Raw genomic sequence first — 69844 nt, 5'->3', positions numbered from 1 at the left:
CGAAAATTTTGTTTTTATTGAAGGAGCAAAAAAAATTCCTAGTTTAATCTTTAGTCGATTCATGGGCCAGAAATTTAAAAGTACTTATTTTCCCGTCTTACTGGGCAAAGAATTCGATTTTTACCTGGTCAGACCACAACATTAACAGGGTTGGGTGATTTTGAAGTAATGCTGTCATACCAAATAGTAAGAAAATGTGTAGTAGCAGAATATAATTCTTTGCTGTCTTCCTTTATTGTTACGGCCCTAACAAATACCTTAGAAAAGAATTTAGAAAATGGCAAAATATATTTTTTAAAATTGAATTTTTTTTTGGGGGGGGGGTATAATATATTTATTATGGGGCGTGAAGATAGGAAAAGTAAAGGTAATAACGCAGTTATAAACAAATGTGCAACAAACTTATGATAATGCGTATAAAACTTGTACAAAACAACAGGCTGTACGTTCGTATTTTACGTATATGCCCGTTTTCACTAGTAATAAGCTAGTTCTTGTTGACATAAAACTCCTTTATATTGTCACGTACAAGGTGACAGAGACTTGTATGGGCTTGACGACTGGAATTAAATGCAAACGTTTTACGACTTAACCTATGTCTTTCTTAGAATAGCATGTAAGGTGACCCTAGACGAAACCCCTACGTATCCTGACGATTCCTTGGCGGAGTGGGGTCACCCCTAAATTTTCCTATATATATCTAACCCCGAGTTCTTTTCTTGTTGATTATTCCTCCAGACTTCTTACTGTGTTGGTGTAATTGGTGAAGGGCACTGTCGTCTTAGTGAATTAGAGCTAGATTAGATTAGAGACGACAGTGAAGGTGTTTCTCTGAGACTGAGCCAGTGTTATAGACAAGCCAGCTCCGTGAACTACTTTTATTGATCGACCGTGTCAACGTGAATCCCGTATAACCTGCCCGCGACAATATTTAAGTTAGTACAGCGCTTATCAGTTTTTAGGACGTAACGAGTATCAATCCTCTAGCTAATACAAAACTAACTATTTACAGCTATACCACAAACCTGTTTTTTGCAAGTATGCGTATTCCTAATGAGTGCACTAGCTAGATCCCTTTTAAGACCCCTAATTTTTCGTAAGGGTATTCCCCTGATTGTGAAAAATGTTTTTTGTACGCAGAGGATAATTTTATTTGTTCTTGTACCCCAGAAACTGAAACTTTGTGTACCCAGAAAGAGCTAACTGCAAAAAAAGCTATTTTTTAATGAGTGTTAAGTATCAGCTCAAAACTTTATAACAAGACAATGAGCTAGGTGCCACTTTGAGGCGCCAAGTGCTGGTTCATTAAAACTGTTTTGTTAACTTAACTAAACTGCTTAGTAAACAACGAGCATCATGTTGAAAGGTTTGCATTTGTATGCAAAGTACTAAGAACAAAAAGATTTGTTTATCAGATACAATCTTACAAGGTAAAAATAAATATTTAACTTTAAACAAAATTATGTGAGAAAGCATTTTTATTTTTTTATCGCTGCCATCTGATGATTAAGCATAAACAACATCCCTAGCCAAAGGACAACAGGGGTTAGTTTTCTGGGCTGAGGGTTTTAATTAATTATCAACTAAAACAAACAAGTCTTCTTTTTGAAACTTAAGACAAATTTTGGCTGCAACACACTTATGAATCCATGATGGGAGAATAAGTTTCATTCTTGTGTAATAACTTATCGTGTACAGATTAACAATAAATGTCTCTCACGACACCGAATGTATTTTTTCCTGAAAAAACATAACTACGTTTTGATATTTTGGAAAGAGCGTCCTATGCCATGGACAGCTCTTTCTATCAAGTTAGTTTCCAACCCCTTTATGTTTTACGATGATGAAGTAGTTAAAAATGTCAAATTTCTCTAAGGGAAAATGGAGGAAGCTGATTTGGATAGTCCAGCTACCCGCTGGGTAGCTGCTCTGGGTAGCTAATCCTGGGTAGTAGCTCTGGGTAGCTAATCCTGGGTAGTACCCAGGATTGGGGGATCATTCCATCCCAACTCAAATTTGTCTGTCGCGGAAAAAAATATAAATTTCTTATTTTTTTCACAGTGTGTTCCTGTTCCTTATGTATTAATATATCCAACATTTACCTTATGTCCCTTCCCCCTTCTAGAACTTTTGTCCCATATTATAGGGCTATCGCGGCTGCGGTGAAATTAAATGAATCACAACTAATCAGAATATCGTATTTTTTCTTCCACGAAAAAATTTGAGTTGAGATGGAATGACTCAGGTGGTTCCATAATTATATGGTATTAATTTTTTTTCTTGTTATCAACTTAAAGTAACAGATTTTATTAGCTAGGAAATTAAAGCTTTTGAAGGAGCTAACTCTAGCAGAGAAGTATAGATTGAACAATCCTGTTTTCGTAGCTGCAATAGATGATGAAGGCAAGGAGAAACATGAAAAACGCAGAACTAATGTATTTATTTAATATTTATTTTATTGGAATGAGTTGTTTTTCTAGTTTGTTGTATTTAAAGAAGATAAGCTAAACTTGTGACTCAATGTTGTCTCATCCTGATGACACATTTCAAGAAACTGATGTCAGGAATGTTGAAGTATCTAAAATCTGGATGATTGCTTTTAGCCAAATTTATAGGACTTTTTGTTTATAGGACCATTTTGACAACAACACATCTCGACACAGTATGGAGGTGTGAGGTAAAAGTAAGCATTCTTTTAGATTTATTGTACTAAAATATTAGCAGTATTACACAATATTTTTACAGGGAAAGTCTCGTGCTGCTACACAGAGAAAACTAGAAAATGAAAGTATTTTCAAAATTCAGTATGGAGAGTTTTTCTGGACGAGATTTTTTAATTCTTTTAAACGGAATTCTCAATTTATCAAGGATTCGTCAAAAGACGATTCATCGGAAGACAAACCTGATTTTCTTAATAAAGATGAGAAAATCCTTGATCACAAGTCAAAAATGAAAAATATGAAAATGGAACTTAAGATCAGCAACCAAACTCTTCCGGTTCCACTATAGATGCTATGTTGTCAAGGTTTGGTAAAGAAGAAAGGTATGCAGACACCTGCTACCATCGACACTGGCTACCCCGACACTGGCTACCCCACACTGGCTACCCATACGGCCTGGCTACCGCGACACTAGCTACCCGACACTGGCTGGATTTGCTACCCATGGAAAATGGTACTTAAACAGAATACCCCCCTGTCCTTGTGTGTGTGGCCGGCTGATAATTCTCCTGTATTTTATTTTTTCGTTCAATGTTATTCACAATATTAGTTAGTTTTAAAGTTTCGACATTCCTGGACAGTGATAGGGTAAACTGCACAGCAGCGCTCAACATACGCTGAACGGATAGTAATTATTTCCGTTTCAGATTATTTGTCTCAACTAATTTGACTAAGCCCACCCACCACGGACGGATCAAAGATCAAAAGTAAAAATCAGCAAGAAATTTAAAAGCATGGAAACCCAAACGCGTAGGTTGGCAAAAGTATGGTCTCGTGTTTAGCAAAAACATTGTGCTAGTATTATCCGCGGACAAACCCAAAACTGTGGTTTTGGTCAAAACACCGAAACTAAATGTAGGGAGTAGAGCGTGAGCGTTCCATTCTTTCTTAGCCCCCTTGTGATCGCAGAAAATTACTTACAAGTGGGAACCGTTCAAACAACTCTCTAAACGTCATAGGTTTTAGATTTTTCACTTTTTCGAGATGTAACATAGTACTACCTCATTAACAGGGGATCATAAAAATCAAAACGAGATACTATATCTTATCGGAAATGGCACAATGTTAAAAATATTTCAAATAAATAAATGTAAAAGGTAAATGTAATTATCTTTTCTTGGGTTACACCCACAAAATCACTGACAAGCCAGAGAAGCCAAATGACTTTAGTGTCACAATCTTACTATTAGTATTGTAAGCTACGTCAAAACTCTGCCCATTACTGACTTCCTGCAAACCTGAAATAGCAGCGAAGGATAATCTAACTTCACGCTAAATTCTGTGGGTTTCTTAAGAGACTGGATTGTTTCAAAAGCAGATGGACCTGTATCAAATAAAGTGAACATAAAAAATATCAGATAGAGATAAAAAAAAGTCAAATAGCTGTTGCTTTCATGATTGGGTTCCATGAAGATGAATAGCTAGGGTGGAAATTAGTATTTCATATTTTGGTTTATTGAGATGAATTAAACTGCTTTAAATAATTCATATGAAGCCCCGGTCCATAATCAATGAACTCAAAAAAGACAATAGTCAGGGGACACACAGAGTAGTGGCGATTTGGGGAGGAGGGGGTGTACTCAGAGCCAGTGGGGTTTGTCTGATTTTGAAACCAAAACATATTATTTATTTTCTAGGTTCATTATTTATCAGTTAAAAGCCCAACGCTTACAATTTTGTATTGCACATAGTGTAAACAACAAGCAACTTTTTTTATTCTTCCGAATAAAGAAGATAATAGAAATCTTGCTTCAAAGAAAATCTAAGTCTGATTTTTATTATCTTTAACAGGCTAAATGATCTTTCACTACTTACCTGACTAAAAGAAAGTGTTAGTAATTACTCACATTAACAAGAAAGAGGTTAGAAAAGGTTATGTAGTGTGAGAATTTCGTTCGTACAATAAAATAAAGCAACACCCAAAACATTTTCTACATGCTACAGATGTTGTTTTCTCTTTTACTGTCTCGTAGTCTTTATTTTGAAATCCGTTGCATCCAGTAAGCATCTCTCGCAGATTTCTTAACATTTTCTGTTGATATATTTTTTCTTTACAGCATTTGAAAAATAGCATCGAAATTACTATAGGCGAGCTGTGTTTTGATAATTGAAATACTTTTACAGGCATATAAGTAGTCTAATCCTCCAGTTTGAAGTTATCGTAATACTGGGCTAGTGTTTGAGAATTTTTGAGAAATCAGTGGCCCGTCAAGATATCAGAAAAAGAAATTAGATTCTGCAACAAAGACTCTGCTTCACTTGAAGTTTTCACATCAAATGTCTGAATTGCTGATGGTGGAGAGGATTGCCACCACTTTCGGCACTAGGGTTAGATTTAAACACATTCGGCACTGTAAATAACGTTTTCGGCACTGTCAAAAGTACATTCGGCACTGTCAAAAGTACATTCGGCACTGGAAAATACATATTCGGCACTGTAATAAAGACTCAAAATTTACGTATTGATTGTATTGATAGAACAAGAAGTACCACATTTTTATTTAGCCAAATAAGCTTAGCTTAGCTTTTTACAAAAGAAATTTACAAATTTATTTTAATCTTCTAGTTCACAGCAACGATCATCGTCAGGGTGGGGTTTGATTTTTTTTAAAATTAAAATCAGAGTACAATTTTGCACAAGACAGTAAAAGAGATTCAGAAGAAATTACGTTTTTCCTGTGATCTTCCCATAATTTAAAAAGTTTTTCATTGAGGGCCGTGTACGTCTTGCGCTCTCTCCTAAGTTTATGGCCTTGAAGGAGCATTTGAAAAACACTCACTAAAATAGGTATGATGTAAAGTCAGCTGGACATCAGCTTTGACAGTGCCGAAACGTCTTTTATCTCGAGAACAATGTAACAGAGGAATGGCAGCATATGCAACGGTGCCGAATCATCCAATCTTAGTGCCGAATGCGTAATAGTCATCTACACATATCAGTGCCGAATGTGTCTAACTCAGTGCCGAATTTGTCTTTTTTCATTTAAGCAAATTATTGGTGCCGAAACGTCTGGACACCGTGGAGAGCACTTTGGCGATTTTAGTAAACATTTCCTTTAGGTTGCATGTCACAATCTTCATAGTTGGTAACTATGGCTTTTTCTTAGGACCACCAGCGAGCCTCTCCTATCTTTTGGAGAGTTTTCGGTTTGTCTTGCCCCTTTTGTCTTTAAACATGAATTGTTTGATTCTTCTATGCACGCCAACTTGCTCACTTCTCATATTCATTGCCCCAACGAAGGCCATTCCAACGATCATAACATTCCTTAATATATGCTGTATTGACAAAGTGTCCAACAGTAATTTTTGAAGCGCTTCTCCTATTGAATTTTTCACCTTCACCATAGCAAAAAGACTCTCTCGGACCACTGATTTTTAGATGAATCGATGAAGGACGATCGCAACTTGATAAATGTTGCTGAGATATGTCAATAGAAGAGTTCATTAGTACACTGGTCTTGTTATTTGTGAATTGTGATTTCTTCAACAATAATCAATCTGATTTCTTTTAATGGCGCCTCAATTATACTTTGTTGACAAAGGATTTAGATAGGAAAGTGACCACCGATCCAAGGCCTTTCGACTTTTTCTCGCACATTCATTGTTTTTTTTTCGTTGAAACTTTTTTGATTGCAACGTCTAAATGATGACCAAGCAGTGGATTGTAATTTCCGAACGTTTTGAAGATTTCCAAGAAATAATCATGATTTAAAACGGCTAACAAATGCTTTTCTGAAGTTTTATAGACTTTAGTTTGTTTCATGGGTTCTGTAAGCTAAATTTTCTCTACAAATAAGTTGGATAACGTCTAAGACATTGTTCGCTATGCTGCGATTGCTTTCAATTTCTTTCATTCTCAAACTCGTTACTTCAAGATTGATTAAATGAGAAATGTCTTTATTCTTCTTTGTCCGCATGTGAGCATCGACAGCGTCTTGGTGAGATTTGGTCATTTCGTTTCGTTGTATATTTACAGTGAACCGCGATGAAACTCCGTGGACCAATTTACAATTGTTATACATTCCAAAGTCTAAACAGATGCAGCAATGGAGAGATACAAAAGAATCAACAATACGTTTAGAGTTACCCACATCCGTGGAACTGTCTCTCCGTTAGGAAGCCTTCGATTACAGAAACAGAAACTTAAAGCTTTCCACTGTTTCAAGTCTTTATCATCAGGTTGAATAGGATGTTTTTTAAATGCTAGTTAAAAAAAAAACAACAAGGAAGAAAGAACAAGAAAAATGAAGATGGCCCAGATCAAACAGAGTCGCCAATTACTTGACTAGACATTTGCGGTCTTTCATCACCTCTACGATAGCTAATATCGGAATTATCACTTAACAAAATATTAACTGATAGTAGATTTTACATAGAAGGAAGCGGTGTTAAGGTCGGAGTGTCTACAAATTGAATTTAAATATAAAATATGATTTAAAGAGTGGTACTGGACTACAGGTGCTGTTTGTTAAATTGTACATTGTACCATTTCCAATTCACTATCTCAAGAGTCTTCTTCGTCTGGCAGTTCTGACGTCGTAGATTCTGATTCAGTATCCGACGCTGTTGATTCTGAACATTAATTCTTACGATGAGAATTTGATGAATTGCTCAGAGAACTTGTAGGAATATCCGTTCAAACACGAAAAAAATTCTTTTGCTTCTGTAGCCGAAAGTTTCTCTGCGCTGATTCGTTTTCTTTTTTTCACAACCGCTTAAATGTTTATAGATTGTAGATGTTGATGATATATTATAAGTTATCACAAAGACCATAACTAAATGACTCCCTCGACGTGTAACTAAGTATTACGAATAGTACAGCACTAACAACTTGAACTGCGACTGAACAAGTTTGGGCAAGTTGAAATCTCTTCCTTCCTTCTTAAACTTCACTTTGCAATAAAAAAATCACGGGGATCAGAGGCTTTAGACCCACTAAGAAAGAATAAAGCGTACTCGCACAACAAAAATAAAACTTAAAAAAAAAACACACCGAGATTATATTTTTCTGTGCAATTACGTATTTTTATTAGTTTGTATTGTTATAAATTAGTGACAAGGCCTGCTTGCCAGCATGAGTGAGGCCCTTGTATCAATTGACGCATTCGACCATATGGCAAGTCCGCCACTGTTGTAATAATCACATTGCCCAAAGACTCAATATTTTTCCTCATGTCTTTAGTCTTGAAATAAACAAAATAAAGACAAAGGGCATCCAGCTGACCCAATATGCGTTTCACACTTGCTTATACAGTCAACCATCGAGTGTCTGACGCTCGAAGAAGTTTTAATTCGGTCTTGGCATATTCCTGAAAATCAAAGAAATCTGTCCTTTGCTTGGGGATCCTTGTCTTGCGGTTGTAGAAGTAGTTCAGTAGTTCTTCAAGGCAATTCCATAGAACGTTAACAGTCTTACATGCTGACAGATAGGCCTAAATTCCATGGCAAGCACATTTTACTACCAAAATTCCAGGGTATGTGTTCCCTCAGATGCTCAGCAACATAATTGTTCTTACCAAACATGGTATTGCACGTGTCCGCAGAAAATCCTATTACATTTTTTCATCTTTTCTGAAGTAAATCCAGTAACACTGAAAATCTATTTTGCGGTTTCGTCTGCACATTCGACCAAATCCAGAATATTGACAACAAGCTTTTTATGCTCTACAAAATCATCAAACTGCACCACGATGGCTAACTTTTTTCAGTTGATAGATTCGTATTTTAATCAGCATTTTAATCAGCGAAAAAAGCGTTGTCCGTAATTTATCAGCGCCGTCGATAAATACTTTCCAAAAGCTGTAAAATGTATTCAATTTTAGAAAAAAAACAAAGCAAATGTATGTACTTGTCAAACATTTTGTCTAATCACAGAACCATCTGTGGTCCTTCCTATGGAAATCTGGTTTACGGTCACCGGAAGAATTAAGCTTTTTCTGAAGCCGGACTGATTGTTCTACTACATGAAATGGCAAAAATTTTTCGAAAACAAGTGCACAAATGCGGGCTGTGAATATTAATTACGTCTATTCTGTCTATTTTTCGGCATCATTCTGTTTTTGTGGTATAAGTGGCAGTGTTTTCCAAATGACGAACGTTCTTTCAGTCATTAACGCTCGTAAAACAGACAAATCTTCCAGAATGGACCAGGTCCGATTCCAAGGCCACTTGTTGTTTCATTGTTCTTCGACTGTACTTGGGATAAGACGTTCTTCAAGACACGATTGAAGCTCTGGCTCGTCTAGCCATTGTTTTTTACATGTGTACTTCTGAGTCTGCAATGATGTCGGCTGTGTGGCTTTAGTTCTCTTCGAGATGCCTCTTTTGGCAACAGCTTTGTCTGTTATAATGGAACATCATTTTAGATTGTCTATATTGCTTAAAATATATATTGCTGAGTGTTAGAATTCTTCTTGTTTTTAGATTTGGATGTTGTACCAGTATTACAAGTTGAAACGCCAACATGGTCATTGGGATTTAAAATTTCCATTATAAGTAATAATAACTATTGCTTAATAATTTCATGGTTGCTTTATTATTCGAATTTTCAGGTTCTACATTGTTTCATAATGACCTCGTTATCGCTTGAACTTTTGATTTCAACACTTATTAAAGGTTGTTGTGCAGTTGAACCGTTGTTAAAGACTCAACTTTTGTCAAACATATACACAAAACCGAAAAACCAGAATAAAAAATTTTGAGTTAGATCATTAGACTATTAACATAATGATTTTAACTTAGAGAATGCATACGAATGTTGAGTTTTTTTCACTTCATCCAACTTTTTGTTGACAAGATTTACTTTTCTTACTTATTTTTTTATGGGATGTTGTTTTATTTCTTCGTGGCTTCAAATAACTTTCGCATTGTAACTGTGTACTTGCTCATTGGAACCTGGTCCTTACTAGTCAATTTATTGATCAACTCAACTGTTAAAATTTTCCATTATCGTCGTTATAACCTTTTCACAAGTAATTCTATCGTAATTATTGTCAATTCCACTATTTTCTATTCTTATTATAGTAATGTTAACGCCCGAAGAGATTAATTTAGCTTCGCAGTTAATCGGGACAACCAAATTAGGTCTGATGATACAAATATTGTCTCTTGGAGGAAAAATCAACAAGGAGTAATGAGACAGGTTGACTGCTGCAGAGAAATTATTAGTATTCTTCAGTGGAAATTCAAAAATTTCCAAAAGCGAAATTCGATTACATACAAATTTCTCTGTGATATAATTCACAATCCTCGGGGGGGGGGGGGGAGAGAAAAAATTCTTTGAAGAGTAACACCTGGTCGTTTTCTCAACTAAATCGCATAAAACTTGGCCCCGGGTTGGGAAAAATTAGCTTTAAAGACCATATTTCTATCTACTAGATAAATTAGCTGAGATGGTACTTGTCCTTATTTTAGTAACTCAAATTTACATTCTAAGATTTAAAATTAACATTAAAATTTTGTTTATACATGGCCACGGCCAGAATATTTAGGCAGATAAAGGCCACGTTTTACTGAGCAAGATAAAAAAGGTTCCTATTTGTTACCGTTCGCCGATTCTTACTTATAATTATTTTAAGTTTCGTGTTTTCGCCCATGGTGGCTAGTGTGATGCGCGGCTTGCTTGGCGCTCCCTCCCGCGAGACACTCCAGAGGCCACGGGGGAAACGGCAACATGAAAACCTCCCACGAGAAACACCGCGGATGCGGCAACAAACTGGATTTTTCTTCTTTGCATAAAAAAGGCCAGCATATTTCCTGACTGTTGGTTCGAGTGGGACTCATTCAGTATGTGTGTGCATGTACCATCATACCTCCGAAAACTTCGCATTTGTCATACAAGATTGCATAAAAGGATACTACTGGATGAATGATCATGCAACATTATTACCTTTCATGGCTAATATGCAAAAAGAGGATGGGTCCGTTTCCAATGTCCCCATTTGCGTGATCAGTAATATTTTGATTCACGATATCATTGCTGTCCATGCATTCCTCAGCCCTGTTCAAACCTACTTTAAAAATATCAACTCTTCCTGAAGAAAATTATTTATTGAACCGACGGAGCAGAGAGTCAGTACAAAAATAAGAAAAACTTTGCCAACTTATGTTGCCATGAAGTTGGTTTTGGTTTATCTTCCGAGTGGCATTTTTTGCGTTGCCACGGTAAAAGCGCATGTGATGACATAAGTGGCACTCTTAAACTTCTAACTAGATAAGCTAGTCTCCAGTGACACTCAGCCAACCAAATAACGACACCACAAGACCTGTCCCAAGGGGCCACAGAAAATGTTGATTTCAAAACGTTTTGTGTAAGCTCATATGAAGTAATGACTAATCAAGATGTCATTCAACAAAGAATAGATGAAGCGATCCCAGTACGAGGAACGCGCAGGTATCATTGCTAAAGTCCACTGAACTTATACCAAATAGGTGCTTCCTGTCTATCCGGATCTAAGTCAGAATTTAAGATATGTGATGTATTGCCTAATCATGATGTTTTTCAGATTGAATACTGTTCTGTCAATGAATATATTGTCAGTATTTATGAAGAGAATGGATTATGGTATGTTGCCCAAATCTCTCAAATTGACCAAGTCAACCAAGAATATGTGGTTAATTTTCTTTCACCTGACGGTGAGTCAGGATTTCATAAAGGGTTTAAACTAACTATTGAAAGCCCGTCAGTATGTCCTCAATTCGTTTTATTAAAGAGATCTTTTATTTTAAAAACTACTGTTACATCGTATGCACAAATTTAACCAAAATGAATTTGATGTGATTTGTTTAAAATAAACCCAGTGTATGGTTGATGGCCACTAAACAATTTCTTTTCATTAATGAGTCATGGCTAAGACAATAGTTTTCATCTTGCCGTTTTCCCCGTCGCCTCTGGTGTTTCTTGCGGGAGCGGCAAGCGCGCCGCGCGTCACACTAGCCACCATGGGCGAAAACACGAAATTTAAAATAATTATAAGTAAGAATCGGCGAATGGTAACAAGTAGGAAAATGTTTATCTTGCTTACTAGAACGTGAGCTTTATCGTGGCTTTTTCAATATTCCGGCCGTGGTCGTATATAACCACCATTTTAATGTTAATTTCAAATCTTAGAATAAATTTGAGTTACTAAAATAAGGACAAATATCATCTCAGCTAATTCATCTAGTAGATAAAAATATGCTCTTTAAAACTAATTTTTTTAAATTACAATTTCTCAACCCGGGGCCAAGTTACATGCAATTTAGTTGAGAAAACGGTCAGGCGGGATAAAAAAAACTGGAAATTTGAACCCTTGTAATTCAATTCCAGTCATCGGAAAAAATCTGAAAAATTGGGAAATGACTTCTAATGTAATCTACTATACCCTGTAAAATATTCAGAATATTACTGTTTGGTCGTGGAAAAATCGGTCGAATCTGGGTGGAATGACTCACCTGGATGACTCCCCCTTCCCTAGCTGCCGGTTTTTCCAAATACCAAGATTTTAAATGTTAGGGACAGGGGGAGAAAAAAGACAGGCTATCTCTAGGACCTTTTTTTAAGACTTGGTTTTTGGAAAACTGGCAACTAAGGGAGGGGGAACAAAGGGAAAATAACTGAGAAATGAAACTTTTCATTTTCACATCGAAGTTAAAGTGATTTCTCAAATAGCAAGGAGGTCAAAATTATAGATGAGGTTATAGAGCTAACGATGCTCTTTTTTTTAAGCCCTAATGAACCTTCCTAGCTCTATTTTCCGTCCCATAAAGCCCAAGTAGTAACATTTACTACTGACCCTCTTGACTGTACTCCCAATTTAAAAGGGACCTTCCCGTGAATGAAAAATGTTATAAACCTTAAGTCAAAGAACCTTCTATCCAAAAATCTTTTCGTCCGACGAAAACTTGATTTTTTGTGAATTTTCAAAAAAAACCGTTTTCCCATAAGCTTCTCTCAGCTGTGCGGAAACTTTAGGTAGTTACTGTAATTGCCTAACGAATCACCATGGACTACTATAACTAAAGGAAGGGACTCTTCGCCTTTCTCGCCGTGTTAAAGCTAGTCGGGCGGGGTATTTTCATGAAATAATTAATGGAAAACATCGATAAATGCAGTTTTTTCGCTCATTATAACTTATTTTAGTGAAATAAATTAATCAATCAGATATTTTTCCCGTAGGGGTTCTGTATAGGTTTTTTGGCATACGGGAGGATTTTAGTTCGAATTTCGCCAATAGATGGCGTTTGATTTCAACGTTCACCAAAAGATGCCGTTTTGGCATTTTGAACTGCGCGCCTAGGAAATGGAAAACGGTTTGAACTACGCGCACGAAAGAATTAGAATGTATAGAGATAGGAGATCGACCGCTTGCCTCTTTCTCTTTCTTCTTCTAGATTTTTAAATCTCTTTCCGTCCATCTATAAGTGAAGAGAGATTCAGCTCTCTTCTTTTCTTTACTAGACCCACAAGGAAAGCAAAGAATAACATCTTAATTATCTAATAGACTAATACAGCGCAACAAAGACTGGTGGTTTTTTTTTCTCAAATCTTATTTAGAAACAAAACCAAAACAAAGATTTATGTTAAATATTTTCTAATTCCATATTGCTAATAATACATTTTTCTGTAACTTAAGCTTTAAAAAGTGCGACGGGCGGCCCCCCTCCTGATTCACCATACCGTATTAGATTCGTGTAATTAATTTTGCATTTCATTTTACCCTTTGCTTTATTATGTTCCTACGGGAACCTCTCAAACCGGAACGGGATAGCAAAACAATTTTACTTTCAGTAGTAGGGGTAAAAGGACAAAACACCGGTGCCATCTATCAGCCAAGCACCCTAAGCTCTTAAGAATATTCGCAACAAGGTAAAAGAGAGTTAGGCAGCTATGTAAAAGTTTTAGAGATAAGAGAGTGGTGTCTCTTTCTCTAGGTATGCACGAATAGGCATCTGCTTCCAAGAGCTTTGGTTCCTAGATAGCACCGGTGTTTTGACCTATTTAAAATTTTCCGTAAACCAAATTGAAATATCTCTATAAAATTAAATTTTAGGTAAAGGAACATTAGGTAATCAATAGTTATTTTGAAATTCTGATTCAAATTTTTCCGGAAAAAAATTTACATGGCTGACATACAGTACCTACCTAAAGTTTGGGAACGCGCGCGCGCGCGAGAGAGAACGTTATGGAGTTTGGCTTTTTTCTCGGCGATTCGAAAAATCCAATTTTCGTCGGATCGCAATGAATTTTTGTTTGGCCGTAGCCATTATAGGTAGCAATAAACTGATTTTTTCAGATTTTTCCTATCAAGGGGAGGGTAGGTTTAAAATGGATCCCTAAGTTTGGGAACACTCTATAGTGCCCCATGCAAATTAGGGTACTTTGAAGGGGAATAACTAAAGAACGGGTAGAGCTAGGAAGACGCGGAAAACTCTAAAATGAAGAACTTCGCAAGCTTAACAGAAGTCTACATTTTCATATTTTTTGCGTAATATTTAATCTAGTCAATTCTTAATTGAAAACAGATTTTATTTTATTGCCCGTTCTAGTCCCTTTCTTCCCAACCATTTCCACCCCACGCGCCTTTTTCTCTGTTTAACAGAGAAATCACGCGCTTATGAGGGGGCGACAACTCGGCGTTGGTGGATTGGTGAATTGATGAACGAATTGGTAATGTTTCTAATTTTTCTATATGACCTTTTGGTGTTTTTATTTCCCTATGTCCCTTGTTTTGCAGATGATTAAGAACTGCAGATTTCCAAGTGAACATTGCCAAGGGCGCAGATGGTGATCAAACAGGGCGCTTGCGGTATGGGGTGAGGTCGAAGCCGTCCTTCTCGCAATGATGATGAAATGGAAGATCATACTCGTTCCGATTGGCGTAATGCACCAAGGGAGGTATCTCCAGGCCAGGATCGTGGTGGTGGTGGTGGATTCGGGGGTGGTGAAAGAGGAGGAAACAGGACGGAACGAGGTAAATTTGATTAAACAAATTTGATTACAAAGCAAAGCCTTTCAATATTCCGTTTGACATCAGAACCTACTGGCGAACGGTACTCGGCTTCGTTAAATACAAGGGATCGCCACCCAGCTCAGCTCTTTCATCCGAGAGACATTCATGTGGTTCGAGGAGAGACGGTCTTCCTAGTTCGTTCGGCGGCGGCTGGGACGGTCCTCCAAGCTCGGGTTGGTCGAGACCGAGATGGCGGCTCGTCACATGGACGTAAGCGAGACGGTACCTCGTCGTTCAACCGTGACGGAACGCAGCGAAGTGAACGCCGAAACGCTGGAGGTAAGTTGATATGTTCTCCTTTTATATTGTGAATGGTTTGTTGACAAGATATTTCATTTTGATTGTTAGAACCAACCAAGGAAAGACCAAAGTTATCTCTGAAACCCCGAAATTTCCCAATGGAAGAGAGTCCCCACAGCGGCGTAAAGTGGCCAACAATTCACACGGCGAAGAATGCTTAAAAGTGACAAGGTACTTGAAATAAAAATGGGTGCTTAAAAAACTGGATGCTTATCGTAATTTGCATGCTTAAAATAAAAGTTGTTTAGAAATATCTAAACAAGAGTCGTTTGCCACCGCCTCTGAGAAATCGCATGTTTTCAAATTTCTTCGAAACAAAAATGTTTGCTAAACCTTAGCTCATTGTATCGAAAAAAGGGGCGCGAGTACCAATTATAGTAACCTAACTCTTTCTTTCTACCTCATCACCCACCTCCCTCGCCTAATATTCGTTCCCACCACCCACTACCACCCTCGGTTAGGTGACTGCAATCAAAAAATTTACTTGTCAACTGTTTTACTTTTTATCACTATGAGCGAGGTTTGAATCTAGGACCCAATTGTTTAACTGTTACTAGCTCAGTACGCTATTGACTGAGCTATCTTTCACTATAAACTTTCAAGTATATCACACTAGCAATGTATCACTAGTGGTATGGACTTAGAAAATTTTGGAGTTTCACACTAACTGTCACAACAATAAACCTTGTGTATGCGGTTTAGAACTACTCGTTATCTTTTTAGACTAATTATTATTATGATTCGGTATAGATGTATGACGATTGTGTCGTTAATAAGTAAATCGAACGGCTAAAACTGTCATAACTTGACACATAGGCCTGTTGGGCTTGATTACGATCTGTTGGGTGATTGTATGTTGACAGTTGGGGTGGGTGGGTTCAAGAGAATTTAGCCCACAGCATGTCACCCACTTTCACCCTTTTTCTCACCTTTTTACACCAAGCCTATCAAGCCCCCCACCGACAAAAGAAAAAAACAAGGACAAGGTCGGCACTAAGAGCAAACAGACGAGTAGGTGGGAGTAATAGAAGCCGACAAAAGAAAATAGTCGGATCAAAAAAATAATCTTTCCCTTACTGTTGTTTATGAATATCGCAACATTTTCTAACAAACCTTTGCTGTCTCTTCCCAATCAAGGGATGAAAGACGGCCATCTTTTCCGTTCATAGGAAACACGATGTTTCGAAAATTTTGGAGGAGCGGAAACCGCCTCTTCGTGGACGTGAAACTCATCACCAAGAGTAACCAGTTCAATTGTTTCTTTTGATAGCTCGAGACTTGATTTGTTGGTTATTTATTTCAGTGATAGAAATCAACGGGATAATCCCCATGACAGTGGTGGCCGTTCTTCTGAACATCCCAGTGGAGGGCGCGGGCGTTCTAACAAGGTGAGATTTCCTTTGCTCTTAGTTTTGAAATAAGCACCTACTTATTAATCGGCTTTCATGAATCCCCTTTGCATTGTGCTTAACATTAAAGAGTTCAGGGACAGACACTCATACTAGTTGAATTAAAAGACTGTCGGGGTCGTTAATGCTCAAACAATTTTTGATAGAATTAAGTTTTTTATATATTCTGAAAATTTCATAGGGAGAGAAGACGGACGATCGACGAAACTATCGCAATGACAATCAAGATCTTTGGCGCCCAGCACGTGATGGTACTGGCTACTCTGGCGATTCGCGACAGGCGCCTAAAGATGAAGAATATCGGCCGCCGCACAGGTCGACCGCCGATCCTAACGAATACCGTCCGCTAGCCGGAGGCTGAGGGAAGCAGCGGTGGAGGAAATTATTATCGTCCTCCTCGACCCACTGGTTGAACCAATGGTCATGACGGAGATCGCAATTACTGAGGACCTTCTCCCGCTAGAGATGGCGACTATCGTCCACCTCGAGGCGATAATTCACGCAATACGCAAAGAGAATGGATTGTCTTGTGGTGGTGGAGCTGGAATTTACCGCGCTTCCGCCTCGCGTGGAACTGGGCCCAGCAATGAAAGGTCTAGTAACAAATGAGTTGTTATTTATTTATTCTTCGTTGACTGACTTTTTTGTCTTGATTGTAGGTTTCTATTCGTTTAGACTGAAGGACGCGCAGTCGTGACGATCACAGCGGAGACAGACGCCGCTCGGCGTCTACTTCTTCTGCATCCAGCGTGAATGAAGTTCGAAGATTGGAAGAGCCCAAAGCGCCCGTAAGTTTTCTCATTGTGTCTTTAAACTGTTTGTATGTGTGTTAATCTGACAAATTTATTCTTCTATGTGTTTGAGAGTAGCAACAAGTTTGCAAACCTTCTGGCCGAGGATGAAGGTGCCGACGGATCAGACAGCCGAGATGAACTGAGAAAAGTAAAGGAAGATGCAAAGTGTTAAGGACCAAAAGGTTAAGTTGTTTGCTTGGTTGTTTGTTTGCATGTTTTCTGAAAAAAATATCTTGACACTAAAAAAGGAGGAAATGTTTTTGTTCAGTGTGCAAAAAAATGTACGAATACTGTTGAAGACGTGTTCCGAGATAAATACAAAACACCAGCCATTCGCATGATAAACTTGACCTTTTAATTGTTTGCTTATTTTCTTTTTTACTTAATTTTTGATTGAGAAAATTAAATTTGAATTGTGTGTATGATGAAGGCTGTTTACATTTTAAATGAATAATACTAATTCTTTTTTCAACGCCAATCTTATTCAAACAGGTAGACAGCGATGGGTGGCTTAAATACTTCGTTTATGGTAATAATCTCGGTAATAATTTGTTTCATCGTTTAAATTTTTCATTAATTACGACGGTTAAAATGCTAAATGTTTGCTCTCACTTTACGTAGCTTGCAGGTGCATCGAAACATGCTACTGCTGCGTGTCGGGTTATCGGTTATCGGCGTTGGAGATTAATCGTGCAGCATGCAGCTGTATCTTTCGGTTATGGGTGTCGAAAGCGCTCGTCGATCTGATGGGTAAATGCCTAACATATTTGGAATCATCGGAATTTATGTTGAATTTCAGCCGCATATTTCCTCAAATAATTAGGGGGTAAAATGACGGGGATTTTGAACATTCATCCCTCGCGCATTTGGATTCGAAACGATAAGTGACGTCTTTTTACACAAATTACGACGAATAAGATCAAGTAGAAAATAATTTTAATGTGTTGTAGTGGGAAAATGCATATTCAAAGTCTTTGAAATCAATTTCAAAATCTACCTGTGAATGTATGGACAGCGGGAGATGGATCGAATATTGTTTCAGCCATTAGTCTGGGAAAATAGGCAAACAGCCGCTAGAAGTTTATATTTTTTTGTTTAGTTTTCTCTCCTTTTTTTCCAAATTTATCGAGATCAAACTCGTGATAGATGGGGGGAAACCGATCGATGTCTCCCACCCACAGCAACTTCTCTCTTATAATCACCTTTTTTTCTTTGAACGGGAAGGACTCGGTTTGATCAAAAGTGAATTTGGGTAAATTCACACACAAATATAATGAGATCGTTTCCCGGGATCTAACGCTTGGACACTTATTAATTCCCCTTATCCCCCCCCTTTGTAGCCATGTTATTGGTCTTTACACAACGACAGTAAACAATTGTGCATTTAATCCTATAGACTATAGTGTAGTTTAGTTTTCTTTAAGATTTTATTCCTTTATACAACTGCGAAAAGTCACACTTCACGCAATTCTCTAACGCCATCTTTGTTCGTTTTTAGGAGCCTTCAATCACCAGTGCTTTAACCCGCCCGGAAACAAACTACCAAATAGGAGAAAAATTAATACGAAAAGGTAAATTAATAGGACCTCGGTGATGGCTGTGGACAGTGTGGTTTTGAGCATTCAGGATCTCTCTCCCACAAAAAAAACAAAAAAAATCAATAGCCTATTTTTATATTGATCTCTATGTAACGCCTCAAACAGGTTATTCAGCGGCCCCAGCCCCATATTGCTTTGCTTTCCGTTAAGGAAGCTTTGGCGGTACTTTCTCCGGAAAAATTCTGTCACAAATATTTTATAGGGTTGATAATTTGATCGAGGCTGTGTTACTCAAAACAAGCCGCTGTATTCTTTATTATACGGTTATTTGTTTTGAAATTGTCGAGTGTTTAGTGTAGCATTCTTTTCGCTGTGGAGTTTTAATTTCACTCAATCCTTTGTCCGTGGTAAATTTCTGACAATCTTTTTATCAAACATCTTCAGAAATAGCGAGAAAATGTTGATCCCCAAAACTGTCTCGCTGAAAAATGGCTATCATCGTTGGATGAAATTTTTCTCTTCCACGTTTTGACCTGCTGTTGGTCGTACAAGAACATATTCGTCTTGCGAGGACTCTAGCATCAGTTGATCGCAACGCTGCTCGCAACACGAGCGGTGGTTTAACGCCAAACATTTTTCATTTTAGGAATAATATGCCGTCATTTTCATCTTTAGCTGGCTGCATAACTTTTTTACACTCTTGCTGATCTCCTTTCCGTGAAATTAACAATTAAATTGGAAATTACTTTCAGTCGTTTTTATTGCTTTATTATTTACTAGATTTAGTTAGACGGATGCTGCAAGTGGCGATTATGGATGGTCTTAATAATTTCCAAACGCGTATGCATATCGTGCAGTCTCCGGTAATTATTTGCAAAACTGGTGTACGTATATGTGTGGAGCAACCGTTTGCGTGAGTGACCAATAGTACGCTTTCGGTCATCAAGTAACACGTGTGATCAATCAACAAATCAAATCTATAAAATAACGCGATGATTTTATTTCCCTGTTTGTATTCACACTCGCCACCTTGCAGGTATTTGCATTTTAATCATGTTTCCAATTTATTTCCATTCCGAACTTTATTTTTGTTTGTAGACGGAAACGAAAGTTGGAGAGAGTTTGACGTTTAAATTTGATTTAAAATTGCTTATGGCAGCATTAACCTTTTGAAGCCCATCTTCTCTGCAGTCAGTCAGTCAGATATATCATATTCAGTTACCACACAGAAGTTTTAAAAAATCCCACTGTATTTTTACATTGTTAGGCTCCGGTACAGCGCGATAGAATTCAATGACGAAACAAAATTTCTCACATAGTCATATTTGCACGGAGATAAATTTAATCGTTCCAAATTATCTGTTTTATATTTTTGTCCATGGAAACGATGCTATTAGACAGGGGAAAAAATATTATTGGTTGCGTTGTTAAAGGGCGACATTTCTTTTCGTATTTTAATTAATCGAATTAAATCGGCGTTCTCGACCGCTGTGAAAAAGCGCAAGACCAAAATTTGAACGACGAAATCAACAATTTTTAATTTATTTGGCAACGCCCACACATTTAAAAGCAGATTTGTTGACATTCGTATTTGCATTTGTTGTGACAAGTTTTTCTGATTAGTTTTTTAGTTATTCAGGGCATTTGATTTGTCAAGAGCCAAATAAGAATGTAGAATAGGATTTCAGTTTGTTTCATTGACTTACTCAGCAGTGGAAAAATTTTACCGACTCCCGCAAACGGGTCGAAACTAATTCTTCATGCAAAACTGCAATCTCAATTAGTTTTCTCCGTCACGTCTCTCTATGACATGCCGGCGTATAACACGGCTTTCTACAGGACATAATAAAGTGCTAAACGTGAACTGGTCGTGTAAAATTTTCTCGTCTAGTTGATTAATTGATTGAAAATTTTTCGGTGCAATTTGAAGTGCTTTCTTCTAAATATCACACATGATGTTGACTGATGTGTCGAGGATCCTCCTTTTTGTTTGCCAATCGACTACATCCTTACTTTTCTCACCTCAATAATTCATTGAAAAATACCTGTACTCGAGTTATGAAATGCTTTTCGATTTTAATAGGCGATTCAAGTCTTTAATATGAGCATGAGCAGAAAACCTGGTTGCACTCCGCAAGAAGGATCGCAGAGATCAAGATGTCCAAGGTGGCTCGGGCCGCTAAACCAAGCATCGGTTAATACGAGACTAGTGACTTGGAAACAATTTTAGTACAAATTTTTACGCTTTTCTTATGCTAAGATGTCAATTTTTTACGAATATCAGCCACTAATGGTCGTTTTCTCCATTAAAACTGCTAAGATTGGTAGGGTGGTGGATTTCGTTTACTTGGGTACCTTTTATCTTCCATTTTAACCAGGTCGTTTGCCGACGTGGAAAATAGCAAACTGTCAAATCCATTACGGTATGCACTATTTGATCGAATTTCTCAATTACTGGATCTACATTTTGTCCGTATTTATTGGCTCCTGGTGTATGGCAAGGTAATAGTTTCATGTGTCATTAATTTCCGTATAAATGTGTTCGTTTTTTTCCAATACTGCAATCCAAAACAGATGTTCAGCTGCTAAGTTATGGCGCGCTATAGAAGATATGCTTGCACATCCCGTTATTGTCTCCCGAGGATACGGCTCACTGCCGCAATACTTCCGCGTCCAGTGCGTCTTCCGCTGCCTCGTAGCAGTGAGTTTTAACACTTCTTTACACTTTTGAAAGCGTTTCCAATAATATAATGTTTTTATTTTCATTGCAGTTATTGCTGAACTTGATTTTATTTGCATTCCAAAGTCTCAGCAGCATTCAGCTGAAACTGAATTGCTGCCCTCAGTATCCTCCGTCAACAAATGCAGCTGTCGTCTGCAATTATCAACGCCAATTTTGCATCGCCTGCCGATCAGTCGAGAAACTCTGATGCTGCACTTTTGGCTTCGTCCTCTTTGCCACCGTTTCCTACACATTCATCGGCTTTGTTAACGCGTCCTACAATCTGCTGAAATCCAAAATCCTGCCATAATTCCCCGCAGGGATCGGATGGCGAGGAAGATCCCTACTACATCATTCCCAGAACAATTAAAGATTGACTTCCATGATCGTTGAGCATCTCTTTGGCTGTGGCTGATTTGTCACATGGCCGATGTGATCCACTCCAAGGCCTTGTCTTATTCATCCGTCTTTATTCGTCCAAGTCCCGGCAACCACGTCACTACCCCGTCGTCGGGACTTAGAAAATCCTTCCAGTCCTGCACAGCATTCTGAACGACCTTTATTCCTGCCAGGGCTGCGTCGACAAAAATCAAGAGGTAAAATTACATTGCGCTCCAGGAAAAAACTAACAATAACGGACAAGTGCATTTTACGCAGGGGACGGAAAGTTCAAAGTGGTCAACATATGACTCTCAAAGAGCCAATACGTCTTCAAACATCATCAACTGGGTGGAGCAATGGTTGTGGATATTAGTAGGCCGGGGATTTTCACAACAAGTGATGGGGTGGTGGAAAAAAACGAGAAAAACATTCTGATGACAACTATTTCTGACATAGTCATGAAAGCTGGATCCCGCCTTATTTGCTATTTCCCAAACTGGGCCTACCATCGTCCAGGTAACTAAGCTTCAAAAAATTATTATGGCGTCATTTTAATTATCTTATCAATTTTTTTCCTTGTTAAATTAAGGCGATGGCAAGTATGCAGTAGACGACATAAATGCCACACTACACACCGAAATGGTCTACGCTTTTGCAATATTGGATGGGAACACTTATAATATCGTAGAATTTGATCATGCTGTTGTCTTAGGCCTATGAGCTAATTAGTTTTATGCAACAATCGTCGATCTCAAGAAACAGTACCCGAGTTTGAAGACAACCATCGCGATCGGGGGCTGGACAGATTCTCACGACGAAACGCTTATTCCAACGTAGTGGCTAGCCGTAGTCCTGTTAACCGAAAGACTTATAAGACATAATAATAACGACGTATAAGACTTGGAGACGTATCCTCGTCAATCCTCGTCAATCTAAACAAATTTTGTGGTCAAGTGATTGTCACTGAACATTTTTGAAAAGGAAAATCGAATATTGCTCAATCCTAATTAGAGCTAATGTTGAAGCCGTGTTTTAAAATACATCTGAACTTCAAAATAAAAATTCTCCATAATACCATAAATAAACAGAAGTATTTAGATTGCGGATAAGAAATCTTTAAAGGAAGTGGTGCGTGGCACCTGAAACGAAGTTTAGACCAAATTGAAATTTTATTTTTATATTGTAAAGGGTTTCAAAAGAGCTTCAAGCAATTAAAGTGGGTTTTGGTAACTGTTCTGTTGTAGATGAGAAGATGATGAGCCAATCATGTTGGGGAATAAAAATTTTTGACTATAGTTCTCTATATGGTCAGACGAACTGCACAAAAAAACTAATGATTTATCGCTTTACTATATAACCCTATAACGCCAACACCGGTTGTATCCATTGAATTCCCCGCGAACGATCGCACGCAGAACGCGTCGGTACTGGAGCTCCCGTCTACTTGGCGAAGAAGAAGAACAAAAGAATCATAAACTTTCAGAACACTTGTTACCATACTCATTTAGTAGATTTGAAATGAATACATTACAGATTACATACATTATTTCAAGCGCATCATTCGGGCTGACGAAAGACATTCCATTGGCTGTAAACAAAAGAACAGGGTGGTACGTGTGCAACATCTGTGAAAAGGAAAATTAAATTACGGGTATCAATACCTTCTTCCCCATTCCATACTTCCGCAAATTCCGGAAAAACTCAGCAAAATCCACGCGATATTCCAGCAAAACATTCTGAGCTTCTAAATTGAAATAACTTGACCACGCTGAATTTTAAAGGAATTAAAAAAGAGCAATTATCGTCATTATCACGATTATCACCACACACTTCCCATCCTTTCCGGCTTGTTGAGCCATTAAGGCGGCGTCCCTTATCTTGGCTGAAATGCAAAGGTACTTGAAGAAATCAGAGTGTGCAGCCCAAAAGTGTAACCAAAATGTTCGATGAGCATTTCGATCAATGGTTTGGCGATTTTCGGCTTCTGTGAAAGATCGATGTGAAGATTTTAAGAATTCCTCCCACAGTGCAACAGATTGGTCGTAAATTTTGACGAGATTCTGATCCACGTCAACTTCAAATATGTCGAAAACGACGTCTTCAAAAGAAAGTTGACGTGCCAAGTACATTCCGCGTTGCTTCTCCATGCCCACCAATTCCATGCAACCCATATCCTCAAAGGCTTCCACGAAATGGTCAAATTCTGTGCAAACAATAAGATCATATTAAAAATGCATTAAAATATATAAAGAAAACATTTTCGATTACCATGGAACGCAGTTCCTTGGCCCCATAATCCAACGCGGGTCATGTATCCCATATTGATGGGTTCTGAAATGCCAGTTGCACACATGTAGACGATCCTTGCATTTTGTAATCTGGCCTGTAGTTTCAAAACTGCACATTCAATGTTTGTTCCAGTCCTCACGTTGTTGCAAAATTGTTTCTTAGTTTGATGACATTCGTCGACAATGATGACGCCATTAAAATCTTGCCCACACCAATCAAACCACTCGTCAAGGCTCGATTGGTATTTCTTACGGAAATACGAGAACTCGGTCAGATTGAAGAAAGTAGAGAATACGACACCTTCTTTTACTGAACCGAAAACATCTCCAGCAGAGACGAGGGAGCGTTTAGAGGTGTACAAATGGTGGAAGGCAATTTGGTCGGTGCCGATATCACGTAAATCCCACTTGGCATCGTATTTGTGTTCGTTCGACACTGAGAGCCAGATAGAGTTTTTACGGCCTCGTAAAAAGTTCTCGAAGATAATTGCGGCAGCAATTCGACCTTTGCCCACTCTGGCTCCGTCTCCGAGAAGAAATCCAGCTCGAGATCCATCCGGCAGTCTTTCGGTATGCCTCTGACAGGCATGGATAACAGATTCCAACTGAAAAACAAAAAAGGCTCCTCTGTCGATTGTTTCTTAAGGTAAAGCTGGCTTGTACCAAAAACTGTAACAGTGGCAAGTGACGGAATCTCCAAAACATGAACTGGGCGGAACTGGGTGATTTCTTATGTGCAAATTGCCGGACACTCCATTTTTTCCCTCTAGGATTTCTACTTTCATCATAATTCGTCTAGCAATCTCTTGTTTGTTCATGGTTTCAGGCTTGAAGTCAAGATAAATTTGCTTGTCCTGGTTACTTCTTTATTTCCTTATTTCGAGCTCGATCTCTTCTTGAATCAAACATTCTGAGATTTCTGGCATAAAAATTCTTCTTAAAAGACCTCGTAAGGTTCCACCAGTCTCCAGTGTTGCTGCTAGCTGACTTTTTTTCTTTTCTGGTCTGCTTCTCTATTTGGTTTAGACTAAAAGTGTAGACCCCCGATACTAATTCAGTCTCTTCTTTTCCCTGAGAAAAATACGATTTGTTACAGTGAATAAGTGAAATACAATGCATCACATTTTATAGTTTAAACACTTTACTTCAAAATGCTTTAATCATCCACAAAATACCAGCAGAAACAAAATTCTGAGTGCGACAACTTAATTTATGTATCACTTGCTGTGACTCAACATTGTGTTATTTTAAAGTAAACTTTGCCATATCGACTTTGCTTGAAATGCCTTCCTTGCATAATCTGAATGTAAAATTCGTTATGAACTCACACACTCATTGTGTTTGACACTGTTTGGCTGTTAGCCTGTCGAGTGTTGACTGACAGACTGAATAGATCAAAACGTTTACTCATTTGATGATGAACTCGACAACACAAGTGTCTACATGAAAATTTCAAACAACTTAGGACGGTCGCGTGAATAGATTAAATGAACTCTACCAAGCAATCAGCTGACACCACGAGTATTACAGTGGTAAATAACTGGTATGATAACTGCTGGTCGAAAAATGAAATCAGGTTCATCTTTGTGTTTTGTTGTTCTCGTCGACAGCGGAATTAAGCAACTGTTAAAACAAACCCAGCTATTTCACATCCTAGATGATCTCGCGGCAACTCCTGTGTTTTGCTACCTCGTGTCTTCGTTTGACGCAGATAATGTGGCTGAGCTCGACGGTTTTGATGAACTGTCCTTGGTGGACGTATTCAAGGAACTTCAAGCACAAGTAGTGCAAAGAGAAGATGATTTTTCTCAAATCAGACTGCTTTTCAAAGCAAATGAAAACAGTTTGCGAAATATCTTTCGAGACTTTGGCACCACAAATTTGGACTTAGGTTAGTTATTATTTTATTTTTTATTTCTTTGAGTATTAATCACATCTGTTTTTATTAATAGTGCCTGTAGAAAATAAGTCAGAACGTGAATCGCAGCATTGTCAGATATTTTCCTGCCCTATTGGAGAATTTCAATGAAAAAAAATTATGTCATTTACACAAAATGTTGTCGTGAGACTTTGTTTTCTTGAGTTTTGTTCTTGTGTCTTGTTTGTGAATTAATTTCACTGGATTCAGAAATCCAATTTAAAATCCATGGAAATGTTAACGTAGAAGTAATTCATTATCTTCATTGGTTTATGTCATTGGCATTTCCTTTCCCCTACGTAACATAATATTCTTTTTTTAGGCTGCTAAGCACTTTGCAAAATCTGAGCAAGTTTTTTTAGATTTTGTTGATCTTTCTTTTAGTCAAATCCAATCAGATTGCCCACAGAACTGCCTGATGAAGGTGCAAGTCAGCAGAGCTCAAGTAAACTTTTTAAAAAGTGTTGGAATTCTGGTAACCCAAACTAACCAAAATTTCTATTGTATACTTTTACATAACATGTTTTGGTTCTGGATAATTTCCTGTGCATGCAAAACCAGTTTTATTCCAGTTTTATTCCAGTTGCTTTCAGCAGTTAGAAACATCCATTTCAGTTACTTTATTTTACACAATTCCAAAGACATATATCGGCAGCTAACGTAAGATAATGATGTGGATTATTATACTGTAAATTTTCCAGCAATTATGTTCACTTGTTAGATTTTTGCTAATTTGCTCTTTTGTCAACTTCCGGAAATTTGCATTGAACTAGCAAGTAAGTTTTGTTCCGTGTACATTTCTCAATATGTCAGTGTAGGTTTGAGGTTTTAAGCTAATATTTACAAGCAATCCGCCACTCAAAGAGACCATTTTGGCATTTTTTTTTATTTTGAAGAAATCATAACTAGGGGTTGTAAATACATAAATAGATGAGTTTAGTTCAAAATTTTTTGCTTAGTCAATTGGTGAAAACCGCAATCGATTAGCTTTTGTCGTTTTGGAGATATTAGCAAAAAACTGTGGGAGGGGGGGGGTAGCCGGAATTTTTAATTTTTGCTGTTTTTGTGCAGCAGTTTCTCGTCAAATGCTGTACCTATAAATATTCTGATTGTTTCAAAGTGATGAGATAGCCCGCCATTTCAAATGGTTTCCATATTTTTACGATACTCGGCTGAGGATCTGAGATATTAACTATTAAAATTATGGAAACTAATCTTAAAAGTTTCTTTCTCTGCCAAGACGGCCCTAATCCTATAAGCCACAGAGCGCTCGCGAAAACAGTACCAACGTCCAACGTCAGAATTTAAGCCTGTTGAATTGGATTCGGAGATCAGACGGTGGACTGGACGGCCTCTCTTACGATGGCCAGCCAGAGCAACTCGAACGTCGCCTACTCGCGTAGCCCCAGCAACCCAATGGCTCTGTCCGGCTCTCCATCTCAGCTGCGGCTCCTCTACAAAGACGACCAACTCCTTGGCGGTTGGCTGACGGATTGACTCGAGAATCGGCGCCTCGTCTCTGCTGAGCTACACGGTCGAAATTTTCAGCAGTGGCGACCCCGATTCAAATCAAGACATTAGCTGAACGTGGGCTGGACCGACGATTCCGACCAAATGGAGCTGGCGGATCGGCACGTTTTGACAGACTTGCAACCCACCTCGTCCTACGCGGGGCTCGTCAGAGCCGAGAACGCTCGCACGGCATGTCCAACCTCAGTCCGGTTTTTCCTTGCTTCACGACTCTGCCAAGGGATCCTTCGGCAGCGGCGACGGCGTCATCTTGAAATTGGAGGAAGTTTTACAGTGGATCTCCCCTTCTCTAGCGTGATTCCGACTAGAGCCCATCCACCCGCTTAACGCCAAACAGTCCGGTTGAGTTGGCAGTGGTTGGATGGCGCTGACGCCAACAGAATGACCAAGTCGGCCTACGAGGAATTTCATATTTGGTAATGGCCCATCCATAGCTCCCGCTCCGGCACCAAGAAGGATCAAATCCACCAAGAAAGATCCTCATTCTCAACGATGAGTTCCTTCTGGGTGGTCTTAGCGTCTCAACTGGTCGTCTCCAGATCGACTTACACTTTGGCCAATTTCCTGCTCTCGACACGCTTTTTTTCTTCTTGGTCCCGTTCTATTTTCTTTCTTCGATTTTATACAATGTTATTTCTCTTGCCAAATTTTTTTTTTTTTTGCCCTTAAAACCCCAACATTCTTTAAAAAAGTTGCCAATATATGCTTTATTGTTATGTTGAACCATAAATCATCTGCTTTTGAGAAACCCTGAGGTGCATCAAATATCGACTCATTCTTCGTATTTTTTGCTGTAAATTTCTTTTTGAACTTAAAGTTCTAGCGATAGGTTCTGCCATCGACTGTTTTCAACAAAAATAATAACTAAAGCTTCGTTCACACTACAACTCTTTTCTATGTGTTCGTTTTACGTTTTTCTTACGTAAGTTTCATTTAGTTTTTTACGTTAGAGTTGGGTTTTAACGTCAATTCAAACCTAAATTTTTTCTTGTTATAGATGTAGTGTAGTGTTTGTCAGTTGGAGTACTTGTCAATATCAACAGCATGTCAACAGTTTCCTTCATCAACTTCAACAGACATCAGTGAAAAAACATAAGTGATTCATCCGTTGAAGAAGTTTCTAATTATTTTGATAATAACGATCAAGAAAGAGAACGAATTATTCGTCAAAACACTTTGGAAATGTGGGGTAGGAAGGCCAAGGTTGTATGTTTGTTGTCCTTGTTGTTTAAACGTCACCGACGAAGGTTGTTAGCCAATAATCTTCGACCTGTTGGTAGGATTATAATTTCAGTTGAGAGATCACCACAAACAATCTGAAAACCTCATATTACTCATTTTTAGGTAGATTTTGGACAAGGTTCCATAATTCAGAACCTGAACGAGAGAAAATTCTTTGTTCACTACTATTCTACTGTCAGAGAAGAGTATGCATACGTCTTTACATTCAGAAACATTACTCGTATGTTCAACTTCTTTCGGTCAACAACAAGCCTTGTTCAACAAATTTTTGGTCATGGTAGGCCCTAAATTATTTAAGAAAGACACCGAAATGAGACGTGCTATTCCAGTTGGTAAGATTTTAATGTTACAAATCATTAAACTGAAATTGTTTAGTAATTATTTCATCAATAAAATAGAGCAACGATTGGCATTGACTCTGAGGTTCCTCGCATCAGGAGACTGTATGCGATCTCTTTCCTATTCCGGATAGGACACAGTATCTAAAATAGTGAACGAAACATGGAGAATAGTGTATGAGATCCTTGCTCCTACCTATTTACAATTGCCAGATACAAATAAGTGGAAACAAATATCGAATGACTACTCCAAAATTTGGTATTTCCCAAATTGTGTTGGGGATGGAGATGGAAAGCACTTCGCGATTCAGTGCCCTGACAACGGTGGCTCTAATTGGTACAACTACAAAAGGTTATGTTCACCGTTTGCCATGCAAATTACTGTTTCATTGGTATCGATATCGGGGCTTATGGTAGAGAGGGAGATGCGAGTATATTTGCATCATCACAGTTTGCGGAAGACCTCGATAACGGTTATTTGGGTATTCAAGAACCATCAACACTGATTTACTCCAGTAATTTATCACCTTACGTTTTCGTAATCGTAATGTTTGATACTTTGACGTGCTATTTTAATACTCAACACTGATCAATATGTTTGCCTTTTTATCTAGAATGATGCATTTCCATTGAAAACCAACATAATGAAGCCATATCCCGGACGAAGTACAAGATCATTGACTGAAGCAGAACTAATCTTCAATTACAGGTAGAATTCAATACATTTTCCATATATTTCAGCAATATAAGGTGAAAAGATAGGACTGCACAATATATGTGCTTTAGATTGTCTCGAGAAAGAAGAACGATTAAAATGCTTTCGGGATTTCACCAATCAATTGCGCATTTTCCGCACCCCCATGACTGGAAGCCCTCAAAGTGTTGAAAATTACATAAAGGCAGGCGTTGTCTTGCACAATATGCTGATTCGCGAAGATAGCCGCTTCTACTTGGATAATCAAAAGCTATCAGATCATTTTGATGCAAAGAGAATTTTAATCGAAGGGGCCTGGAGGACGGACAATACAATAACACCAATGTTTCGGTAAATATTTTTAAGGAAAGCAACGCATAAAACAATTAATGTTATCATTACATCTTTGTGAAGTGTCTTGTGGCCAGGAACAGGAGTGAACTACACAACTGTCGCCAAAAATATTCGCGATAAGTTTAAAATATACTTTTCAAATGAAGGTGCAGTGCCATGGCAGAGGGGCATTGTCAAAGAAACCGGTAGAATTTCTGAGGAGGAAGATTAATGGCATCGGAAGAATTGCTCGAAATGATCTTTATTATTGATTTTGATAACGCTGAGTAACGTAATACAATTGGTTCTATTCTAATTCCAAAGAATGATTAAGCTTGGTTCAACCTGTCCTCTTCTTTCTTCTTCCTAATCTTGGACTTTTTCTTCTCTTTTTTCCCTGCTTCATAATTGTTCCATTTGTAATCGTACATCGTTCTTTATGCTCTTACTGATCTTAGAAACTATAAATGAGAAGATTATTGTACCTAAACGTGTATATGAATTGATCATTTCAAAGCATTTATACCTTTATCGGCCAAAACTTTGTAATCATTTCTCCATTCCTTCGTCAATTCATCGAGTTATTCTTTTTTCTCAATCACATTATGATTTTGTTTATGATTGGTTTCTTATTAATCGACTGTGATACCAGCATCGACATTTATCTTTTTCTGCTCGAGATTCTTCTAATTTCATTTTGCGCTTTGCACGGATAACTAGGAAGATAAATTTGCAATATGTAGTAATATAAAAAATTACGCTATTCCAGCTGATGATAAAGTTGAAAGAGTGGGTGTCGATGTTTTGAGAAACAGTTGAGGTCGAATTTCGGTTGAGGTATCTGATTCAAAAGGATATTTGACAGATTTCTAGCTTTGACTTGAAGCCATGGAAGTCAATATTTGTTTCGTTGTCAATACATCTTTGCTACAAGATACATTCATGGAACCTGTATATAATATCGTAATTGGAAATTTCATTAAACAGTCAATATAATTAAACGGTGTAAATTGAGAACATTGAAACACATGTATGTGTACCTGAAATTTGTAGAGAATCTTCGCTGTTCAAAGATGATTCGCTGTCTATAATTAGTAATTGTGTATCGTTTGATAGCAATGACTCGTCGTTTGAATGTAATAATACATACTCTTTGTCAACATTTTCCACTTACTCATCATTCTCCATTTCATTCGCAGCAGATCTTTTACTAAATCAATATGTAGTACCTTCGCTGATGAGAGATTGGTAAACCTACTGTAACGTAAAAAAAATTGCTGTACAAGTGCCATTTATAATTTCAATAAACAATTGTTATAGCAGTTACGTTCTCTGTTTTATGTGTTGTTCCAGAAAAGACATTGTGTGATAGAAATCCCAGTGGTAATAATCTATCCCTTTATTCCACTCTCTAAGAAATAGAAAGACTTCCCCTGAGAATATAAAAATATATTTGAGTTAGCTTAGTTTTTTCATTTAATTGTGCCTTACGTTTTTAAAGTAATCAGCATTGTGAATAACCACACAATTCAAATTCCAAGTTTTCCCTATCTTATAGTTTTTGCACGTCTCTCGAAGAATATACAAAATTTCCCGACAATGAGTAACTTAAGCACAAAGCATTTTGCTACTTAACGCTGCTTTCACATGCCGATGGAGACGTGCCATCATCATAGGCCCTGCTTTAGTCGTTTTGTTAAGTTGGCCGATAAGTTTGATTTAAACGTAAAAATAATTTCCGATTAGATAGTTCCAACATCCAAACGGGAAGTAAAGCCTTACAACAAACCAATTCTGGTCCCTATTTGCTGTTCCAAACGCTAACAAAATTAATTTATTAGCTGTTGGAGTCGCTAATAACAAGGCGATATAATATAAATATTCTTAGATACTTGAATCTATTTGCTGTTCCAACCGCTAACAAAATTTATTTATTAGCTGTTGGAGTCGCTAATATCTTGAGATCTAATATGCAGATTGGGCAATTTGTCCAAAAACTACCAACGCCGTTGAAGCGCAAAACCAATTATCCAATTCAAGTCATTCTTCACTCCTCAACGGAACATTGGTACAGGGAAGAAAAAAAGGCTTGTTTTACTTCTGTTGGAATCAAGTGACACCGGAAAGAAGAGAAACCATGAACGAGAAAAAAAGAATAAAAATCGGATGAAACTAAAGGTTCAACTGATCAGTGACTGTGACGATGGTGAGCCACCAACCAGTACAGAAAAATCCAAACGTAAAAATGAGGAAAGTACTCGTCAGAGTAAGCGTCTGAAAAAACGAAATGAAGAAACCGAGAACGTTGGTGTAAAAGGCGTGTAAATTGTTAGCGGTTGGAACAGCAAATAGGGACCAGTATCTAGAAATTTGTTACATCTGTAGTTAGGTTGTATAGTTAGAATGCAAAAGAATTACGTGAAATTTAAAATACAATTTTACTACAAGCCACGAGAAATTTCTCTTGCAGTACCCTGGCAGTACCGCAGGAGAAATTTGGGCTGGTCGGGTTGGGAGGAAATTGAATTGCGAGGAGCTCAAACCATGCCTTTCTGGTAACCCAGATAAAAATAGTAAAATATAGCCAACAAAAGATTGAGAAAATGAATTTTGCCGTTTGATGTTGTGAACATTGTTTAAAAAGAAAATTGATTTCACGCGTTGTTGTCTGTAAAATGAAAATTGTTGTGAAATTGATTTCGATTTTCGGTAGAAATTGTATTTCGAAGAAATAAAGGAAACAACCTACCCTGCGTACCACCCCCGAAGAGGATATAACCCCGCTTCTAAATTACCCCACCCGTGGCCAATCTATCTTATTTGACGCTGATCCTAGAGTCCAGGCGATGCCATCTTTAGGTAGGGCCCGCGGTCATCACAGTACGTTAGGTAATTCGTCGGGGCCATCTCTAAATAGAACACGCGGACGAGGGGCACTATTTGCGGAACCTACGCCAAGTAAAAAAAACTCATCAATTACGGAACGGCCAATAACATGAATTATTTTTTTAGGATATTCCCCGTATTCGCGAGTAAATTTGTCAAGAAGTATAAATTCCCCACCATCGGCCAGGAAATCAAAGGCATCTTCATCAAGCCCGTCTCCATGTGCGGGATCACCAAATCCGGGACCGTTTAGACGATCCCTGTCACCTAAGCAAGGCCCGTCTACCCGATCAACGTCCTCAAGGCCAGGACCTTCTAGAAGATCGTAATCGCCACCAAAAACAAATTATGGGGGGGGGGGGGGAGAAATACTCGACTGTGAAGAAGGAAATACGTAGTGGGAAAATGACGAAGACATCTGCTAAGACCACTATTTCTAGTAACTAAATTTAATTAAAGTTGTCGCAATTCGTACAGGGGAAATTCGAAAATTCTAATTCATGAAAACATGTTTTTCATAGAGAAAAACGATAAGGAAAACAAGGATTTCTTCTTGTACCATATTCGACACGATTTTTCTTCCGACGAACCCTACTACGCTCCAGAATTCTTTTATTGGGAGGTTCTAGAAGCAAACGGCCTCGTTGGCGAAATAATATCGTGCTAAATTATTTAGACAATAAGGAAAGCGTGCTTGGAAAGCTGGTGCAGCTATATCCACGTCTCCGTGAGTGCCAGCAAAAGTATTACACTTGTATCACAAAAGGGGACGAAGCCAGGAGTTAATAATGGTTAATGTGGGCCCAGCTTCTGGGACAACAATTACTGTAATCTTATACACCTAATTCTTTGCCTTTCAACTCTTAATAACTATTTTCTTATGTTAACAATTACCAAAAACCCTTTACCTCGTCACCATGGTAAGGGATATCAACGTGGAAAACGTCGTGGAATTAGAAGTCCGCAAAGAAGACCACAAGTGGAGTACTTCAGAAATATCTTCACAATGGCGGACTGGGATGACCACTTGGAGGGGATGTGTCAGCGAGATGGTCGACAACAAAGTAATAATAATTGTCTACTGAAAAAAGAATTGCAAAACTCAAATTTCTTTCTTTAGGTAGGAATACGGAAACAGAAAACAGGTATGTAGACAAAGAATCTGATGATTTCTAGGATGAAGAATATTGAAACATTTCTATCATGAAATATGTTAGGGGATGAATAATCTTGCTCCAGACTATGTAGCTATAAATGAAATCCAATGAAGTGTCACATGGATCTACTAAAGGCGGGAAATCCCTAATGAACCAAAAAATAGAAGGGAAAATTACAAACTGTAATGGTAAAAGTTGTTCGCAGTCCTATTGAAATGCTAAAGCTTGTTCTTAGTCCATCTAATTGTAAAAGCTTGCACGCAGTGCTAATTGAATTGTAACAAGTATTCAAACCCTATACCAATTGTAAAAGGTTAATCACAGTAGTAATTGAATCGAAAAGTGTTGTAGTAATTGAAAAAGGTTTTTCGCAGTCCTATTTCAACTACAATAGTTGTTCACAGTCCCTACACTGTTGCGATAGTACTAAGTGAATTTTACTTGAACAGATCCCACTTAAGATTAAATAAGAATTTTCAAATCCATTCCAATGAATGACAAATGCATCTATCGTAAAAATTAATTGAAATGAAATCACACATAATTCCGAAACATAAAAAGGATCCCAAATGAACTTTCAAAAATACAAGAGAAAATTTCACACAGTTCTTTTGTAATTGTAAATCTTGTCCGCTGTAGTAATGGGGTACACGCACGGAAAATAAAGATGATTTGTTTTTAACTAGGCTATGGTAATTTTTTACGGGGATCATTTTTTCGAGAGGGTTGTTACCTCAAAAAAATTAATTTCGCGAGATATTTAAGCTTAAAGTTGTATTAGGCTCCTGCTTCCCAAATTTGGCTGTTCAGCCATCTTTGGTAGGAGAAGCCTAATTAAGGCCCCAAAAAAAGCAGACGAACAGCTGTTGAGTCAGTTTTAGCTGTTCATTTAATAATCGATCGAGATGTTGATCAATATTCTATCAATCGATTATTAAAGAAACAGCTAAAACTGACTCAACAGATGTTCATTTTTTGCGCCATGACAATTCCAGAGAGCAGTGAAAATAAAACTTAAAAAAGTTTTATTTACCCTCGATGGTCATAGTATTTTTTTTATTATTAATTTTTTTGTAAACGTCCCAGCCGTGTTTACAAAAAGATATCGCCATTTCCTGCCCCAAGGGAAGAATGGAAAGAAGAGACGAAGGAAGAAACTAAGAGGGGACAAAGGGGTGGCGCGGGGTTCTCTTTCCTCGGGGTAGGATATATAGTCTTTGAAAATAAAATGCCTTTTACTTAAAAATCAATAATAAATTAACTACAATGACTATCGAGGTGAAATAAAAATTGAAAGATTACCTGATAACGAAGGAATTTTGTAATCTAATTCTTAACGGAACTGACGAAAATTTAAATGGAAAAAATTAAAACTAAAACTGAAACGGGCGAAACTCCGTAAGCCGCCATGAAAAAACTGTTACTAGTTCACGTCCATTTTTTTTTTTACAATTTCAGCGAATTGGCAACTTCGGACGTTAGCCAACTCTATTGGCGGTGGCGAGGAGGTTTTACTAAAGGTCCAATATGGCGGCAATAAGTGGCATTTGATTACATTCTCGCTCTTCTGCAACCAACTGCAGTTCATTCAATTCGACTTAACCAAGTATTACTCATTTGTCATTTTTTAGTTATCTTTTACTGATTTTCTAGAAATTCTTCGCTTATTCATTCAATAACAGAAATCGGCTGCGCTTAATTGGTGGGCTGATTTATCAGGCCTTTGTCTCATCCCAGGTGCTGTTGACAATTTTAATGGCCATTCTGGAACTCGCGGAAGTCCTGCGACGTGATGTAATCAATTCATTTTGCCTCAATTTCAATTCGAAAAATTCATCACCATTTATCTTGTGATTTAAGACGGGCGACGCAACCTTTTGGATATTTCTAATTCTGAACATGTTGACGTTTACTGCGGGATTGTTCTGGTTCAACATTCTCATTGTTGGTCTCAGTAGCTACTTATCTGGACTCGAAATGGCCAAAGTTTATGGTAAAAATTCCTTTGATATTTTTTCAATTCCTTTATCTATTTATTTTTTTTTTTCAGAACAAATATTGTGCCCTATTTTACTTCATTTGCATCCAAAAGACTTTTCATCAGCGTTTTTAATTTCTTCAATTTTGAGTCGCCAATTATTACGTGGAAAAGTGAGTATACGCAATATTTGTTTAATTACTACCAGCTACTACGTTGTTTGTACTAATAGTCTCATGTATTTACAGCAATCGAAGCGGCGTTATCGATGCTTGAAGCTGCCAATTTTGCCGCATTTTTAGCATACTCTTTTTCTTCTTCTTTAAAGTCGTTGTAAAAAAGGACAAGAAAATACTCACGAACATAACTCAGTTGTTATTGATGATACAAATGATGAAACAAACGATTCCACTCCGTTTATTACAGAGCCGGTCATTGCGTCCGCAACAAACCATCATCAATGATTTAGTCAATACTTATTAAAAGTGCCATCATTTGGTGCTTCATGATTGGTACCATCATGACTTTTATTACCATTCTTTAAATTTTGCCAAAAGAAGAATGTTTGAACATAATAAATTATTTTGCAAAATTGTTTTTCAGTTTGTTTTTTTTAATATTCTCCGCTTTTGGGCTGGTTGTTGTGTAAAAGATTGATAGACGGCTTCCTATTTGATCCTGTTGGTTCGTCTGCTAAATCACACGCGGGTGAAATATTTGAAAGTGAAGCGAAGAACCAGTAAAAGAAAGTTGGCTTGCATTTTAGCTAATGATTTCTGAGTTTATTAGGATCGGATTTAATTTTATTCGAAATTTTTTTCGTGACGGCGTACAGGACACTCCTTTTGAAAAAGAAAATATTGTGTGAAAAGGTAAAAAAAAAATTACATATGTTCTCTGCCCACATCTAATGATTAATTTATAGCCCGTCTTATCTTTAATTTATAGCCCGTCTTATCTTAAACCGTTTTTTTAACTTTAGATAATGAGAATTTATCCGTTTTGAATTTTGAAAAATATTTATTGAACCCACATACCGGTAAAGGGAAAGAAAATTGAATTATTTATTCACAAAAAGCGATACCCTATCCTGATGCACTCCTCTCCAATTTCAGATGGTAAAATTGAAAACTTGTCGAAATTGACGAGATACTAGCAGAAGAAGTGCCATCAGCCACCTCCAATTAAGGAGGCGACTGACCTGGTCACCTGGTCAACTGCGCGAAACAATATCGTCATCCAAAGCCATTTGAACATTTCAATACCCTCTCCCAATCGTCGTTTATTCTGTTTGTCTGAAATTTATAACAGACACCCAAAAGTAGAAAACGAATTTAATTATGTTCAATGTGAAATGCCTTATACCTATTAGTGTTGAGTGAGTATTACTTGCTAAAAATGTTAAATATTAAAAAGAAAAACAAATGATGTTGATGGTATAGTTTTGGTTTAAGAAATTTTATTCAGACATTCAAACAAATCACGCACACACAAATTGACACACATTCTTCAAATCCACACTCCATTCATTCACACGAAGGAAGCTAATGAAAATAAGGAAATGAGAAAGAAGGTGAAACCAAAAGAAAAGAAATCGGGTCGTGATATTGACAATGTTCATCCAACAAAACTTAAATTCGACACCCATTTAACGCGCCTTCAACAGCTAGCAACTATATTTCCACAATGGTGCGAAAATATTTCGACAACTGATATATAGCGTATATAGTTCGACCTAACCTAATCTAACCTAACCTTAACTACCTTAACCTAAACTTAAAAACTAATTGTCGAAGTAGTTAAGCATATACACTGTGTCGACGTATTCTCGCACCAGTCGAAATATAGTTGCCATATGTCGAAGGTACAGTATCCTGCACGGAAACTCGGACAGCCGCTAGGTGGTTCTTACGAGTATCCTGCGTAGAACCCCTAGCGTCTGTCCCAGTTTCAAATGGGTGTCGAATTTAAAGTTTTGCCGGATGAAACTACCAATATCCGACCCAATTTATGAAAGAAGAAGATGACGAAAAAGATGAAGAAGAAAAAAAGGATGAAGGGAAAGATTTAAGGGGAAAGATGAAGAATAAGACAAAAGACATAAAGACATAATAAGCACATAAAAAAGAGTAATTGTTTTTTTGTTTTTTTTTTGTTTTTTTGGGGTTGGGAGGGGGGGAAGGGGCATTTTAATTGTATCGAGGTTTTCCTTTACTTAGGTCCTTTTTTTTTTGTTTGGTTTGCGAAACGTCGATTTCGGCCAACAATTCCACGTAAGCCGATTGGCAGCTAGCCAGTCTCCCGATGAGGGTCGTCTTACCGCTGATGCCGTCAGAGGCAAACGTACGATTGATCATTACGTAGTACTTTTTTCCAACCTCGTATAGCCTGAAGTTTTTAATCCTTTTCAACAGTTGCAAGTTTGAACAATTTGTAACGACCGTTAATCCACGTATGATGTCGTCGGCGGCCGCTTTTCACATCTCCTCATTATTTCCGGATATCATCAGTGAATAGGTGCCGTCGACTGATCCTATTGTACTCACGACGATTTCGTATTCTGTTTCAATGCGATAGATGTTTGATCCCCCGCTACCAACAATCCGCCCATAATCGCCACCTTGGATATTGGTGAGTAAAAGTCTGTTGCCAGGGAGAGATTTTTCCTCAATGGGACTGGAAATGACGACGAGTTCTTCTTCCGTCTTTACTGGGCCACTGATGATGGTGCGGGGGGGGTATTTTTTGAATCGTCCGGGGCGGGATTTTTCCCATTGTTCTACATTTTTTGATTGGGTTGTAGATCCACCGTACTGGGCTTTTGGGTTGTTTTCAAGGCATCATTCGGTTTCTGCTGGAATTTGGAAAAGATGTGAATCCAAATTGCATTGCCATTTTCCGAAATTTGGACGTTCCTAACCTCCTGAAAATCGTCTACGACACGCGCATGGACAACGCCCATGGAGGATTCACTCGTGCAGCAGCAACCAATTAGAGAGCGCAGTTGGAGAGCGCGTCGTCCAAATTTTGGATCTTATCAACAAGCATGATCTCACGCTAAAGGTTCAAGTTATAATTGACCGACTACATTTCGAATCGAAGGAATTGTAATAATATAAACTACCTCATCTAGAAAATGCTTCGCTAACGCAGGTGTGAAATGAGAAATCCCGGAGAAATGTGACAAGGTTTTATGAATCAAATTGAAAATTCATTTCTCGCCAATGGATGATTATAAAGCGTTAATCAACAATCATTTTTAAAATACCGTTCTTCCAAAGTCACGGCCAAAGGGATTATTAATGAATGCCAGCACTATTATAATTGAGAGCTATCATAGGATAGATAAATTGTTTCCGAAAAAAGGTGCCCAAAAGCTGTAGCTATGATGAAGGCCATCAATAGTTAAAATAAAAGCATATTAGCCAACTATAGGCTAAATGCACTAGTTAAAGCCTATAGATTAAGAACTCCAAGGGACCCGCCCCCTCTGATGATGATGGGTACATCCAGTTACTGGGAGTTTGGCTAGGATAAAAGGAGCAGCGAAACTCTGCTGTAGTCACTACTCATCAGTCAACACTACCACAACGTTTTACTTATAACATATCAGCAGCACATCATACAGTCTGCAACATGATTCTCATTAGGTGAGGTTTTTTGTTACTTTATTGTGTTTATTTAGTACAAGGCAAAGAATTTTATTGATAATTTCATGTTAACAAATGATAGGATTTCGGTTTTGGTCATCTGCTGTTTATTTTTGTCGCTGGGAGTTGGCGGAGCTCCTTTGAATTGGTTCCCGCATCCTTTTTTGCCTGCTGGTGCCAATTCCGCGATGGAGAAAATCTTATCAGACTATGACAATAAAGTTGGCGATAATAGGCCCTTTATTGTCGAGGATAACTTTTTCGATTTATCAGCCGACCAATTCGGTGACTTTCTGAAATTTATCAGAAATCAAGTAAGTCGATTTTTGATATCTTGCCTTTCACGTGTACATTGTCGAGTTCAATTTGTGATTCGATTTTATTTTTCAGCATCAAAAAGGAGAAAGGCTTGTCAAAAACATTGATTTGGCCGATTTGGCTAACCAAAGGGTTGAAGGAGATGATGGTTTCAACTCCGCCGTGGAGAAAAGCTCATCAGACTATGACAATAAACTTATTGGCGATAATAGGCCGCCTGCCTACATTGTCGAGAATAACTTTTTCAATTTACCAACCGACCAATTCAATGAACTTAGAAAATTTGTTAAAGCCAACGGTGAAAGCGAGAAAAAGGACCAGAAAAGGTAACATTTGTTGTTTTGTTTTACATCGTTTCATCTGTGCTAGGCCTACTGCTAAATTATCTTGTCATTCTTTTGAATATTGCTACAGAATTTAGAAGAAATAATTGAAAAGAGTGATCGCATTTGTCTACACATTAGCCCATGAGACATCAGATGTTTTGGCGTCCAGAACTTTTCTCCTGAACATTGTACATATCCATTTTCTGAAAAAAAATGCTGTTTTGACGTTAGATTAAGACTGACCTTGTGCACTCCATACAACTGCTCCTGTAATAAGACTAAACATCTAAGAACCAATGCGCATCTAAACTCTTTCTTCTTTTCTCCAAAGAAACCAAGTGGATTTTTATGCTATTTGATGAGACAATATTCTTTGAATTTGTATTTCGGTTCAATATATTTGTCTCGCCTTCTTGTCACAAGCTAATTCTCTATTCTGAGTTTGAATATTCGATCAAGAAAACGTGTCTGCATGTATCTCATGAAAAAAGGTGCGCCCATCGGTCGAGGTGCCAATTAATTCTTAGGTTATTATCTATTTCACATGTATTGTTTCATGCTGAATTTTTGAATGCATCACCGCATGTAGTTGTATAAGACGTCTCTCTCTTTCGTTACAAAATAAAAACAAACAAAAAAAGAGATGGACAGCAGCCGGAGGAAATTCAGATTTTCAATCCCTTGTATATATATAAATAGAGACCAGCCTAAAATTGTTATATAGGTCATCAATAGGTATAATGCCCTATACAATCACACCCACACACAAAGGGGGAAAAACGGAATTCGCTCCGGGAATAAAAAGACAAATCACTTTTTAAAGAAGAAACATAAATCAGAAATAAAAAGTATCAAAAATAATAAGTCTCCAATCGTTTGCGTTTGTTAGAATTTCATTTTCATTTTTTGTTTTGTTTCGTATTTTATATCATTGGGATATCAAAGTTATTTACATTGTTTTGTTTTTTTATTCAAAGATTAGTACACAAAAATTTATATCTGGTGGTGTTTTTTCACACTCGAGCATAGCTCGACTTTCTTCCGAGTCTTTTTTGAAAAATAAAATTCAATTTTTTGAATTTCGCGGGGGTTTATTAAATTGAATTGTTTCACCAAGCCTCGGCGTTGCGGGTCTGTCGTTTGCTCCTGGGCACGGTGGGCGAGAGCTGGGGCATCTGGACGACGTCGGACGGATTGATTCCGACGCGCGGGAAACCCCTGGGCACGACGTCCGACTTGTCGGAGCCGCCTTTGCTGGGCTTGGGCGGCGAGGCCAGCGTCGAGCTGGAATCTTTCGGGTAGGCGCCGGTGGTGCGGCGGCGATGGAGGACCAGTCCGATGATGAACCCGCAAACCAGAATGCTGGCCAGCACCGACAAAACGACAATAATGGCCAGGTAAGGGGCCTCGATGTCCAGGGCCTGGGCTAGAATTTCCCGCGTTTCCAGGCTGCGGTACAGCAGGTCGCTGCTCTCCTCTTTAGTGGCGGCCACTCTGAGATGAGTCGAGTCGAGTTTGTGGTAGAATTTCGACGACGTGCTGTCGGAGGGCATCGTGTGCCCGTCCATTTCCAGCGCAAAGTGGCCCGATTTCACCTGTCACCCAAATGATTATTGCCAATCATATTAATCAAATCATTTTGAAATGAATTAGAAAAGATGGTACCATATCCTCGAGGTGGGAGGCGACGTCGATCTTGTTGTCGCCGACCAGCGTGAAGGTCAGGACCGTTCCGTCCTGCCGGGATTTGACCTGGAGGGTCGACTCCATGGTGCGGGCCGACAGGCCGTTGAGGATCTCGCCCACCTGCTGACGCACTTCCTTCTCCATTTGCTCCTGGGCGTGGTCCATGGCCGGGAATCCCAGGGTCATCGCCACGACCATCACTGGCACCAGACCTGATCGGACGGACCAAATTTTTTAAAAATTTCGTCATAATTTGGTTGTTGTTGCTGGACACTTACGGCATGTCTCCGGGGAGGAACTGGGTGGTGTTGGCCACCTGATTTCCGGCTTCGTCGACGCACCAGCAGCTGACTTGGCCGCTGTTGGACTTGGCCGGCAGGCACTGGATCGGCTGGAACCGGCCCAGGTGGTCGCATTCCGGAATCAATTCGCCGCTCTGGCCGCCACCGCCTTCCTTCAGTTGCGTCTGCCGCATCTTCTGGCACCGGGTGTAGTGCGGATGGGCCAGCGATTTACCGCGCTGCTGGGCAGGAGATAGACCCACTGTTTTTGTAGTTGTTGTCGTTGTTGTTGGGGCTTCCGTCGTTGTTGTTGTGGTGGTTGTTGGGCTGGTGGTGGTAGTTGTTGTCGTGGTTGTTGTTGTCGTCGACTCTTTGACTTCCGGCTGGACGTCGTGGAAGGCGTGGCGGGGCTCGGCTTGGAGGACGGCCGGCTCGACTTGAGCCAGGCACTTGACGGCCTGTCCGTCTGCGCCGACAAAGACGGCCTGACAGGTGCAGGGATCGACGGAGCAAGCAGCTTCCGGGTGGTTGGCGCACGTCTGTCCGGCGCAGGCCTCGTTACGGCTGCACGACTTGATCTCGCCCAGCATCGGCGACTGCTGCGGGCAGAGGACCAAGTCCGGGCAGCGGCTGGCGCACTGCTGGTAACTGTGAAAGTTGTTGGCGTTGCCTCCGCATCCGCCGAACGAGAATTTCTCGCACAGCTGAGTCTCCGGATTATAAGCCCAGCGAGGGAAATTCGCCCGGCACATGCCCGGCTCCTTGGGCAATTCACACACGTTCACTATTAAAAATAATAAAACAAAAATTTTTAATGAAACAAAAAAATTTGTGAATTAAGTTAATTGAATTAAAGTCAAATGAATTAAAGTCAATTGAATTTTCTACCTGGTTTCTCGCAGTGTTGGCTGCACTCCTGGACGGATTCGAAATTATTTTCGTTGCCTTCGCATCCGCCGGAAATGAATTCCTCGCAGGATCGGGAAGAAACGTTGTAAAAGTAGCGGGGGAAAAGGGCCCAACAAAGGCCCGTCTCGGCCGGCTGGCTGCAGCGATCGGTGCACTCAAGCCGCTGGCCCTGTTCGTCGATGAAGGCCACCTTGCAGTCGTCGCAAGGATCGGCCACGCAGATGGCGTCCGGGATGAACGGGCAGCGGACGTGGAGGCACTCGTCCCGGCAGGCGGTTGGCTGGACGCTCGGGTCGGGGCAGATGGGACCCAGGGCCCGTTGCTCCAGGACGGTCCCGTTAGGCGAGCAGCGGACCGATCCGCGGGTGAAGGAGTCGTCGATGGGCTGGCCGGTCGTGTCTACGCACCAGCTGAACTCGCCCTGGCTCTGCTCCCGGGCATAGTCGCCCTTCAGGGTGCAGACGGGCAGAGAGATGGACATCATCAACGGGCCGGAACTTCTGTTTTGTTAATTTAAAAAAAATTCCATTTAATTGGATTAAATTTAATTCGATTAACTTTAAATAATTTCCAATTAAACGGACCTTCGGGGGAGGTGCAGGTGGAACTGCATCCGTTGGAGCAGCACTTGGCCCGGCCGGAACAGTCCGAGTCAGACGAGCATTCAATGACGGCCTTGGTGTCAGCTGGGCAGCCGAACGGGTTTCTTAATGGAATCGGGCAGCCAAAATCGGGCAGCCAAAATTTCCGCCCGAGTCAGAGTAGGTCCTTCTACTTTTGATTCAGACATCTGTACATCCAGCGTCCTTTGCAACTTCATCAGCGACGAGATCATCTCTGATTTAGGATTTGTAGGGCCATCCTGTTTGGAGTGCGAGTGACTGCCGCCAAGCTCAATGTAGATGGAATCCTTGTCGTAGATGATACCGCCCACCCCAGACATGGGGGCATAGATCAGCTTCTCTTTTTCGACAAGCGAACGTTTTTTCAATTTATCCGGTAAAAGGCAAGGATCGGGAAGAAAAGAAACATCTTTAAGGCGGAAATCACCACAGCCTGGGATGTGGATGGGGCAGTGTTTTCTCAAGTGGACACCACGCACGAAACCGTAAAGGCAGATGTCCCGATTGTATTTGAGATTCTCGTGTAATCGACTGGGAGGTGTCATGTCTTCCAATCGGTCCACCAAGACGTAAGGATGAGTCGATCTCCACAACAGAGGTAGGAATTTCATGACCGAGATAAAGCGGCCGAGGTTCTTGATCTCGTTTTTAGGGTAGGTTCCGTGGAGTTGACCAGAAAGGTAAAACAATTTCGCTCCCTGGTAAACTTCTGTTCAAAATCTGTGCTTCAAAACTTTTTTAGTTTTTTTTCAGTTGTTTGTTATTCTTGAACATGTCCAGATGAGTCAGAACGCCCATTACTCGGGGGAATCCATGCACCTGGTAATCGTTCGAGATCATAAATTTTGAACACGAGGAGTATGCTTCAGTAAATCTTACCTGACAGATGTTGAGAAATTCAAAAATTTCCATTTCAAAGCCAAACGAAGCATCAGTCAAAAGCAGAACAAGGTCAGCCACTTTCGCGATGTCTATCATTGAGTTGATGTCGTTATTGCATTCCATAAAAGTCACCCTTCGTTTTTTACCTAGATTTTTCAAGAAAAATAATAAGTTTTAGATTCAATATTGTAAAAAATTAACGGATAACGCATTACCCGTGACGATGGTTACGGGCCCCTGTATGGATGTGATATTCTGTCGTGTAAAGTTTTTTATTAGAGCTTGGAGTAGAGTGGTTTTTCCAACTTTGAGTGGGCAAACAATGGCTACCATGATCGGTGGGGGTTCTAATGGAGTCCTGTCTACTAATGGAATATGCTGCTTTTTCGTTTCCAAATCTTGGGCCCTGAAAAAAATTGAAATTGTTAACAACGAGGGAACAAAAATATTGCCGGCTCTGAAAGAGACTTCATGCAAGCTTTGATTGATCTTTGATGAACCAAGCGATTTACCTGTGAAAATGTTTCTGAGCCTTGGCTACTGACTGGATAGCAAAAGCCTTGGGGTTACGCTGACGGGCATCCATTTCTTGAACGTGCGGATCCTTGACTTTTTTCTTGTCCGCTTTGCGCCCTACAAATTTTTACCATCGTTAAATGTTTTAATCTTCAAATACTGTAATCCGAAAAGTTATGTACCAGCACGGCGTTCCCGGTGGGCCTTTTTCTTGTCCTCAACATGGTCCTCCATCCTTGCTCCCTTTTTTTTATTTGAAAATACTTATAAAATCTGTAAAAACTGCACCTTGACAAGCAAAAAACTGAAACTACGAAGAAGAAAAGGCCATGTGCAACTGTGCAAGACAAACCACGAGAACAATATAAAAAGCAATAAGCAGACGACGAGAATTGTCAAAAGCTCTATCTAGTGTTGCTTTTGGGAGTTACTTTACAATACCATCTGGGATTCAGAGATGACACTATAATACAGAAGAAGATGAAAAGGGCTAGGCCTATTGCAAATAAATAAATTCTTTCCGTTTGCTAAATTTAAAATAATAATAGCGATTAGCGAAGGCCCTAGTCATTTTTTATTTTTTTCCTACTATTTACTAGAAATATTTCGCTTCAAACACAGAATAAATTGGCTGCGCACAATTGGTGTGGTGCCGGGTGATTTATCCAACCTTCGCCTCCAATTAAACTTATAATAAATTATTTTACAGAAATATTTAATTTTTGTTTTAATATCCTCCGCTTTTTGGCTGGTCGTTGTGTAAAAGATAGAGGGTTCCTAATTTCCTATTGGATCCTGTTGGTTCGTCTGCTAAATCACACGAGAGTAAAAAATTTGAAAATGAAGAAGAACAAGTTAATGAAAGTTGGTTTGCAAGTTGGGAGTTGCATTTGGCTTATTAATTTCTGAGTTTATCTTTATCGGAATTTACTTATTTAATTATTACTTATAATAATTTTTTACTTATAATCTGAACCTCGTTTTTTGTCAAAGTCGTTTGAACATTTCAATTCCCTCACCCAATCGTCGTTTATTCTGTTTATCTGAAATTTATAACAGGCACACCAAAGTAAAAAACGAATTTAATTACAGTATGTTCAATGTGAAATGCCTTATATTACTGTTGAGTGAGTATATTACTTGCCAAAAATGTTAAATAATAAAAAGACAAACAAATGATGGTAGCTATAGTTTTGGTTTAAGAAATCTTATTCAGACATTCAAACAAATCACGCACACACAACTTCGTACATATTCTTCAAATCCACACTCCATTCATTGACACGAAGGAAGATAAGGAAATGAGAAAGAAGGTGAAAGTGAAACAAAAAGAAAAGAAATCGGGTCGTGATATTGACAATGTTCATCTAACAAAACTTAAATTGGACACCCATTTAACGCGCCTTCAACAGCTAGCAACTATATTTCCACAATGGTGCGAAAATATTTCGACAACAGATATATAGCGTAGATACTTCGACCTAACCTAATCTAACCTAACCTTAACTACCTTAACCTAAACTTAAAAACTAATTGTCGAAGTAGTTAAGCATATACACTGTGTCGACGTATTCTCGCACCAGTCGAAATATAGTTGCCATATGTCGAAGGTACAGTATCCTGCACGGAAACTCGGACAGCCGCTAGGTGGTTCTTACGAGTATCCTGCGTAGAACGGGATAGCGACATTGGGACTAATAACCACAAGGACTAATCGAATGCGTCACTAGAACGCGACACTAGAACGTCCTTCCGACACTAGAACGTCCACATTTTAGCCACGACATTAGAACGGAAAAACCTCTAAATTCCGCTGCGACACTAGAACGTCCACATTTAAGTAACGACAATAGGACGGAAAATCTCTAAATTTCTCTGCGACAGTAGAACGGATTTAGCGACATAAGAACTTGGGGAATGATTCTTTGCCGCTAGATGTATTTCGAATGCGTCACTAGAACGCCCACCCGACTCTAGAACGTCAATATTTAAGCGACGAAACTAGAACGGGAAAAACTATTGCGACACTAGAACGGCTATAATAAAATCTGCGGTGGGGTTTCATTCTTTATCGCTAGATGTAGGAGATGTATAAAGTTTCTGATTAGGTTGCGCGAATTTTTTAAAAACATCGAATGGATGGATTGGTACAGCTAACTCGCAGCTAGAGCTAACAGAGAAAAAAGACAGGATAAGAACGGCAATCCGTTCAAATCCGGGGTACTTTGGTCTAGCGTAAAGTTGGACTCTTTTGCTATTCGCTTTTCTGTACCTTAATCATCTGCCCGTAATAGATTGTAACGTGGGAAATCTGCCCAGTACCTTACTTGAAGATTTCGTCATCACGGCGAGACATCTGGTGGTGATGCTGGTTGTTGAAGATTGCGTCATCACGGCGACGGCATCTGGTGTTGGGCATGTTTGGGCATGTTCCATTTTGGGGGAGGAGCCTGTGTTGACACATTGTTGACACATGAATAAGCCCCTCCCCCAAAAAGCTTGTTCTTTTATTATATATGGACTAGAGACTGAGCCCCGTTCAAATCCGGGGAACTTTTGTCTAGCGTAAAGTCGGAATGTTTTGCTATTCGCTTTTCTGTAGCTTAATCATCTGCCCGTTAAAGATTTCATCGTGGGAAATCTGCCCAGTCAGTACCTTACTTGAAGATTTCGTTATCACTGCGATGCTATAGACATCTGGTGGTGATGCTGGTTGTTGCGTCATCAAATATTGCGTCATCACGGCGACGACATCTGGTGGTGATTTTTTTGGGCATGTTTGGGCAGGATAAGCTCCTCCCCCTTGAGACATGAATAAGCTCCTCCCCCAAAATGTTCGTGACATTATCCGTGACATTATCCGTGACAGACACAGGCTCCTCCCCCAAAAGCTTGCTGTTTTATTATATATGGACGAGCAACCTGAGCCCCGTTCAAATCCGGGGAACTTTGGTCTAGCGTAAATTCGAACTCTTTTGGTATTCGCATTTCTGTAGCTTAATCATCTGCCCGTATTAGATTTTACCGTGGGAAATCTGCCCAGTGACTAACTTACTTGAAGATTTCGTCATCACTACGATGCTATAGACATCTGGTGGTGATTTGCATGTTTGGGCATGTCTGGGCATGAATAAGCTCCTCCCCCAAAATGTTCGTGACATTATCCGTGACATTATCCGTGACAGACACAGGCTCCTCCCCCAAAAGCTTGTTCTTTTATTATATATGGATTATCACTCGTTGATTATGTGCATGAACATTTGAGTTATAATTATATTTGGATTGATTTCAAGTGTTTGCATAAAATATTTAGGCTGGTTCTACAAAATCCAAGTATTAGGATCCATTTTAAAAAACCTCGTTCCCAAAGCTAGAACATTTTATGGCGGTTAAGTTATTGCCGAGTTATTGCAGGATTTTCAGCCGGGCAATTCTGCCCCCTGGCGTTCGAATCCGTAACAACACACAACTCGTAACGCAACAACCACTTGCTTATAATTTGAAGATATAAAACTATATGTTGCTCAAATCAATAAATTAATGGTTGAACAAGGTCGGAATAATTAAGCAAATATGGAAAATCAAAATTAATTTGACAGGAAGTCCGATTTTTAACGCATAATTTGTCGAATCGCAACGGCAACTCTAGTGCCAATGTCACTCTCGAACCTCCGAGTCTACTTAAGGGCATTGGCAGCTGCTGAAAAGTACACGCATTTAAACTCAATAAAAATGGCGTCTCTAGCAAACGGCAGGGCAAGCAACTGCTCATGCATGTCCCGTCAGAAGTGGTTTTTTCTCCTTTTTGTTTTCATCGGTTTCATTTTGATGACGGCTACAGGACTGATTGTTTATTATAATTTCTGCATTCCAACTGGTGTAGAAACCGAAATAATTTGCCTGCCACCGGCTCCAGCAACCAGCTGCCCAGCACCACCAAGCAATTTGCCACCTTGTACATCCCCACCAACTTGTCCGCCGATAGCCGCTTTGCCTTGCCCCAATAGTCCAGCTCAGACTTGCAGACCCTGTCCGACGCATCCTCCGTGTACCACGTCAAATTGCCAACCATTCGTTTGTCAGGCGCAGCCTCCAACTGAAATTCGTCCATTGACAGAACCCGAAATGACCAACACAAGAGCCTTCGATCTGATAACACGACATCCCGTGAATTCTTACGAACGTCTGCAAGTTGCTCTTCAACTGATGGAGTTCAGCATCGAGTGGTGGGCGAATGCTTTCACCGTCCGCAACTGCATACACGACATTAGACGTGTGTGCACCGTTTGCAAGGATCGTTACCATTACTTGCGCTGCATTGTGGAAAACGATCTCGACTCGAACAAAGAAATTCCCAAGGCGACGAGATTCGTCAATGAAAAATATGTCAACGAACCGAGTAACAACATGAACCACATTTACGCACTGAATGACCGTGGGAATCGCTACTGGTTTCCGGAAGACATCCGCCGCCGAGCCCATCATTCCGCCAAAGAAGAACAATTTCAGAAGTATTTTGAAACGGACGTGGACATGTGGAAGTGGGGACTGCGTTACGATGAATACATTCCGCTTCAGATCAACCAAAGGGCACTCAGTTTTTGGATCGACAAAGCCGGGACACCGAACAGAAGACATTGCACACCTTGCGAGGGAACGAATCCTCTCCATCACATGAGTTGTACTGCCTATCCGCATTACTTGTACGAAGGTGGAATCCGGACCACTGAATACGATTACACCTGGTGGCCACCGCACCAGCTGTAAAGAACAAAGTCTCGTAAAGATGTCGAATATGATTAAACTTTAAAAATCAACTATCTTGATTCTGATAATAAGCAGTCAAATAAAATTGAAATATTCTTTTACTTGTGCGCGTTTTGCTTTCTTGTTTCGTCCCCGAATTTTTTTATTGATTAAATTTACTTGTTGAATTAATTTTTTGAAAGAATCTTGATTCTAAAGTGGCTACAGGCCATAGGCTATAAAAGGAATTATCAATCGTAGATAAATAATGTGCATGATAATTTGAGTTGTAATTAAGTTAGACCTTATATGTACTGTATAGCCTTTAGTTCTTATACTGCAAGTTGTGTCTCTCTTGTCTCAGATGTAACCAACGCTGACGACACGAACCATTTTCGTTGAATGATGTCGCCATGAAAATAATTTGCCACATTGCAAGCTGAAATAGAAATAAAATAAACGTCGATTCGGCAGAGTGATTTTGGCATTTCGAGTTTACGACGTCTCTTTTTTTGTTGTGTTTCGCTGCCAATCATGCGGTCACATAAAAGAAGATTTAGTGGTCAATGGGCAAATAATAAAGGGAAAATCATCTTGTCATCCCAAATAAGAGGAATTAAATTTAAATGTCTTCATCGGATGGATAAATTTACGACTGGTCAACATCATCGTCAGTTGGAAAATCGAAATGTTTATTTATCTTCCGTATAAAAGCTATTCATCAAACATAAAATAAAACATTTAATTAATGGATTTGTATTCATACAAAAATCAAAATGTTATAAACAAATGAATGTCAGACAACAACAACAGCACACACTAAAGTTATGCAACGGGCTCAAAATTTGCCTCCTTATAATCACGGAGAAATAAGCACGGGCCGCGGCATTGAGTTTTCCCGAGCTGCTCTTTTCACCTCCATACATGTAAAATGTTTATTGATTGAATAACTCAGATTGAAGAATTTTTAATATTGTTGCAAACTTGAAGAAAAAAAGTTGTTACGAAAAAAAAATTGATTATTTGACTCCCGCAATCAAAATGAACTATATTTTCCCAACAGACATAAATAAAGGCGCATTATAATAGCTTTGACTATGCTGCGATCGTATGAACGCCAATAAAATGTTTATGCCAGTTCACTACCGTTCACTACATAATACTGTGTGTAAGCACGGTGTATTATATAACGTATAGCCTACTTTGCGACATTGAAGACGAAACAGCAAGTGAATTTTGGTTACGTAATTACGTTTCACATGTTGCGTGGTAATTTTAGAGAAGGAATGTCTTGAGTCAATTAGATTATGCGGTTTGGCGTGGAGTCCAATTGTGGGATTACCCAAAATGCTTTTTCGACAATAATAACAACAATAAGTTCATCGAAGTTCATTGAGCTCCTCAGCACAAACAAACAGCCAACCTTTTCTGCGTTTTTCTGTTAATGGCGGAGAAGGAAAATAGCCCATTCGTTTGTCCATTTTTGTGTTTTGATTTCGTTTTAATGACTGCTGACATTATACATATACACGCAACAAAATTGCACATAAATGGCGCAATCTGATTTGGTTAACCCAAACCCAAGTTTACGTCATTTAGTTTTCTTTTTACATTGTCTGCACAAGTGAGAAATCCGTTTGGTTTCTGAACTGAAAAGAAATTTGAGAAAAAGTGAGAAATTCAGGTGTACATACGTATTGCGTCATCGGGGTCTGATTACCGTAATTCAGGCAAACGTTAGATGATGTAATAAATGCTGTTTTTGGGTTCTTGGTTGTCAATACTGGATTGACTTCAGTGTGTAGAAGAATAAGGAACTTTCTCTTCCGATGCATTGTTACATTTTGTGTCTTCGTTGGCAATCCCGCGCTGCAGCAAATTGCGGCACCCGCACCATGTTATTCTCTGATTAGTTATATATTCTGTCATCCGCCACCACACTGCTGCTTTGGTCCGCAAAGTATAAAAGCTTTTAGCTGAGACCGGAGTGGACATCAGTCGACAAAGTCTGCAACCAACCAACCAACATGAATTGTACTACCCTGGTAAGCTAAATATTAGCTATATCCAACACTTAAATATCATAACGGAATTGTATATAGATTAGTCGTTGTTTGTCTGTTTCATTCTTGAATCATTTGTGTCGCATGACGCTGAACTTTTGATTTTCCCCATGACATTCCAGAGTCTGAGTCTTTGCGTCCTGCTGGCCGTTGTGGCCGCAATCGTCGTCGATGGCGCCTCCCATGAGAATCGCCAACGACGCGGCCTCTTCAGTGGACTCCTAGGAGGTGGAGGCTACGGTAAACTATTAATGAATGATTTAAACGTTCAACGATGGATCATGATGGTTTCGATATCGTGATCAACAGGTCAACAGCATGGAGGCTATGATAACCAAGGATACGGAGGCTATGGTAACCAAGGATACGGAGGGTACGAAAACCAAGGATACGGATACAGCGGATACAATCAGGGGTACGGCGGATATAACCAAGGATACGGGGGTTACGGCGGTGGTTATTAAATCTCGAGAAAAATATTAATTGTTATTTATATTATTCTTGATGTTCCTTTGTACTATAAAATACTATGATTCAATGATCTGTATTTCGCCATTTCAGTCAGAAAATTGGTACAACATTTTCAATCATATCTGTATAACTGCTATTGTGATTAAATTTTCAAATCATTTAAAGAAATAAAACAAAAATTTATTTACATTACGACAAAGGTGTTCTGCTGCCCCATTGGGCATTTTGCATTTTGATACCTAATACAATACTCGTTAGCCTATCTCAATTATTATTTGCATTTTCAGGCCTATAGTTAATAAATATAGGGGTAAGAAAACGGTCAGCTGTTTTTTTGTTTGTTTGTTTTTTGTGGGAGAAAAGGAAGATACGTACTTTTGTTTGGACAGGGGCATCCCGCGGTTTGAAGGCGGGCGATTCGAAGGCGGACGATTCGGGGAATTTGGAAGTGGCAAAAAATTTCGCGGATAATTTTAATTGTTTCTTCCTTTCCCTTCGACTGTACAACGCTACAACCCTTTAAATTCAAAAGTTTTAAATGATTCTCCGCGTCTCAAAGGTGCAACATTTGTGTAGGTATCTATTTTGATGATTGAATGTTTGTAAATATAAAATTAAACGACGAATCGATTGATATTCTTTAATCGTCAAATTGAATTATTCCTGTACGAGATAAGAAGGTGAGTGATGCTCTGCTTTGTCGCGTTGAAGCAGCAATTCAAAACTGATGCCAAACAACGAAACACGCACCGAAATTCTGCATCACCGAGAAAGCGGCCACGAGATTATTGCTATAGAAATACATTTATACGATTTATACTTCCAGCATCATGCACATAAAAAAGTCGAAAAAAGTTTCCCATTATAGGAATCAGAGCCTTGTTTACCTTTTCGTAATGACGCACCATGTCTGCCTTTGGCCTCTTGATTGTGAAAACTTATGGATTTGCTTCACAGTTCACCCAGTTACGAAGAAACTTTTTCCAGCAAACTTCTCAATTCCATTTCATTTTGGCTCACACCAATGTAAATTGGCTATAAAAGCCTTTGACTGAGGCTGAATGGACATCATTCTTCAACCTGTCTTCAACCGACATGACTCGTAATATATATTCCTTTGGTGTCCGTACTGTCGCAGATGGACTACAATTAAATACATTTAACCTTATATAACACGCTTTATTTGATGCTTATTGCCCATCTTTTTTGTTTCCATATGCCACCGATATTCTGTTTTTCCCCATGAATTTTCCAGCTCAGGTTTTGTGTCCTACTGGCCGTTGTGGTCGCAATCGTCCAGGCCGCACCGGCGCACCCCGTGAGAAATGCCAACTGCTGGGCGGACCGGCGGACTCCAGCATATATATAGTTAAGAAGATGGTAAACTGTATGCTAATAATGTAATATTATGCTACGACTTGCTTCGTACACGAATTTTTTTTATTTAATAAATTTAACTTGGTGGATTATTTTTTTGAATGCATCTTGATATTCAAAAGTAATATGAAAGGAATTATCACTCGTTGATTATGTGCATGAACATTTGAGTTATAATTATATTTGGATTGATTTCAAGTGTTTGCATAAAATATTTAGGCTGGTTCTACAAAATCCAAGTATTAGGATCCATTTTAAAAAACCTCGTTCCCAAAGCTAGAACATTTTATGGCGGTTAAGTTATTGCCGAGTTATTGCAGGATTTTCAGCCGGGCAATTCTGCCCCCTGGCGTTCGAATCCGTAACAACACACAACTCGTAACGCAACAACCACTTGCTTATAATTTGAAGATATAAAACTATATGTTGCTCAAATCAATAAATTAATGGTTGAACAAGGTCGGAATAATTAAGCAAATATGGAAAATCAAAATTAATTTGACAGGAAGTCCGATTTTTAACGCATAATTTGTCGAATCGCAACGGCAACTCTAGTGCCAATGTCACTCTCGAACCTCCGAGTCTACTTAAGGGCATTGGCTGCTGCTGAAAAGTACACGCATTTAAACTCAATAAAAATGGCGTCTCTAGCAAACGGCAGGGCAAGCAACTGCTCATGCATGTCCCGTCAGAAGTGGTTTTTTCTCCTTTTTGTTTTCATCGGTTTCATTTTGATGACGGCTACAGGACTGATTGTTTATTATAATTTCTGCATTCCAACTGGTGTAGAAACCGAAATAATTTGCCTGCCACCGGCTCCAGCAACCAGCTGCCCAGCACCACCAAGCAATTTGCCACCTTGTACATCCCCACCAACTTGTCCGCCGATAGCCGCTTTGCCTTGCCCCAATAGTCCAGCTCAGACTTGCAGACCCTGTCCGACGCATCCTCCGTGTACCACGTCAAATTGCCAACCATTCGTTTGTCAGGCGCAGCCTCCAACTGAAATTCGTCCATTGACAGAACCCGAAATGACCAACACAAGAGCCTTCGATCTGATAACACGACATCCCGTGAATTCTTACGAACGTCTGCAAGTTGCTCTTCAACTGATGGAGTTCAGCATCGAGTGGTGGGCGAATGCTTTCACCGTCCGCAACTGCATACACGACATTAGACGTGTGTGCACCGTTTGCAAGGATCGTTACCATTACTTGCGCTGCATTGTGGAAAACGATCTCGACTCGAACAAAGAAATTCCCAAGGCGACGAGATTCGTCAATGAAAAATATGTCAACGAACCGAGTAACAACATGAACCACATTTACGCACTGAATGACCGTGGGAATCGCTACTGGTTTCCGGAAGACATCCGCCGCCGAGCCCATCATTCCGCCAAAGAAGAACAATTTCAGAAGTATTTTGAAACGGACGTGGACATGTGGAAGTGGGGACTGCGTTACGATGAATACATTCCGCTTCAGATCAACCAAAGGGCACTCAGTTTTTGGATCGACAAAGCCGGGACACCGAACAGAAGACATTGCACACCTTGCGAGGGAACGAATCCTCTCCATCACATGAGTTGTACTGCCTATCCGCATTACTTGTACGAAGGTGGAATCCGGACCACTGAATACGATTACACCTGGTGGCCACCGCACCAGCTGTAAAGAACAAAGTCTCGTAAAGATGTCGAATATGATTAAACTTTAAAAATCAACTATCTTGATTCTGATAATAAGCAGTCAAATAAAATTGAAATATTCTTTTACTTGTGCGCGTTTTGCTTTCTTGTTTCGTCCCCGAATTTTTTTATTGATTAAATTTACTTGTTGAATTAATTTTTTGAAAGAATCTTGATTCTAAAGTGGCTACAGGCCATAGGCTATAAAAGGAATTATCAATCGTAGATAAATAATGTGCATGATAATTTGAGTTGTAATTAAGTTAGACCTTATATGTACTGTAGCCTTTAGTTCTTATACTGCAAGTTGTGTCTCTCTTGTCTCAGATGTAACCAACGCTGACGACACGAACCATTTTCGTTGAATGATGTCGCCATGAAAATAATTTGCCACATTGCAAGCTGAAATAGAAATAAAATAAACGTCGATTCGGCAGAGTGATTTTGGCATTTCGAGTTTACGACGTCTCTTTTTTTGTTGTGTTTCGCTGCCAATCATGCGGTCACATAAAAGAAGATTTAGTGGTCAATGGGCAAATAATAAAGGGAAAATCATCTTGTCATCCCAAATAAGAGGAATTAAATTTAAATGTCTTCATCGGATGGATAAATTTACGACTGGTCAACATCATCGTCAGTTGGAAAATCGAAATGTTTATTTATCTTCCGTATAAAAGCTATTCATCAAACATAAAATAAAACATTTAATTAATGGATTTGTATTCATACAAAAATCAAAATGTTATAAACAAATGAATGTCAGACAACAACAACAGCACACACTAAAGTTATGCAACGGGCTCAAAATTTGCCTCCTTATAATCACGGAGAAATAAGCACGGGCCGCGGCATTGAGTTTTCCCGAGCTGCTCTTTTCACCTCCATACATGTAAAATGTTTATTGATTGAATAACTCAGATTGAAGAATTTTTAATATTGTTGCAAACTTGAAGAAAAAAAGTTGTTACGAAAAAAAAATTGATTATTTGACTCCCGCAATCAAAATGAACTATATTTTCCCAACAGACATAAATAAAGGCGCATTATAATAGCTTTGACTATGCTGCGATCGTATGAACGCCAATAAAATGTTTATGCCAGTTCACTACCGTTCACTACATAATACTGTGTGTAAGCACGGTGTATTATATAACGTATAGCCTACTTTGCGACATTGAAGACGAAACAGCAAGTGAATTTTGGTTACGTAATTACGTTTCACATGTTGCGTGGTAATTTTAGAGAAGGAATGTCTTGAGTCAATTAGATTATGCGGTTTGGCGTGGAGTCCAATTGTGGGATTACCCAAAATGCTTTTTCGACAATAATAACAACAATAAGTTCATCGAAGTTCATTGAGCTCCTCAGCACAAACAAACAGCCAACCTTTTCTGCGTTTTTCTGTTAATGGCGGAGAAGGAAAATAGCCCATTCGTTTGTCCATTTTTGTGTTTTGATTTCGTTTTAATGACTGCTGACATTATACATATACACGCAACAAAATTGCACATAAATGGCGCAATCTGATTTGGTTAACCCAAACCCAAGTTTACGTCATTTAGTTTTCTTTTTACATTGTCTGCACAAGTGAGAAATCCGTTTGGTTTCTGAACTGAAAAGAAATTTGAGAAAAAGTGAGAAATTCAGGTGTACATACGTATTGCGTCATCGGGGTCTGATTACCGTAATTCAGGCAAACGTTAGATGATGTAATAAATGCTGTTTTTGGGTTCTTGGTTGTCAATACTGGATTGACTTCAGTGTGTAGAAGAATAAGGAACTTTCTCTTCCGATGCATTGTTACATTTTGTGTCTTCGTTGGCAATCCCGCGCTGCAGCAAATTGCGGCACCCGCACCATGTTATTCTCTGATTAGTTATATATTCTGTCATCCGCCACCACACTGCTGCTTTGGTCCGCAAAGTATAAAAGCTTTTAGCTGAGACCGGAGTGGACATCAGTCGACAAAGTCTGCAACCAACCAACCAACATGAATTGTACTACCCTGGTAAGCTAAATATTAGCTATATCCAACACTTAAATATCATAACGGAATTGTATATAGATTAGTCGTTGTTTGTCTGTTTCATTCTTGAATCATTTGTGTCGCATGACGCTGAACTTTTGATTTTCCCCATGACATTCCAGAGTCTGAGTCTTTGCGTCCTGCTGGCCGTTGTGGCCGCAATCGTCGTCGATGGCGCCTCCCATGAGAATCGCCAACGACGCGGCCTCTTCAGTGGACTCCTAGGAGGTGGAGGCTACGGTAAACTATTAATGAATGATTTAAACGTTCAACGATGGATCATGATGGTTTCGATATCGTGATCAACAGGTCAACAGCATGGAGGCTATGATAACCAAGGATACGGAGGCTATGGTAACCAAGGATACGGAGGGTACGAAAACCAAGGATACGGATACAGCGGATACAATCAGGGGTACGGCGGATATAACCAAGGATACGGGGGTTACGGCGGTGGTTATTAAATCTCGAGAAAAATATTAATTGTTATTTATATTATTCTTGATGTTCCTTTGTACTATAAAATACTATGATTCAATGATCTGTATTTCGCCATTTCAGTCAGAAAATTGGTACAACATTTTCAATCATATCTGTATAACTGCTATTGTGATTAAATTTTCAAATCATTTAAAGAAATAAAACAAAAATTTATTTACATTACGACAAAGGTGTTCTGCTGCCCCATTGGGCATTTTGCATTTTGATACCTAATACAATACTCGTTAGCCTATCTCAATTATTATTTGCATTTTCAGGCCTATAGTTAATAAATATAGGGGTAAGAAAACGGTCAGCTGTTTTTTTGTTTGTTTGTTTTTTGTGGGAGAAAAGGAAGATACGTACTTTTGTTTGGACAGGGGCATCCCGCGGTTTGAAGGCGGGCGATTCGAAGGCGGACGATTCGGGGAATTTGGAAGTGGCAAAAAATTTCGCGGATAATTTTAATTGTTTCTTCCTTTCCCTTCGACTGTACAACGCTACAACCCTTTAAATTCAAAAGTTTTAAATGATTCTCCGCGTCTCAAAGGTGCAACATTTGTGTAGGTATCTATTTTGATGATTGAATGTTTGTAAATATAAAATTAAACGACGAATCGATTGATATTCTTTAATCGTCAAATTGAATTATTCCTGTACGAGATAAGAAGGTGAGTGATGCTCTGCTTTGTCGCGTTGAAGCAGCAATTCAAAACTGATGCCAAACAACGAAACACGCACCGAAATTCTGCATCACCGAGAAAGCGGCCACGAGATTATTGCTATAGAAATACATTTATACGATTTATACTTCCAGCATCATGCACATAAAAAAGTCGAAAAAAGTTTCCCATTATAGGAATCAGAGCCTTGTTTACCTTTTCGTAATGACGCACCATGTCTGCCTTTGGCCTCTTGATTGTGAAAACTTATGGATTTGCTTCACAGTTCACCCAGTTACGAAGAAACTTTTTCCAGCAAACTTCTCAATTCCATTTCATTTTGGCTCACACCAATGTAAATTGGCTATAAAAGCCTTTGACTGAGGCTGAATGGACATCATTCTTCAACCTGTCTTCAACCGACATGACTCGTAATATATATTCCTTTGGTGTCCGTACTGTCGCAGATGGACTACAATTAAATACATTTAACCTTATATAACACGCTTTATTTGATGCTTATTGCCCATCTTTTTTGTTTCCATATGCCACCGATATTCTGTTTTTCCCCATGAATTTTCCAGCTCAGGTTTTGTGTCCTACTGGCCGTTGTGGTCGCAATCGTCCAGGCCGCACCGGCGCACCCCGTGAGAAATGCCAACTGCTGGGCGGACCGGCGGACTCCAGCATATATATAGTTAAGAAGATGGTAAACTGTATGCTAATAATGTAATATTATGCTACGACTTGCTTCGTACACGAATTTTTTTTATTTAATAAATTTAACTTGGTGGATTATTTTTTTGAATGCATCTTGATATTCAAAAGTAATATGAAAGGAATTATCACTCGTTGATTATGTGCATGAACATTTGAGTTATAATTATATTTGGATTGATTTCAAGTGTTTGCATAAAATATTTAGGCTGGTTCTACAAAATCCAAGTATTAGGATCCATTTTAAAAAACCTCGTTCCCAAAGCTAGAACATTTTATGGCGGTTAAGTTATTGCCGAGTTATTGCAGGATTTTCAGCCGGGCAATTCTGCCCCCTGGCGTTCGAATCCGTAACAACACACAACTCGTAACGCAACAACCACTTGCTTATAATTTGAAGATATAAAACTATATGTTGCTCAAATCAATAAATTAATGGTTGAACAAGGTCGGAATAATTAAGCAAATATGGAAAATCAAAATTAATTTGACAGGAAGTCCGATTTTTAACGCATAATTTGTCGAATCGCAACGGCAACTCTAGTGCCAATGTCACTCTCGAACCTCCGAGTCTACTTAAGGGCATTGGCTGCTGCTGAAAAGTACACGCATTTAAACTCAATAAAAATGGCGTCTCTAGCAAACGGCAGGGCAAGCAACTGCTCATGCATGTCCCGTCAGAAGTGGTTTTTTCTCCTTTTTGTTTTCATCGGTTTCATTTTGATGACGGCTACAGGACTGATTGTTTATTATAATTTCTGCATTCCAACTGGTGTAGAAACCGAAATAATTTGCCTGCCACCGGCTCCAGCAACCAGCTGCCCAGCACCACCAAGCAATTTGCCACCTTGTACATCCCCACCAACTTGTCCGCCGATAGCCGCTTTGCCTTGCCCCAATAGTCCAGCTCAGACTTGCAGACCCTGTCCGACGCATCCTCCGTGTACCACGTCAAATTGCCAACCATTCGTTTGTCAGGCGCAGCCTCCAACTGAAATTCGTCCATTGACAGAACCCGAAATGACCAACACAAGAGCCTTCGATCTGATAACACGACATCCCGTGAATTCTTACGAACGTCTGCAAGTTGCTCTTCAACTGATGGAGTTCAGCATCGAGTGGTGGGCGAATGCTTTCACCGTCCGCAACTGCATACACGACATTAGACGTGTGTGCACCGTTTGCAAGGATCGTTACCATTACTTGCGCTGCATTGTGGAAAACGATCTCGACTCGAACAAAGAAATTCCCAAGGCGACGAGATTCGTCAATGAAAAATATGTCAACGAACCGAGTAACAACATGAACCACATTTACGCACTGAATGACCGTGGGAATCGCTACTGGTTTCCGGAAGACATCCGCCGCCGAGCCCATCATTCCGCCAAAGAAGAACAATTTCAGAAGTATTTTGAAACGGACGTGGACATGTGGAAGTGGGGACTGCGTTACGATGAATACATTCCGCTTCAGATCAACCAAAGGGCACTCAGTTTTTGGATCGACAAAGCCGGGACACCGAACAGAAGACATTGCACACCTTGCGAGGGAACGAATCCTCTCCATCACATGAGTTGTACTGCCTATCCGCATTACTTGTACGAAGGTGGAACCCGGACCACTGAATACGATTACACCTGGTGGCCACCGCACCAGCTGTAAGTTTCAGCCCCTGTGTTACACGTTGAATAATAAAACTCTCGATTAAACTTGATTCTGATAATAAACAGTCGAATACAAATGATTTAAAAAAATATTTTTCTCGACTCTGAATTTACTTTATTTCCCTCTATTATTAGCCGATTACCCTTTATCAACGATTACCCTATACGGAACACCATTTTCAAATAATAACTGATGCAATTTATTTTCCGGAACTATAGCCAATTATAAGGATACAATTTTAAATAGCAAAGGAGGTGGTGCACAAAAGATAACGGTTTAGCCTGAATGGTCTTCTTCTTAGCAATTCATCATCCAACGAAGATTTTGTTGTTCGTTAGTTTTATAGTCGCGGGAAACATCTAGTAGGTTAAAGATAGAAAAGCAAGCTTATCAGCTCGCCGCGAAGGGATAAACGTAAGCCAGTTGAAAACTGTCTTAAATGAAAAATTCAGGGCCTATTATTAAGTCGGACTTTTTGCTTAATGCCTTCCTAATTTTTCAGAATTTTTCTGTAAATTCTATGTTTTTTCTTTGAAATTTTCTGGAAAAAACTTCTATCACGAAATTAACGGTTAACAAAGGGCATGGGTCAAAACAATATTTTTATTCTAAAAAAAGTAAATCTATAATGAGACTTAAACCATGACCCTCTTCATTATCATGCCAGCGCTATAACCAACAATCTATTTTTTGTCTTTTAATTCGATCCATTATCAAAGTAAATGAAATTATTTTTGTTCTGGCAGCACCGCATATTTTTTGTGTAATTATTAAGACCAAAAAGTCCGAAATCTGTTGTGAATCTGTTATTCACACTTTTCTTCACAGACTTTTTTGTCTTAAAACGGGATTTTTCTGTCAGTTAAATATCCTTGCAAGTTAATTACGTTTAGTTTGCTCAACTCATATTTTCCTATTTTTACACATAAAGTTCAGTGATTTTGAAACTTAAAAACTAACCGCTCTTTAGTTTAGTAACTGCAAACTTAATTGCAATTCTGATTGTTGCGTCATGGTTGGGACATTACAGATTGCGTCATCACGGCGATGCTATGGACATCTGGTGGTGATTTATTTTGACCTACAGTAAAAAAAGTTGTAGTCGCCACCGCCAGATGTCACTGGTCATTATGCTGTTATTTTAGCAGTTTTTCATTAATTACGGGAAAACTAATTAAGTAAATGGAATTATTTTTGTTCTGGTCGCACCGCATATTTTTTGTCTAATTTTTAAGACCAAAAAGTCTGAAATGTGTCGTAAAAGGCCCGAGCTATGGAGCGTTACATACATACATACAGACAAAGTGACATGGCTTTTTTTTTTCTGCGTATGCGATTATTAGCTTCGCACTTCGGGCTCGCAATTATTTTGAGGCTCCAAAGGGTAAGTAAGCGCACATGTCGTCGCATTTCTTCTTGGACGCGAAACAATTTGCGTTGCCACCGCAGCCGCCGTAAATAAAATTTTTGCATTCGCCTTTATTACGCGAGTCAGTTGGCGGATCGAAATACCACGCAGTTACCGCCGCTCGGCACATTCCAGAGTCTTTTTTTAAAGTGCACACATCTGCGAGAAAAGAATTAATCATAATGATGTGTGCAGTTTTGTATTTTTTGAATTTTAGTAGACTTACTTGCCGGTGTTGCGCACCTCTTCTCACACATCTTTTTTGTCCCGAAACTGTTAAAGTTGCTGCTGCATTCACCGATGTTGAACGAGTAACAAGTTCCAGTCGCTTTGTCGAAATACCAAGTGGGAAGTAATGTTCGGCACTTGACGGATTCTCGCTTCAAACTGCAAACGTCTGTTCAAAATTTGAATCATTTAGTATTTTCATACAGGTATAGGCCTATTTGCAGTTTCCTTTCCCTTATGAACTTGTGCGTTATACTTACCATCAAATTGGGCCGCTTGCGATGTGACCAACATCAAACTCATAACGAGAAACTGATATGAAAATAAAAATGTTTATATTAATTGACTAACGGTACAATCTCGACAATTAGTAGTCTGCTCATGATATGAACTGTGAAGAATAAAGTAATATATTTTAGCTTACCAATGAAAACATTGCAAAAGATGTTTTCATGTAGCCTAATAAAACCGCTTGACAAATTTGAATGTAGAGACGACGGTGGAAATTGCTTTATTTACCTCTGGCTGCCAAAGCGTATCTGAAATATTTGAATGGTGTATTAGACAATATAAGATGCTCTAAATTATACGTTCTATTATATACTCAATTGAATTTCGCGTGCGTGCTGTCAATCTAAACTGGAATCAACCAATAGTAACTTGACAAATGTTATCCGTGTCCATGGGAAAAAAACTCACCGATATATTTAGCCAATGATGACATAATTTCGGCGGTAGTATTATTTTCCCGAGGTTAGTAATGCGGATAGCTGATACTCGATAACCAGTCAGAAAATAAAGCACGGGTTTTTCTCGTAGAGTTTCTCGTCAAGAGCGTGGTTTTTCTCTAAAAGCACGCAAATGTTTATTTTTATTGTTTGATTAGATTCATTTTACATTTCATCTTGACGTAATTCTTTAAATTAACATATTGGTAATCCCATACGCAGATCGCGTGCCTGTTGGTGTTGGTTCTTGCCGCCCAAATTCAAGCTCAAATTTACGGATACGGTCTCGGCGCCGCAAATGGTGGATACTACGGAAACTACGTTGCTATCCGTTCGCTGACGTTCGCGCCACCACGGCCTATCACAGGAATCCTCGTCACCTACGTCAATCCTGATCTTTCTCGGCCATCCAGTCAGCCAGGACTAGCGCTCGCACTCGAATCAATTCGCATAAAAAATCGAAATTCGAGTTGAATTGTTTTTTTAACGTTATTTGAGTTGAAAATGAATTAAATCGAATTGCCAGAAACTCCATTAGAATCCATTCGAATGAAATCACGAAAAATTCTAAAAAGTTATTTCTTGAATTTGGCAAGAAATATTACACTAAAACATCCAAAATTTTAACCGCACTTAATTTAGTGATAATTTAATTACAATAGAATATCTCCTTCGTTTAACGAAACGAAGAGGTGGCACATCTAGCGGTCGAAATTGAAACTAAAAATGTTGTAGGGGAGAGTGGGGTTATTTGGACCGGTTTTGGTTTTTCTCGTGTAGGGCCTTTCCTAATCATCCGATTTGTAAAATAAATATTTTATTGTATTTGCCTCACTTTTTTCTACATGCAATATTTTTTATTTTATTTTAAAGTCGTTAGTTTACCCGCTACCGATTTTTAAAGTTGCGGAAAAAAGTGGGCGTGGAAAAATTCGGGGTTTTTATGGGGCAGGGCGAAACACTCTAAATCTATATATAATAAAACAACAAGCTTTTGTGGGAGGGGCTTATTCATGTCACGGACATTTTGGGGGGAGGAGCCTGTGTCTGGGTCAACAATGTGTCAACACAGGCTCCTCCCCCAAAATGGAACATGCTCAAACATGCCCATCACCACCAGATGTCGTCGCCGTGATGACGCAATCTTTGGTGACGCAACAATTAGCGTCACCACCAGATGTCTATAGCGTCTCCGTGATGACGAAATCTTCAAGTACCGGGCAGATTTTCCACGATAAATTCTATTACGGGCAGATGATTAAGCTACAGAAAAGCGAATAGCAAAAGGGTCTGACTTTACGCTAGACCAAAGTTCCCCGGATTTGAACGGGGCTCAGGTTACTCGTAAAGCAATAAAATATTGTTATAAATTAATTCAAAAATATCATCCATATGTAATAAAAGAACAAGCTTTTTGGGGAGGAGCCTGTGTCTGTCACGAACATTTTGGGGGAGGAGCTTATTCATGTCACAATGCGAATACGCTGTGATTGGTCAGTCGAGTCGCTGCCCAAAGATGCCCAAACAAATCAACGCCAGATGTTTATAGCGTCGCCGTAATAGCGTAATCGTTGATGTCCCAACCATGACGCAACAACCAGCATCACCACCAGATGTCTATAGCATCGCCGTGATGACGAAATCTTCAAGTAAGGTAGGGAATCTACTGACTGGGCAGATTTCCCACGATAAGATCTATTATGGGCAGATCGTGCTATTAAGCTACAGAAAAGAGAATAGAAAAAGAGTCCGACTTTATGCTTGACCAAAGTTCCCCGGATTTGACCGGGGCTCAGGCTACTCGTGCGATTATATTTTCCACCTAGTATTTGTTTTTTGGCAGTGTTTGTATGTGGTGTTTGTATTTGGCTTTTGAGTTTGGTTTTAGATTTTTTGGTATGTTTAAAAATTATTTGTTTAAAACCCCCAAAAACGCTTTTGGGAGAACTTAAATTATAAAACACATTTTTGAAGTAAGAAATTTTATTGTTTGGGGGATTAAAGATAAAAGGTATATCTACACTTTTGCTATCTCATTTTTCTTTTAAAATTTTGAGTAAATTCCAAAAACATCCTGTATTTTTTTAAAGATTTTTAGAGGGCTTTTTTTATTTATTAAAAAACTAAAAAACTTAATGTACAAAAGTAATAATTTTTTAGCGAATAAAGTAAATACCTATGAACAACATCATAAATTAATTTAAGAATTTTATAATTAAAATAAATATTTTTTAACTTGCTGTTTCACATAGTACAACAGACTATATCACCACCTCTCCACTTTCCAATAAAAACATTTTTTTTTTCAAATTTGACAAGAATTGACCCAAATATTCGTGAATATTCACAATGAATATATTCATGAATCGGGAAATGAATATTTGCCCAAAAATTTCACAATCCGAATGAATATGAATTTGGATTTTTCCAATTCGAAATGAACTGAATATTTGAAAAATCTAAAAAAAAACGCAATTCGAGTTGAAGCGATTTGAATCAAACGCAATTCGGGTGCAAGCGCTAGCCAGGACGAGCTGGACCAGGCCAGCTTCCCTCTAGCTCACCCCGGACAGTTCACCAGCAACCTTCGTGGCAGTTTCGGCAACCATATCGGCAACTACGCTTATATGAAAGTCGACACGCATCGGATTCTAATCGGATCATTGGCACACATCAGATCTAATGATCCTGGGTCATGAGCCCATGACACACACACGGGATTGTCCTATAGATTATGCCTGAGAATTTTTTACATCTGAGTTTTCTTCGGTCTCGGTCGGTCTCGGCTGGTTGTGAGGCGTCAAACGATGCCGCTTGGCTGTGCCTCTCATAGATAAAGACCAGATTTAGCATCTAAAAGAATTGTGAGAGTATAACGAGTCAAGTTCTCATGTAGGGCCTAATAACCACCCTACGCCCAGAATTAATTTTTGTATTCTCTTCTTTCCTCTGCTTCTTCTCGCGTTATATTTTTACTCTTTCCCCTTCTTTTCGACGCACGTTCTTCGTTATCGCCGAACGATTTTTAATGATCAATGCTGACAAGGCGGCTAGCTCATGTATTTTACCGTCTGTCGATTCTCGTATTCTCGATTATGTTTTGATACGAAGAGTCGAGAGACGGAAAGCTAAAGTTAAAGGAAAAATTTAATTTCATTCCCTTTCGTGGGCCCTGGCTTTTCACCGGGACATGATACGCCGACCCAATTGGAAATGGGGCTTTTTAGTCGGATGACTTTTCTCTCTGTGTGTCTTTATAAAACATGTTGCCCCTTCTCTATATACAGTACCTACCGAAAGTTTTTGGAAGCCCGAGAGGACCTTATGCAAAAACGCTGTTTTTGCAGTTCTCTCTCAATAGTACAGTTTTTGAGCAAATGCTTTCAATTTGGTGTGGAGATAGCTAGAGGTAGTGGGAAGACCTCTGATTTTTTTAAAGATTTTTGTTTACATTTCCTGAAGTACTTTTGGCCGGTTCTAAAAGTCTTTGGAAAGCCGAGAGGACCTTATGCAAATAAGGTCACTTTGGCCTTTTTTTCAGTTGAACGGCTAGGGCTAGGGAAACACTTTATAAAAAATAAACCTGCTTTAGTTTTATTTAAGCTATTATTTTTATTTTTTTTAAATTTATATTATCTAAGTTGAATTTTAAGTTGAAAAACTAAAGAATAAAATTCCCCTTTTTTCCGCTCCCATCCCTTTTTTTCTCTCGCGCCAAAGAAGAAACAAAGGGATGGGAGCGGAAAAAAGAGGAATTATAAAATTTCGTTTTTTAATTGTAGCTGATTTATTTTAAAATTTAATGTGGCAAATGCCATTGATTAAAAAAAGAAACGTTGCAAAAGAATATATGGCAATTTTGCTATGCAGACGACTATAGCAGACAAGGGGTAGTAGAAAAGTGTCTATTTCGCTGCTACAAACGGCGCACCATACCATCGCGGCAACGTATTATTTGAGTTGAGATGATGTCTGCTACAATAGCCCGCCCCGCCTTGTCTGATCAATTGACGTATGCCACATGATGTCAGATTTTGTCTAACTTTGTCTGACGTCATTTGACCTTCGTCAATCGGTCATCTTTTATTCTAAATTTGAATTTCAAATACAAATTACAGACATAAATTAATATTCAGACACAAATACATTTTTTGTTGTTGACTTGTCGTATGGGTTTTTTGCGTCTTCTTTATATCCTGAACTGACTTCAACAGTGCTGCTGATTGTCGATGGGCTACACAAATCAATTGTCGATGGGCTGCACAAATCAATTGTGTTCCCGCTTTGGTTAGTATTAGATGTGGTTAGGAGAATTAGAGGTGAGGTGGTAAAATTGGTGGTGTTTGTCCATCCCTCCGTGTCGGTAGTTGATGACCAGGATGTTAATGAGTATGATGATGTTGATGTTGATGAGTTGATATGAGTTGATATGTCCGACATGGGGGTGGACATGGGAGTGGACGTGTGGTTTGGTAAGGTAAGCTGCAATTAAACTCTATAACTTAATACCAAAAATTGCCACGTAACACAGCCTGTTTCCAATGAAAGGAACATACGGAATGATGGACTTCAGGAAAACACTTCTTTACCGCCCTATATACGGCTATTTCAAAATCAGAAACAAATTCTTCAACACATATACAGAGTTAACAGGGTTTTGTATCGCCTCAAAAACCTTTACATAGTCAAAGACTCTTTAGCGAATTCCTTTGGTGCTGCTCTAAATGTGCCATCCATAAACCACTGACGACAGCTTCCTACAAGTTGGCGTTGTTCATTCGTTAAAAAAAGCTTGTGGCGGAACCGGGATGACAGAGACCCTGCAAGTATAGGGAAATATGTATGTGTATGTAAAACAATCTCGGTCTAAATTAATTAGAAAAATTTTAGAAATTAATATTTGTAGTTGTGTTCTATAAAAAATTGGAAGATAGATGATAGTTACCATCTACTGCACCCAGGTTGATTTTTTAGCTTGGTTCTGTCAGGTCAATCTTGGGAAAGGGATGTTCTCTCTCCGATTTACAGCCCCAATAACATGTTTAACAAACGGAAGCTGCGTTTTCAGAACCTCTACAGCTTTCGTAGAAAGACAATTCTGAACAATCTCCCCGGTCGTGGCAAATGGTTGTTTTCTTGATGCCTCCTTAGTGTCCCTAACAAATTCCAATATTATTTCCGTTCTAACATCGACAGATTATGAGATTGCTCAGTGCTATGGGGAGGAATTTAAAATATTGTTGACTGTAGATTTTCATGTCATTTTTTTCTGTTGATAATGGCAGTTCCTCTTGCATTCTTCCGTCGGTTTCTTGGTAGCTCCGAGCTAATAGATGACAACTAAATAAGAAAAGAAAGCGTCTGGAAATCAGACTTAATCATAAGAAAAAAACTCAAAGTTGAATCAAATGAAATGATTTTTTTGGGGAAACGCGAGAACGATCGACAAGGCACTTTAACATTTTCCCATCATGATGTGAAAAAGGACCAATGCCAAGTAGACCAACTAGAATGATTTAAAAGACTGAACCAATAGCTCATGCCGTAACTAACCAAAGCACTTCCTTGAATAGTTCTATAACAGTCATTAACGTAAGAATTGGGGTCTTTATTGTCGTCACTTTCACTTTCTGACTCTCGGAGAGAAGCACTCTGTACATAGACATCAGATTCTTGTTCAAATGTTTCCTGGAACGAAGATCTAACACTGACATCTGGCCGCAGTCCATTCATTTGTCCATCCATTTTTCATCTATATAACAGACGCCCGACCCTGTAAGAATTTAGAAAATAAGTTGCAATCATATACAAAGGTAAAATTCGAATAATGAAATCTAATCTTACGTTCCATTTGTAGTTACACTCATTGAGTATGACAAATTAAATTTTTTTACCCTTCTTGCATTTTTGTGTAAGGCTCGTTCCAGCCTTACTTTACTTGTAAGAAATGGAGACGCAACGACTTGTAAGAGGATGACGTTTGTATTTGAATACACGAGATTGAACATAAAAATACACGAATGCGACTATTCAATATCAGAATAATAAGAGAGAAAGGGTTTACCAGCGTGAAGGCCTGCTCGGAGAAGACTGGTTATACAAGGGAAACAAGGGGGCTTTTATACTGGTCAAGGCGGAAGTCAGCGTCGTAGATTGATCTCGTTATTGCTGTTATTG

The 69844-nt window shown here is 39.0% G+C and overlaps 8 protein-coding genes and 1 long non-coding RNA gene across 15 annotated transcripts in view; 4 read left to right on the top strand and 5 right to left on the bottom strand.

Moving 5' to 3' along the window:
- Positions 1–14769: 14769 nt before the first annotated feature.
- On the top strand, positions 14770–21820 carry LOC124193758. Of its 7 annotated transcripts, none has more exons than XR_006874452.1 (12): positions 14770–14989; positions 15059–15181; positions 16148–16251; positions 16314–16398; positions 16601–17012; positions 17079–17207; positions 17289–17395; positions 17710–17742; positions 17835–18784; positions 20835–21253; positions 21326–21452; positions 21523–21820. XR_006874452.1 is itself a non-coding variant. In XM_046587721.1 (3 exons), the coding sequence occupies exons 1-3, from the start codon at positions 21177–21179 to the stop codon at positions 21679–21681; spliced, it is 363 nt and encodes a 120-aa protein (XP_046443677.1). In that variant the 5' UTR covers positions 19363–21176; the 3' UTR covers positions 21682–21820. The 7 variants fall into 7 exon arrangements, 1 of the variants encoding a protein (XP_046443677.1); XR_006874451.1 differs by having other exon boundaries at positions 17710–17754; XR_006874449.1 differs by having other exon boundaries at positions 17706–17742.
- Positions 21821–23397: 1577 nt separating this feature from the next.
- Positions 23398–24960, bottom strand: LOC124193944 (protein strawberry notch homolog 1-like). The gene is made up of 5 exons (XM_046587918.1): positions 24922–24960; positions 24123–24720; positions 23683–24057; positions 23516–23622; positions 23398–23442 (listed from the first exon to the last, which is right to left on the bottom strand). Exons 1-5 carry the CDS (start codon positions 24958–24960, stop codon positions 23398–23400), a joined length of 1164 nt encoding a protein of 387 aa, XP_046443874.1.
- Positions 24961–34000: 9040 nt separating this feature from the next.
- LOC124193942 lies at positions 34001–36812 on the top strand. The gene is made up of 7 exons (XM_046587917.1): positions 34001–34147; positions 34204–34228; positions 35699–35846; positions 35923–36034; positions 36101–36233; positions 36291–36391; positions 36451–36812. The coding sequence occupies exons 1-7, from the start codon at positions 34001–34003 to the stop codon at positions 36553–36555; spliced, it is 771 nt and encodes a 256-aa protein (XP_046443873.1). The 3' UTR covers positions 36556–36812.
- A 4228-nt stretch (positions 36813–41040) lies between these two features.
- Positions 41041–44114, bottom strand: LOC124193499. Its single transcript, XM_046587353.1, has 5 exons — positions 43973–44114; positions 43368–43888; positions 42477–43263; positions 42178–42410; positions 41041–42107 (listed from the first exon to the last, which is right to left on the bottom strand). The coding sequence occupies exons 1-5, from the start codon at positions 43999–44001 to the stop codon at positions 41992–41994; spliced, it is 1686 nt and encodes a 561-aa protein (XP_046443309.1). The 5' UTR covers positions 44002–44114; the 3' UTR covers positions 41041–41991.
- Positions 43973–45781, bottom strand: LOC124193500 (ribosome biogenesis protein BMS1 homolog). Its single transcript, XM_046587354.1, is given in 6 exon segments — positions 43973–44760; positions 44762–44830; positions 44891–45039; positions 45109–45299; positions 45406–45526; positions 45592–45781. Coding segments are annotated over 6 exon segments (1272 nt in total). The 5' UTR covers positions 45644–45781; the 3' UTR covers positions 43973–44070.
- Positions 45782–52020: 6239 nt separating this feature from the next.
- Positions 52021–52964, top strand: LOC124193567 (keratin-associated protein 19-2-like). Its single transcript, XM_046587460.1, has 3 exons — positions 52021–52200; positions 52341–52458; positions 52528–52964. Exons 1-3 carry the CDS (start codon positions 52183–52185, stop codon positions 52680–52682), a joined length of 291 nt encoding a protein of 96 aa, XP_046443416.1. The 5' UTR covers positions 52021–52182; the 3' UTR covers positions 52683–52964.
- A 4617-nt stretch (positions 52965–57581) lies between these two features.
- Positions 57582–58525, top strand: LOC124193568 (keratin-associated protein 19-2-like). The gene is made up of 3 exons (XM_046587461.1): positions 57582–57761; positions 57902–58019; positions 58089–58525. Exons 1-3 carry the CDS (start codon positions 57744–57746, stop codon positions 58241–58243), a joined length of 291 nt encoding a protein of 96 aa, XP_046443417.1. The 5' UTR covers positions 57582–57743; the 3' UTR covers positions 58244–58525.
- Positions 58526–62667: 4142 nt separating this feature from the next.
- Positions 62668–69412, bottom strand: LOC124193940 (BPTI/Kunitz domain-containing protein-like). Its single transcript, XM_046587916.1, has 4 exons — positions 69221–69412; positions 63200–63251; positions 62938–63108; positions 62668–62870 (listed from the first exon to the last, which is right to left on the bottom strand). Exons 1-4 carry the CDS (start codon positions 69410–69412, stop codon positions 62668–62670), a joined length of 618 nt encoding a protein of 205 aa, XP_046443872.1.
- A 221-nt stretch (positions 69413–69633) lies between these two features.
- Positions 69634–69844, bottom strand: part of LOC124193949 — a 2205-nt gene continuing 1994 nt past the window's right edge. Inside the window, exon 2 of the long non-coding RNA XR_006874548.1 lies at positions 69634–69844. This exon is cut by the window's right edge and continues 133 nt beyond it. This is a non-coding gene — a long non-coding RNA (uncharacterized LOC124193949).

Source organism: Daphnia pulex, chromosome 5 (assembly GCF_021134715.1).
Source record: "Daphnia pulex isolate KAP4 chromosome 5, ASM2113471v1".
NCBI lineage: Eukaryota > Metazoa > Arthropoda > Branchiopoda > Diplostraca > Daphniidae > Daphnia > Daphnia pulex.
The sequence above is the reverse complement of the archived record's forward strand: the minus strand, read 5'-3'. Positions and strand labels throughout refer to the sequence as shown.

What these genes read in the sequence shown, in the direction of transcription:
- LOC124193758 (XM_046587721.1), top strand. Translation starts at nt 21,177, where the DNA reads ATGCACTATTTGATCGAATTTCTCAATTACTGGATCTACATTTTGTCC. An exon ending in GGCTCCTGGTGTATGGCAAG is followed by an intron (nt 21,254 to 21,325) that starts GTAATAGTTTCA and finishes AATCCAAAACAG; the next exon opens with ATGTTCAGCTGCTAAGTTAT. An exon ending in TCTTCCGCTGCCTCGTAGCA is followed by an intron (nt 21,453 to 21,522) that starts GTGAGTTTTAAC and finishes TTTTCATTGCAG; the next exon opens with TTATTGCTGAACTTGATTTT.
- LOC124193944 (XM_046587918.1), bottom strand. Translation starts at nt 24,960, where the DNA reads ATGAACAAACAAGAGATTGCTAGACGAATTATGATGAAA. An exon ending in CTAGACGAATTATGATGAAA is followed by an intron (nt 24,721 to 24,921) that starts GTAGAAATCCTA and finishes CATGCCTGTCAG; the next exon opens with AGGCATACCGAAAGACTGCC. An exon ending in CCAAGGAACTGCGTTCCATG is followed by an intron (nt 24,058 to 24,122) that starts GTAATCGAAAAT and finishes TTGTTTGCACAG; the next exon opens with AATTTGACCATTTCGTGGAA.
- LOC124193942 (XM_046587917.1), top strand. Translation starts at nt 34,001, where the DNA reads ATGGTAAGGGATATCAACGTGGAAAACGTCGTGGAATTAGAAGTCCGC. An exon ending in GCGAGATGGTCGACAACAAA is followed by an intron (nt 34,148 to 34,203) that starts GTAATAATAATT and finishes TTCTTTCTTTAG; the next exon opens with GTAGGAATACGGAAACAGAA. An exon ending in CGAAATGGCCAAAGTTTATG is followed by an intron (nt 36,234 to 36,290) that starts GTAAAAATTCCT and finishes TTTTTTTTTCAG; the next exon opens with AACAAATATTGTGCCCTATT.
- LOC124193499 (XM_046587353.1), bottom strand. Translation starts at nt 44,001, where the DNA reads ATGCAGTTCCACCTGCACCTCCCCCGAAG. An exon ending in TTCCTCCCCGGAGACATGCC is followed by an intron (nt 42,411 to 42,476) that starts GTAAGTGTCCAG and finishes CCGTCCGATCAG; the next exon opens with GTCTGGTGCCAGTGATGGTC. An exon ending in CCTCCCACCTCGAGGATATG is followed by an intron (nt 42,108 to 42,177) that starts GTACCATCTTTT and finishes TTTGGGTGACAG; the next exon opens with GTGAAATCGGGCCACTTTGC.
- LOC124193567 (XM_046587460.1), top strand. An exon ending in CCTAGGAGGTGGAGGCTACG is followed by an intron (nt 52,459 to 52,527) that starts GTAAACTATTAA and finishes CGTGATCAACAG; the next exon opens with GTCAACAGCATGGAGGCTAT.
- LOC124193568 (XM_046587461.1), top strand. An exon ending in CCTAGGAGGTGGAGGCTACG is followed by an intron (nt 58,020 to 58,088) that starts GTAAACTATTAA and finishes CGTGATCAACAG; the next exon opens with GTCAACAGCATGGAGGCTAT.
- LOC124193940 (XM_046587916.1), bottom strand. Translation starts at nt 69,412, where the DNA reads ATGGATGGACAAATGAATGGACTGCGGCCAGATGTCAGTGTTAGATCT. An exon ending in CTATTCAAGGAAGTGCTTTG is followed by an intron (nt 63,252 to 69,220) that starts GTTAGTTACGGC and finishes TTTTCATATCAG; the next exon opens with TTTCTCGTTATGAGTTTGAT. An exon ending in GCAAGCGGCCCAATTTGATG is followed by an intron (nt 63,109 to 63,199) that starts GTAAGTATAACG and finishes AATTTTGAACAG; the next exon opens with ACGTTTGCAGTTTGAAGCGA.